Genomic DNA, 72,089 nt, shown 5'->3' with positions numbered 1-72,089 from the left:
ACTGGTGGTCGATTTAGTCCTTACCCCTTCCTCATAAATTGCTGGAATTTGAAGCTAGTATTTTCAGGCCCTTATGGACTTAGGAGAAAGTAAAACTTTGCACTCTTTCCAAGGAACTCGGTGTGAAATGTCAGAAACTACTCTCTGAACAGCATACAAACTTTAAAAAAGTTCTTTATAATATACCAATAAATATGGATTTTGACTGAGGCAAGCTATCGCTAAACTCCCATTGAGTTAATAACCATAAATATAAAGATATAACAATAAATATAGATTGGTGAATATCATAGAAAATAGGATTTATGAGTATTGAGTAACAATGTCTTACTTTTACTATTGTTTCACAAAATCAGTGGAGCGATACTTAGCAGGTTTCCCTTTGTTCATTTAAAATCGGCATCGACATTGCTTTTCATTCTTTCTACATCGATGAAATAAATAATGGTAAAGTTACTGCATTGTATCATTGATTGATCTTTACCTCGAAAGACTTAGTCTTGTGTGCGTATATTCAAAATTGTTATTGCTATTATTATCAGAGAAATGAATGATAAAATCAGCAGAACGCTGGAGGAAATATCGTAATGTATTTATTTCTATTTATCTTCTGAGTTCCGATAAAATATCCATCACTCATATCGAAAGAGTTGAGTGAATAGATTATACACTTTGCCAAGACGAGAGAACTTATACAAATGTCAGAAGTTCTAATTATTATTGCTAGCTTATATATACTTTTAACTGAGCGGATTTTGTAAAAAAAAATATTATCTTACATCCAACGGATGTCGTCTTTTCATGCTTCATTATGCTTGTAGCATGTTTAGGAAATTAAGAGGAGCGCGATTTCTATAGTATATCTCCCCTTTTAAGAAAAGCTATTTCTTATGCACCATTTGTCTGAAGAACAAAGAAACATATTTTCGAAAAAATGGTAGTGGGCGTGAAGTTCTGAAGCAAGAATTCTGGAGTAGAATGAAAGATATATTGCAAATAAGAGCAATAATACCTTAACCATCAGCAAAAACAGTGTAAGAGCGCCAGAAATATCACAACACTAACCATAATGACAACAACTTCAGTTCAGCATTGAATCCTTTACGCAGTCGTCCAATCAGCTATTTTTAACAGACAAATTCCTTCAAATGACATCTTACGATTAAAACAAAAATGAATGCATTGACTATTGTCACTTCAATCCTATATACACGTGTAACGACCAATGAGCAACAAGTGAATGATACAACAGCTACGTAGTTGCTTGGCCTCTTTAAAATAGCAGTCAAACCTCATCAAAACCCTAACCTGCAGTCTTTTTCTTATGAATGCATTGGATACACTATCTAGAAAAACACATATCATAGAAAAACCGGTCTGTTGATCCTAGGTAACAGAAGCGCCACTTGTTACCGAAGCTGCGATATTGGTTTTTTTTTCTGAAATTGGACTTCGATTAGTATTTGGTCGAGCTGCTGGGGTTGGAAGGGCTCTTTAAAACTTACCTCAAATATTTTCCATAGTAATTGTATTTGCAATTTAGGAAGTATTGTGTGGCTGCACCAGAAGCAAGTCGCTGAATCAGGATTTTCTGTCCTTTGAACTCTAATCAAATATGCAAGGCTTGTAGGTCTTGTCGTGATTGACATGCACTGCAACTGCCTGATCATGTTTGTATGTAGTGAAGGGGTACGTAGAGGCTACATTAAAGACTTTAAGATTTAAGGGGTTTTGACCAAGGTTGTTCAGTGGGATTGTTAGGGATGAGATCAACTGGAACTCAACCTGTTGCATCTCTGAAAGTCTGTCTCTCTTCCAGGTGTGCGTTATCGTTCGGGTTTTTGTCTAACGGACATTCTTGTTTTTGCTGATTGTCATAATATAATTACAATTAAACCTTGGGAGAGGCGTTATCCAAGTAAAACGAGTTACGAATTCATTTTTTTTTTCGCTGGAATGTAGTGGGTTATATTTTATTACTCTAGGACTCAAGGCTCAAATTACAATTACAGTTACAGTTACAACAGAGGCGACGAGGTTAAGAGATAAAATAGATATTTCTTCTGAGCAAATGGAAATGCTTCTCGAACGGAAACAATTTGAGGCGGTACAGTTTAACCTTATAGAATTACTGACTCAAAAGTTATCTGTCAACTCAAACAGTGATGAATTTCAAATAGCTTCAAATTCCATTACTGAATATATTTTTGACTCTGTTACTGATATTACCTTTGATTTATGGTTTGCGAAGATCCTTTCCGTGTTGACTGTTCGAATCCTGACGATTAGGCGAAAGTCAGATTACTGTTAACCAGGCTTTGAACTAATTAACTCACTTAATACATCAGCAATATACTACCAAAGAATCCTCGAGACATCGATTTCAATGAGAAATACTTCAATACTTCGGAAGATTTTTGGTGCGAACTCATTTTTGCTTAATATAAGATACAATTGTAAGGCGGTGAGCTGGCTGAAACGTTAGCACGCCGGGCGAAATGCTTGGCTGTATTTCGTCTGTCTTTACATTCTGAGGTCAAATTCCGCAGAGGTCGACTTTGCCTTTCATCCTTTCGGGGTCGATCTAATTGACTGACGCCCCGCTCCTCAAAAATTTCGGGCCTTGTACCTAGGGTAAAAAAGAATATTAAATACAATTGTTTTAGAATTGTCAAGTCCGAGACAGGAGGATTTTGTCAGCTAGAAAGGTAGAGTAAATCGAAAATGTGAACGTTTCAATTTGAATTCTTTAACTCATAATCAGTTTAAATGTTTAATCTTCGTTACTGATCTCCAATCACTGTCGGATGCAGACATTCGTACTGAACCGTTATTATAATTAGACCTACGACCAGAAATGATAATGCTACTAGGCAGTGAAGAATGCCAAAAGTTAATAAACTTGAAGCACAACATGAAGATGACTAAAATGAGTGACAAGGTAACGAGTTTAGAGTCAATGGATCAAGTGATAACTAATCCTAAACTATTACCTATCGACAGAAAAAGAAATCCTGGTCTTCTTCAGTTATACTGGTTTTGCAGTGCCAGACCTATGGAAAGTTTTGCCCCTACAAGCAACACAAAAGTCAATTATACCACGAGTTTGGTCGTGAGGAAGGGTTTTGTTTGCCTAATTATTTAAGAGAGGTAAACAAAATGTCTAATCATTTTGTTTACCTCTTTCTAGGTTTTCGGCTCGTTACAAACCAAGAAATCAAGTTAATGCTATTTATGCCACTTTTAAAGTGGGTTTTCAAAACGACCGCAAGTATTTAATTGTTTCAATAAATGATACTCCGGTTGACTGACAGTTAAACTCAGCATCTGATATCACATTGATTTCTTGCACAACTTGAATGCAACTTGGTTGCGCAAAAGTAGTTGAGAAAAAACACGTTGCTGAGAATGCATCATGTGATAATTTAAAACTATTGGTAAAATTAAGTGTAAAGTACAGTTTGATTCAAATCTTTTTAATGGAACTTGTTATTTGACGACAAATCAACATGGCTTAAATTTACTTGATTTAGACTGGATTACAGAACTGGGCTTATGTAATAAACCTTTGAACTTTATTTGCTTACATTCAAATACTTCGAGTGATTATATCAATAGTTCATTCCAAGTTGCATCATCTAACTGTTTTACCCATTTACTGAAGAAAAGATATTCACTCGTCTTCAAAGATTAGTTGGGGGTGTTACAAGTTATGCAAAGCAAGTTTGTTGCTAAAGCCTGATTCACAGCCAGTATTTGGGCCCCGTAGACTAGTTTCATATGAGGTCGGATCCAGTTAACTTTTCGATAGTGGTGGTAAGGAAAGCAAACAGTTCTATTTGCCTTTGCGCAAACTTTTCGACTGGATTAAATAAAGGCTTAGAAGACCATTCCTACCCTCTACCTATATTATTAGCAAGCCTAATGGCGGTCGTTACTTTGAAAAATTCGATTTGGCTGATGCTTATTTACAAATTGAAGTTGGTGGTAATTCAAAACAAGTGCTGAAAATTAATACTCACAGAGATCTTTTCCAATATCAACAATTGTCATTCGGAATAAAAACGGCTCCAGCTATGTTTTAAAAAGTAATGGATACAAGGTAGACATTTCTGGCGTTGCAGCTGATCTGGACGATATTTTAGTGACTGGTTCAACGAATGAAGAATTATTTTATTGGACACCCGTTTCCATAAAATGAATTAATTCGGTTTTAAAGTAAAAGAGGACGAATGCAATTTTTTATGATATCAATAAAATATCTTGGTTTTATTATAAACAAAGACGGTCATAAACCAGAGCCAGTAAACGTAAAAACAATACTGAAAATGCCAGTTCCATTAGATGTTAACAAGTGGAGATCGTTTCTTGGATTCCTTAGCTATTACAGTATGTTCCTGCCTTCCATGTATCGTTTGCGCAAACCTTTAAACTTCAGAAAGTTACAAAGTGGGACTGGACACCAGCATGCAACAAAGCATTTGAAGAGACGAAAGGATTATTGCAATCCGATTTATTACTAACCCATTATGACCCTAAATTGGAAATAATAGTAGCCGGAGATGCTTCGGATTATGGTATAGGATGTATTCCCAGATGGTACTGAAAAAGTAATTTCGCACGCTGCTCGTACCTTGAGTAAAGCAGAAACTACAGTCAAGTTGAAAAGGAAACATTAGCTCTAGTGTTTGGAGTTAAAACCTTTTGTTTTATTTACCGACCATAAACACCTTGCGTCTCTTTTTGGCTCGAAGAAGGGCATTTCAGTGTACACAGCAAATTGTTTACAAAGATGGGCTACTGGAGTATAGCTTTCAACTCAAAACCAAGTCAACGAGTGAATCGGGTAAAACTGATGCAATCAGGTAAAACTGATGTGTCTCCTAGTGAACCAAAAGCTAGATAATGAAGATACTTTATCGCTTCCATTTGTGTGGAAAATGATGGGCAAAATGTTTTTTTTTTACAGCAATAGATGCTGTTCTCATTTCTTTATTGACCACAAGGGGCTAAACATAGAGGGAACAAACAAGGACAGACGAACGGATTGAGTCGATTACACCGACCCCAGTGCGTAACTGGTACTTAATTTATCGACCCCGAAAGGATGAAAGGCAAAGTCGACCTCGGCAGAATTTGAACTCAGAACGTAACGGCAGACGAAATACCGCTAAGCATTTCGCCCGGCGTGCTAACGATTCTGCCAGCTCGCTGCCTTACAGCAATAGATGCTGTTCTCGTGTCGAGAGATATGGTTCAAGAAGCAACAAGAAATTATTCTCCTTTGCAGTTAGTTTGTAGACATTAACGAATAGGTTGGTCAAGAAAACTCTCTCTCTCTCTCTCTCTCTATATATATATATATATATATATATATATATATATATACTTTCAACCTACTATACGACTCTCCTTACTCAAATTCAAGAACACTCGTTTCTCTAGTCATATTACGTTTCTCAGTCGCTGCTTACATCACTGCCTCATCCCTAAGGGTTTCCGCCTCCATTTCCACCGCACTCTCCACTCTTCTACCACCATTCTACCCATACTCCGCACCACATCCTACCGCCTTATACGGGCCACCATTCGCTCCAATCTCTCTAAAATCCACACTATCGACCGCTTTCTTCCTCCAGCCTTTTCCATATTTTTCTCCTCTCTGTCACCCTCCCATGTTCACAATACATTGCGCTTTATCATTCAACTTAATCATCTCTTTCATGCATTTCTTACCGACACTAAGCTCCGCAAACTTCACTCACTCCTCTATTTCTCTACACCCGATGCCACTACCCCAACCCCTCCACCACCCTTCTCCCTCCCTAATGTGCATTCCCCACCCACTCCCAACCACCCTGTCTCTCCCACACACACTCGACCCCCTCCCTCCCAGCCCTCCACCATCCCGACCGCCCCTCCTAACCCTACTTCATCCCCTCCTACTTCTATTCCACCCACCCCTTCTCCACTTCAGTCTGTCGTTACCATTCCCTCAGGTCTTCCTCTCTCTGAGGCGGAGCGCTCCATCCTCAATAGGGGTCTGCGCTTCATCCCACTCACTCCATCCTGCAAGGAATTTCAGACCCGTGCCGATGTCCACAGCTTTGTGCGCCGCGTTAGGTTGGGTGCGCTTTTCCATAACCCGACGAGGACTGCTTCACTGACCTGGGCCGACGACCATCCCAGTGGACGCCTGCTCCTGGCCAGTTCCAAGCAGTTGATCTTTTCGCGGGCGCCTGCCAACGCGCTGTGGGCCGGTTTAACTTTTCCAGGCGTCCCTCTCGACTCAACATCTCCCCAGCCGAACTCTCGGCCCTTCGATCGCTCCGACGCCGCATGGACATCATCATAAAACCGGCTGATAAGGGTGGAGCCGTGGTGGTATGGCGCGCGAACCTCTACAAGGCCGAAGCTCTCCGCCAACTTCGAGATACCTCATTCTACCGCCCTCTGCCCTCCGACCCCACGCCCAGCTACCAACAGACTGTGTCCTCCACTATCCATGACCTCATCCTCTCCTCCCGTCTCCCCGCCACCGCCTCCAACCTTATTGTTCGCACTCCACGCACCCCCACCATTTACTTCCTCCCCAAGATCCATAAACCGAACAACCCTGGCCGCCCCATCGTCTCCGCCTGCAACTGCCCCACCGAGCTTATCTCAAAATACCTAGACCGTGTCCTCGCCCCCCTAGTGGCTTCTCTCCCTTCCCACATTCATGACACTAACCACGCGCTTCGTCTATTCAACTCTTTCTCTTTCCCTCCCGGCCCTTCTAAGCTTCTCTTCACTCTAGACATCCAGAGCCTCTATACGGTGATCCCCCACGACGAGGGGCTGCGTGCCCTGAAGTTTTTCCTAGACCAACGCCCCAACCCACAACCCGACACCTCCACACTCATTCGTCTGGCCGAACTTGTCCTATCTCTCAACTGCTTCTCGTTCGCGGGAGATATCTACCAGCAGGTCTCGGGAGTGGCCATGGGGACGAGAATGGGCCCCAACTACGCGAACCTGTTCGTTGGTTATGTTGAGGCCCAAATATTCTCCAGTTTCACTGGTCCTACTCCCGAATTATACGGTCGGTATACGGTCGGTATATCGACGACTGTATCGGTGCCACCTCACTCTCCCGCGAACATCTTGACTCGTTCCTCTCTTTCGTTCAATCTTTCCATCCTGCCCTCCACTATCTCTGTACTATCTCTGACACCTCTGTCCCCTTTCTCGACATTTCGGTCAGCATCCTCCACTCCACCCTTAGCACCTCCATCCACTACAAAAACACAGACTCACACTCCTATCTCAACTTCTCCTCCTCCCACCCTAGACACACAAAACTTTCCGTCCCCTATTCCCAATTCCTCCGTCTACGCAGACTTTGTAGCGACAGCCATGACTTTGAGACTCAGTCTCAACTCATGGCTCACCACTTTAGCTTGCGTGGATATCCACCCACCACCATCCACACCGCCCTTGCCAGAGCACGTTCTGTGGACCGTGCATCTGCTCTCTCCCCCCGAACCCGCCCTGCCATTTCCCGCCTCCCTTTTCCCCTCACCTACCATCCCACCACCCTACCCCTCCAACGCTCCATTCTCCGAGCTTTTCGGCGCCTCCAGTCCGACCCCTCCACCTCCCACATCTTCCCTAATCGACCCTCCCCTCCTTCAAACGAGCCCACAACCTCTTGGTCCACAGCTTCTTCCCCAACCCAACCTCCCAACCTGGCTCGTTCCCTTGCTCCCGCCCACGCTGCCGCACTTGCCCTTACCTCTCCAACACCACCCTCCTCACCAGCACCCATCACCGACCCTATCGCATCACCGACTCCTTCACCTGCATTTCTACCAACATCATCTATTGCATCTCCTGCTCTCTCTGCCATTCTCTGTACATCGGACAAACGGGGCGCCGCCTGGCCGACCGATTCGCGGAACACCTCCGAGACATCAACGTTGGCAATGACACCCCGGTGTCACGCCACTTCCGTTCTGCCGGCCACTCCTTGCAGCAACACTTGTCCGTGTTTGGATTGTCCATGCACAGGGTCATCCGGACTCCCGTTTGCGCCGTGAACAGGGATTAATCTTCTCTCTTCGCTCCTTTGCGCCACATGGGCTCAACTCCCCTCCCCTCTTCATCTAACCCCCTCCTCCTGCCTCTCTCCCCCACCCTCCCTCCTACCACCCATCTCTCCCCCTCCCCACCTCCCCTCCTGCTCCGACTCCTACTTCTTTGTACGTCTCTTCACCTCTCTTCACTCCTACTTCTCTTCACTCCTACTTCTCTTCCTACTTCTCTTCATTCCTACTTCTCTTCACTCCTACTTCTCTTCCCACTTCTCTTCCTACTTCTCTTCACTCCTACTTCTCTTCACTCCAACTTCTCTTCCTACTTCTCTTCACTCCCACTTCTCTTCACCCCTACTCTCTCTCTCCTCTCTCTTACTCTCTCTCACTCTCTTCTCTCGTACTCCCCCTCTCTCACTCTTACTCTCTACACTCTTACTCTCTTACTCTCTCACCCTTACTCTCTCACTCTCTTCTCTCTTTCCCTCTCTCTCACTCTCTCTCACTCTTACTCTCTCACTCTCTTCTCTCTTTCCCTCTCTCTCACTCTCTCTCACACTTACTCTCTACACTCTTACTCTCTTACTTTCTCACCCTTACTCTCTCACTCTCTTCTCTCTCTCACTCTCTCTCACTCTTACTCTCTACACTCTTACTCTCTTACTCTCTCACCCTTACTCTCTCACTCTCTTCTCTCTTTCCCTCTCTCTCACTCTCTCTCACTCTTACTCTCTACACTCTTACTCTCTTACCCTCTCACCCTTACTCTCTCACTCTCTTCTCTCTTTCCCTCTCTCTCACTCTCTTCTCTCTCACTCCTTTTCTCTTCCTCTCTTTCTCCCCCATACCCACCTTCCCCCTCTCTCAAATCCACCTTCCTTCTCTTATACCCACCCTCTCTCCTCTCTTCCTCTCTTTCTCTCCCCTCCCATACCCACCTTCCCCCTCTCCTACATCCACCTTCCCCTTCCCCCTTCATCGTCAACACCCCCTCATAAGCTCATCCCACCACACCCAACACACTCCTACTCTACCTTCCCACTCCACCCCATCCAATTCCTTACACCCACCACCCACCCCTACCCACATACCCCACCCCTACCCACATACCCCACCCCTACCCACATACCCCACCCCTACCCACATACCCCACCCCTACCCACATACCCCACCCTCAGCCTAACCCACACTCCACCCATGCCTTCCCCACCTCCCAACACCCTCACATCACATCACATCACACCAATACCCTCGCATCACACCACGCACACACTACAACTGACCAACTCCTTTCTCCCTTCCCCATTTTCACACTACATACGTCAAGATCACCAGCATTCTATCTCCCACACACACAGCCCCTCGTTCTTCCGTCACCGTTTGTTATCTCCTCCTTTTCTTAGATCTCCTGAAAAAAGAATTTCTAACTTCCGGTCAGCCATTATTATGATTGACCGTTGACTGAACACTATTCAATTTTTTTTCTCCGTGTTTTTCTCCTTGTCTCCGTATTCTTTCTGTTGAAGAGCGTAGCTCGAAACGTCAAAGACTTTCCGTATTCCCGAGCGTCATACTAATACATCCTTTTGTTATTTACACCACCTGTCCTCGTCTGTTGTTGTTTTTTCGTACATTCTCCCATATATATATATATATATGTATATATATATATATATATATATATATATATATATATATATATATATATATATATATATATATATATATATATAGACAGATGCAGGCGTAGCTATGTGGTACGAAGTTTGCTTCCCAAACGCATAGTTCATTGTTCAGTCCCACTGCGTGTGTGCGTGTGCGCGCGTGCGCGTGTTCGTGCCTGTGTTTACTTCCCCCTCACCGCCTGATAAACAATGTTGGTATGTTTACATCCACTTAAATTAGCGGTTCGGCAAAATAGGCCGATTGAACAAGTACCAGGCTTAAAGCAAAATAAGTACTTGGGTTGATTCGTTCAACTAAAATGCTTCAAAGCGGTGCCCCAGCATGACCGCAGTCTAATGGCTAAAACAAGTAAAAGATAAAAGATATATATAGAGAGAGAGAAAGTGAGGAGAGCGTGGGAAAAGCATATATGTGGTATATATGTGATTGTGTGAATATGCATTTATACTAGTAATAGGCATAAATAAATATAATTTTATCTCATGATTGATTATTCTCGGTCATCATTTTGTGATTATGTATATACAGTTAAAAAATGTGTCCGTTATTGTACTCTAATAATTTGCCTTTAAGTTGGCCTTTGGCAAAACATACGAATCTTTATAATTATTGCTGTTATCATTATCATTATTATTATTATTATTATTATTATTATTATTATTATTATTATTATTATTGTAATTAGTAGTGGTATTAGTGTATATATTTAAACAAAAAGAAACTGAAACTTAAAATGCATATTTCTAAATCTCTCAAGCTAAAATATATGAATCCATTTTTCTAAACCAAAATACAGAATTAATATATCCCTACAAGGAATATTTTGTTTCATTTTGTTCTGTTGTTCTGATAACTGTAGTGAGCTCATGCTAATCAGTTTAGGAATTTGAATTGTAAATCTGAGAATCAAAAGATAAAAGCGTTGACAGTAATATTCCCTGCTTTCTGCATACACTTGCATAATAGAAATAACATATAATACTGTCTTCAGCAAACAACAATTGACAAATTCTTTCACTTTAAAAATAATGTTCTTATAAATTATTCTGAGTAAAGTCGTTTTACCTCCAGTGGCTTTTATCTCATAAACTGACTTCATTGTAGCTATTGTTAGAACAACAATGTAGTTATATCTTTTATAAAATAGCTTTCTTCAGGAGATCTTCCGGCTAAAACCAATAATAATGCCTCGTGGATGTATAATGGTAATAAGAAAAAAAAACATCCCTCGAAGACAATGTACCAAATATTAAGACTTGGTTTGAAAGTAAATGAGTACGTCTTGAAATATTTACTTGTATGTAAGAAATGTCGTTTTAGAATCATGACTAATAACAATGATTATGTCTTCGAAAGGGTAATCACTGTGATTTTCTAAAGGGAAATAATTACGCCGTTATCATGAAATGGTTGTCTTTATTAGGAAAGGTCTCTATTAAAACGAGGACACCGTTTACAGTAGTCAACCCAAATAAACTGCCAATAAAGCGCGCCTTTATAGGGTCATTAAACTCTGCTTGTTTCTCATTCAAGTCATATGACTACTTTATAACTAATCAGAGGACAAATGCATCGTTTGTTTTTCTTTCATTTGTGATTTTGTTTTGCTACTGTAGTTTGTTTTATCTCGTGCATCGTCTCTTCGTAATGTTACCATTTGTAACAAGGCCAAAATGTCGTACAAACAAGTAAGAAAAATTCTGGCAGTTTTCCACAATACATTTTAACGGAATTTGTTTTCATTAAATAACATTTTTCGCTCCTGTCATCTTATTTCCTATTCTAGGTCGTGGCTCTGCTTTTGAATCTGTTCTCTTTCACATGATCCGTTCATTTTGTTTCTTTACGTCCTGAGTTCAAATTACACTGAGGTCGACCTTGCTTTTCATCCTTTCAGGCTCAATGAAATAAGTACCAGTGAAACATTGGGGTCGATGTAATAGACTTACCCTCTCCGGCGAAATAGCTAGCCTCGAGCCAAAATTAAACCATTATTATTATTATTATCATTATCCCGTCGCTACGTTCTGAGTTCAAATTCCGGCGAGGTCGACTTTGTCTTTTATCCTATCGGGGTCGATAAATTAAGTACCAGTTGCGTACTGGTGCCGATCTAATCGACTGGTCCCTTTCCCAAAAATTTCAAGCCTATACATTGGTAATCCATTAAAATAAACACACCAGATTGTTCATGTGATAGAAAAAAAAATAGAAAAAAGCGACAGGAAAGAAGGGAATAAGTGAAAATATTATTAATATTTCTATTATTATTGGTGATTTGTCTCAGGTTCGTTCTTATTCCTGGTAGAATTTATGTGGGTTACAGGTTACTACCTGTAACATTAGATATCCACAAACTTTCAATAATCTTTTAAGTGCTTAAGACACTCCTGATAATCTTTCTTGTTCCTAAGAAGCAAACATTCTGCAAAAGCTCTGCAGGACATTCTACTCCAATCTCCTTCAACCATTTTTCTGTATTTTCACTTACAGATCCCAATGCATCAATTATTATAGGCACAACCTTTACAGTTTTCAAATTCCAAATTCTTAGAATTTCAAATTTTAAGGAGTTGTATTTTTCTTTCTGTTGTTGTTTTTCATCCTCTTTCTTTACAATCCTAGAGTCAAACGGACATGATGGCTCAATTAGTAAGCAACTTTGCATTCCTTGTCTGTTATTGTTATGTCTAGTACATTATATACATTTGAATAGGAAATCCCACAGAATTTTGCAATTCTCCGACTCTTTCGACCCAATGGTCATACCATGTACCTCCAGCTTCAAATCCCCATTTCTGACAAAGCTTCCATATCATCATTATTATTATTATTATTATTATTATTGTTGTTGTTGTTGTTGTTGTTGTTGTCGTTGGTGTTGTTGTTGTTGTTGTTGTTGTTGTTTCTTTATTTTCTCTTTCATTTGTGTGTGTTGTACCCTATCTAGTTCATTGATACCTAAATATTTGTATGTCTGGCTTTGGTCTAATTCTCTTATTTCATTGGCTTTATCTAGTGTGATGTTGCTACTCTTAACTAGTTTTCCTCTTTTTTAGGGTTGCTTTGGCACATTTTTCTAATCCAAATTTCATATCTATGTCTTTGGTAAATCCATGTACTGTCTGTAGTAGTATTTCCAGCTCTTTATCATTTCTAGCGTATAGTTTTAGGTTAGTAATATTATTATTATTATTATTATTATTATTATTATTATTATTATTATTATCATTATCATTGGTGATGATGATGATGGTAATGATGATGATCCTCGTCGTCGTCGTCGTCGTTGTCGTCGTGGTATGCATGTGTTTTGAAGCTACTAACATGACTACCATAAATACCAAATGTTAAATGTTAAACAAAATACCCATATTAAAATAACTTTCAGTCAACATTTAAGTTTTCACTGGGTGGTTCTGGTGGAGACAGTAAATTGGTAGTCAGCAGCGGAGGTGTTTATGGATTGGCGGTTGCGGTACCGTAGCCATGGCGGTGATAGTACAGTGCTATATATATATATATATATATATATATATATATATATATATATACATAGATATGTGTGTGTGTGTGTGTGTGTGTGTGTGTGTGTGTGTGTGTGTGTACATATATATATACATATATATATACACCCACACCCATAAACATATCATCCATAACCATAGATAAACGCACGCATACATATATATATGCAGACACATACACACACGCGTGTGCATTCTGTAACGCAATGGGACTGAACTCGGAAACGTGGTTGGGAAGCATAGATAGATAGATAGATAGATAGATAGATAGATAGATAGATAGATAGATAGATAGATAGATAGATAGATAGATAGAAAGGCAGACAGACAGACAGACAGACAGACAGACAGATAAATAGATAGATACATACATACATACATACATACATACATACACACATACATACATACATACATACATACATACATACATATATACATACATATATACATGCATATATACATACATAATCATATATCTGTTGGTGAAAATATATATCAATACAGAGACAGACACGTACACGAAAAATGCACACCCACAGCCATATGTGCATTTATGCAAACAGCTGATTGCACACATTTATTTGTATATAAACAATGACATTTGTGCACCAACGCTACCTTCATAGTCTGTCTTTCACACACACCGACAACCATACATTTAGAGCTATAGGAACATATCACACACACACACACACACACACACACACACACACACACACACACACCACACCACACATATATATAACCATTACTTTCTGTTCTACTAGTCAAATGGATAAATAGGCGAGACGTTTGTGAATGGTATTTGGATCATAGTTTTACCAGTGCTGAAATCACTTGAACCATTATAATTTATCACCAAATATAACAAAGTATTTGCCTAAGAAGCTATGGTTATCTATTAAACACGTAAGTTCTGAAAGTTATTTTTCTGGTAGTTATTTTGCATTTTAATTGTAATGTATTATATCTGAGCATATTTTTAAAGGAATAATGATAATAATTATTATTGTTGTTGCTGTTGTTGTTATTTAAGGTGATGAGCTGGCACGCCAGGCGAAATGCTTTGCTCAACTTTGTCATGTCTGCACGTTCTGAGGTCAACTTCCACCGAGTCGACTTTACCTTTCATGTTTTCGGGGTCGATAAATTAAGTACCTGTTCAGTACTGGAGTCGATGTAATCGACTAGTTCCTTCCCCAAAAATTTCAAGTTTATTATTTTTTTTTTCTTGTTGTTGTTATTTAAGGCGGCGAGCTGGCAGAATCGTTGGCACGCCTGCCGAAAAGCTTTGCCGTGCTTCGTCCGTCTGCAAGTTCTGAGTTCAAATTCCACCGAGGTCGACTTTCATCCTTTCATCTTTCGGGGCCGATAAATTAAGTGCCAGTTGAACACTGGGGTCGATGTAATCGACTCATCCCCTCCCCCAAAATGGCAGCCCTTGTGGCAAAATTTGAAACCGCTATTATTATTATTATTATTATTATTATTAATCCTGCGAGTTGGCAGGATCCTTAGGGCAGTGGACAAATTGCTTAGCAGCATTTCGTTCGTCTTTACGCTCTGAGTTCAAATTCCACCGAGGTCAACTTTCCTTTTCATCCTTTCGGGTCGATAAATTAAGTACCAGTTGCGTACTGGTGTAGAGCTAATCGACTGGCTCCCTCTTGCCAAAATATCGGGCCTTGTGCATAGAGTAGAAAAGATTATTACCACTTTCGGGGTCGGTAAAATAAGTACCAGTTGAACACTGGGGTTGATATAATTGACTTACACCCTCCCTTAGAATCTTCCAGATAATCATTGCTATCCATTAGAGACAAACTTTCTGTAGGAGCTCTACCGAGCATTCTATTCTATTTCCTTCAGTTATCTGTGTATATTTTTACTTACTGTTCCCAACGCACCAATTATTATAGGCTCGATCTTTACTGCTCCAAATTCTTCCTATTTCAAATTTTAAGGGATTGTATTATTTTGTTTTGTTTTTCTTCCCATTATTATTATTATTATTATTATTATTATTATTATTATTATTATTATTATTGAGTGAGAGAGCAGTGCATGCCATCAAAGTGACACTTGGGTAAAATATACGAAGCCCAATATACCCATCATGACTACCCGTCTGATAAGGGTACACCGGTACATGCATTACAACCATATGTGGGCGACATGGTGATCTTATATCAAAATAGACATCGCATGACCTTGCAGGTGGAACCCAATTAGAATTTTCTTCAGGTCGAGCAGCCCATCCCGTCCAAAAGGGTTGCTTAAGGGTGTTAAACGAAACACCCATGTTTCCAGAGGAAAATTGTTCAAACCCAAAGAATTCCTCTCAACACATGGCTATGATGTTCCCTCACTACATCTGCTTGTGATCAGAGATGCACATATCCTCAGCTACTAAAGGGCATGCCCACCTGGTTAAGATCAAGCAACTGACGAGCGAATCTTTAGGAGTGAGCAGCATATTTGCAATAGCCCATCTTTTTTACCAAGACAAAACATGTACATGATAACGCTTCCAATCTGTTATGACTAGAAGCCATGAGAGCCAGTGCATGGCACTGCGTCAGGGCATATTATTATTATTGAGTGAGAGAACAGTGCATGCCATCAATATGACCCTGGGGTAAAGTATACGAAGCCTAGTATACCCATCATGACTACCCATCTGATAAGGGTACACCAGGCACATGCGTTACAACCGTATATGTGCGACATAGTAATCTCATATCAAGAAAATCAGCGAGATCGATAAATTAAGTACCAGTTGAGTACTGTGGTTGATGTAATCGATTATTCCCCTCCCCCAAATTTCAGGCCTTGTGCCCATAGTAGAAAGGATTATTATTGTTGTTGTTGTTATCATCATCATCATTGATTCTTTTGCAACACGATAATAATCTTTTTAGTAATATTTAAGAGGTTTTTCTTCCGAAATGTGAATGCTTTATATATATATATATATATATATATATATATATATATATATATATATATATATATATATATATATATATATATATATATATATATATATATATATATTTCGTTCATTGAAAAAATATATGATCAAAAATATTTCAGCCACGCTGATAATATCTTTATAAAAACAACTAAGATTATTACAATTCTTAAAAAGAAAATAAAAAAGAAAAATTAAATATATCAATTTTATGCATCATTTTCCTCGTAATTCTTTAATTTCATATTCAAATTTCTAATCTCAGCCAAATTTTACGAAGAAATTATGATCTCCCATACGGTAGCTGCCATCTCTAGAGAAACCATTTACAACTACATTATACTATATCTTTCCTTTAAGATGATAGATTGCGCTTGAAGAAAATTCTGTTACTATTTTTGAAAGACCGCATAAGACTACATAGTTGCATCGTTGGCTCATCAACTTCAGTGTCACTTTTGATGTTGCTATTGTTGTTGTTGTTGCTATTGTTGTTGTTGTTGCTATTGTTGTTGTTGTTGCTATTGTTGTTGTTGTTGCTATTGTTGTTGTTGTTGCTATTGTTGTTGTTTATCTTGCTGCTCTTGCCGCTTGTTGTTCTAGTTGCTGTTTAATAACAAGGCTTTCGTTTATTCTGTCCTCCACCGCCCCTCCCCACTTATACAAATATGTTTACTTTCTTTAGACTCTTCGAACTCCTGCAATCAACAACAACTTTCTCACACCAAATCACTTCTTCCGTCGACGACATTTGTCTTTATCCATCCCTCAGGAAACTTACAAAGCTGGTCGTCTCATTCGCACGTCTCATTCACATGGTGCAGAAACTGAATCTTTGGTAATCCTCTACAAATTTTATCGACACACAGACACTTTACGTCCTTGATTCCTGTCTCACTTCCAAACCCTTCTTTACCACAATATAACTGTTCATTCGTCTATCAAGTCCTCCGACTACTTCCTTATTGCGCCTACCTCTTACATACCCCCACATACTACTCAAATCCCTCACTTTCAGAACACTATAGCTCTTCAAGACAGAGCGGTATGTAAACTAACCCTAGTAGCACATATCCTTCATCGATGACCCATCCGTAACAAGAAAGAGAGAAAGTGAAACCATTCGTAAGTTATATTGATAAAGTTTTTTTTTCTATCGAACTGTCTCTAGTGCATATTAAGAATTTTATTCTGCTTATACGACGCCTTTGCGAACTAGTGCATACTTCATACACTATCTCTATATATATTATAGCAGACGGGCTAACTCGATTTCGTTTCGGTAGTGATACGGATACGTGACATTGAGAAACCGCAAAGCCGAAAAAATACGTATCCTATGTTCCACATTCACTTATGGGACAATTTCGTTTCGCTTAGTTCTGAAATATGTTGTAGTTTTTAACATAATACGTCCATAAAGGAATTCTTTCGGATGTTAAACGGCGGCTTCTATCTTTTTAACGAGGCACACGTTAAGTATGTTGTATTCATAAACTTTTTACTATAGATCTGCTTCTATTACGTAATTCGAATTTTATATTAATGCTTGTTTTTAAATCGCCTTACGATGAAAGCAATTTAACATTAAACTAAAAAATTACTCAATACTTTTTGTAGAGCACATGCTTATTATACTTTTACAAGAGGAGGAGTGACAATGACTTCGAAGTCACTGGCACCTCTCGTGTAAAAATATTACATATATATATATATATATATATATATATATATATATATATATATATATATATATATATATATATATATAATAAATACTTTCTTTCAAAAGAGAAAAGACAGAAGAGAGAGATAGACGTCCAGTCCTTAGAACGTCGTGCAGAAAAAGAAATATGGTCACATGAGGAAAAGAAAGACGGACGATGGTCACATGTGAGCAACGAGAGAGAAAAAAAGAGGGAGAGAGAGACAGATAGAAAACGGTGAATGGGAGAAAAGGGGAATTAGAGAAGGGTGGGGGAGAAAACAGTATAGAGTAGAGTCGCATCAAAAAGGTTAAGATAAACTTACTTGGAAATATATATATATATATATATATATATATATATATATATATATATATATAATTAAAAAAAGGGCCACTAATGGTTTTATGCTGTAGAGTTACAATAATTTGACGGAATTATATGACATGCCGTGTGTCTCCAAGCAATCTTTCAGGCTCAATGCATATTGTTAGACCTATTAAAAAACTAGGACGTTAGTCTATATAAAGACATGAGGAGAAACGGGAAGAAAAACACGAGGAAGATTGATGCAAAAAGTGGAACGAGAAGAAAAGTAAGAAAATCCAAGATCGCCCCCTCTTTGTCGGTGGAAATCATAATTAATCTATTTGGAGTAGAATAATATAACAGATTGACCAAAGTCTGTGAGATAGCATCACAAGTCGGAGAGGGTGGTGTACACAAATTCAATAAAAGAAATTTGCCATTGAGCTTACATTTGCTAAAAATTTCGGAACTAGTAGTATGGTAGAATTCTTATATCTATAAAGAATGTACGATCAATCGGTTGTATATCACTTGCATCTCTTTTATCCATTTACATATGGCGTAGATTTCTCCAGGTTTTTCAACTTGATTCTATGTAAAAGCCGTTCTGCAAACCACCAACCTCTTTTCTTCCCGTTTTTGCATAACCCAGTGTCCTACTTTTCAAATAAGCCTAACGGTTTGTACTGAGCCTGAAAGATTGCCTGGAGACATATGGGATGTAATAGAAATCAGCCAAATTATAGCACCTCTGCAGTATGGAACTATTAGTAACTCTTTTGTAAATTGTGTATATTAAATATTTATCTTTCACTGGATAGAGGATTAGTTTGTTGATACTACCTATAATGGAAGAGCATATATATATATATATATATATATAGAATAGTGGTACAAAAATATATATAAGCATACATGAATTTGCATACATATATTTGTGTGTGTATATATATAAAGAAATATCTTCATACATGCATATATATATGTTATGTGCATGTAAAATGCATATTGCATTTTCACACACACACATACACACTTACATATGTGTATGTGTATACAATTGCAAATAGACACACACACGTACATAGACACAAACAACAATGGCTTCATATGTTCATGTAAATTTTTGCTAATATTTCTGTGTGTATAAGTTGTTTATGTAGTAGTGTGTGTGTGTGTGTGTGTGTGTGTGTGTGTGTGTGTGTGTGTGTGTGTGTGTGTGTGTGTGTGTGTGTGTGTGTGTGTGTGTGTGTGTGTGTGTGTGTGTGTGCACTCATGTATGTACTGATATAGTATTATCTCTCCCAGACATATTAGAATCTCATACAGAGATAAAATTGCTTTGGCTGGTGGGGGAACGTATGCAAAAATAAATAGCATTGTAACAATTCTTTTGGTTAGGAATCTTTATACAAATATAGAAATATGTTTTCTTGTGACGTTGGGCGCTTGTAGTTGACTATTTGCATTGTAAACACTGTTACAGGTAACATAAATAGCCAAATATATTCTTAAAGATGGAACTACGTTTGTTTATTGAACTAAATACGCTTCAAAATATGCACGTGTCTGTGTGTGTGTGTGTGTGTGTGTGTGTGTGTGTGTGTGCATACATCTTTGTGTGCGTATACACACACACAGATATATATATGCACAAATATTTATGTGTATATATATATATATATATATATATATATATATATATATATATATATATATATATATATACATATGTATTTTACACAAATATACTTACATGCATATATATATATGTGTGTGTGTGTGTATGCATGTATTTATGTATGTATGTATGTATGTATGTATATATGTATAAATGTATGTATGTATGTATATATGTATGTATGTATGTATGTATGTATGTATGTAAGAATGAATGTATGTATGTATATAAAGGGAGCATTGAAGTACAAATGTGGTTTTGTTAAAACGCTTTATTCCTATTGAAAAGGCAAATGAGAAAATGAGAGAAATAAAAACTATTATTCTAAGCTGGGTGAGTTATGCTGAAACAATAAGTGGCCAGCAAGGTGTGAGCCCATTGACTTTGGATGCAAAGGATTTACATGTCAGTCCTTCTGCTGAGGTTACAACATGTTTGGCATCATAGGAGCCAATAAGAGGAGAGCTAACAAGTTGGCTACAGGAGTGGTGTCAAGGTGATTTTGATTGACGTGTGAGCCCTGACAAAGGCAGGACTACCTGAGATGATACTAACTTGAATTGTGCTGTGTCTTGATGAACCGTGGTTGAGTCGCTTGGGTGGCTGTATCTAAATGTTGAAGGACTCCCAAACACCCATTGATTCCCGAAGGTATCACGCATAATGTATCCAAGTGCATTACGGGATGGTATATTTATTTGGAATAACTTGAGCTACCAGGAAGTGGACGAGTAACACCCAAGAACTGAGTGATGGCAGATGAAAAGATAGCAGACAGTCCTGAGAGACGGCAAGGGAGAATCGCCATTTGCATCTATAAATACAAACAACCTACATCAATCTACAGATAATCCTAAGGTGATATGCCCCAAGAATTCTCGAGAGCGAAGGAGAATGTGTATCTCAATCAGACAGACCACTAATAGCGACTAATAGCAATAGAAAATCAACAGCGAATTCGGAGTATGTTTGTAGGAAAATTTGCAAGAATCCGCGTGACCTGAAGACCCCCCTCCCCCAGTCAAGACGAAATGCGTAGCGTGAAGATAATACAAGTACCATAGTGGGCAAGAACCAACTCTGGTAAAGCGGAGATAAAGCTAGGCCTATAGTCAATTCACCGTTTCCCGAACATTTTAAAGTCGCAAGCCCTAGACCTACGCAGTGACAGAAAATCGTACGATAAAGTAAAGTGGCCTCCAAAGAACAAGGAATGATTGTAGCGCCGATTTGATACGTTTGTTGACTTTATACACACACATACGCTCACCAGTGTACGTCTCTCGAGTGGAAAGAGACAAAGAGGAGGAATTCTCTCTATCTTTGCATCTAAAGGAATGCACATGTTGCGTGTACCCTCCTTTGAAGGCTTTAGCCATCATACTAATGTAGTACTTTGTGATACCATTAGATTGTGTGAGGGTCGTTCTGTAGACTACAGCCTTTGATAGGTGAGATCTTCCTAGAGAACAGCTGGTAGTGTTTCGAAAATTACAGGTTGAGACGAGAGGTTGTCGGGTGCATGTTTACGTCTGTTGTAGCGTGCAATGTTGAAGCGATGTTGTCTACGCAGAGATCGTTCAATTTGGCGTTATGTACGTTGAAATGCTTGTAGTACTCATGGCTCCTAGCTACGTTGGTGCAAATCTCTAGGTTAAATGTAGGGTTGAACCAGAATATCTTTCTCTTTCTGGTTCTTTTCGAGTGCGGAGGAGAAAGTTGGGGGACCTCCATTATTACTAGCTTCTCAGAAAATCCTCTCCTCGCCAATGCGTAATTGTAGTGGTGGGGGCTGCCCTGTTGAAGATCTCAAGCTGAAAGCTTACATATTCTTCTGCTATTGCTTGAAACTAGGGTTCTAATTGCAACGGGCGAGGGCAGTGATTCAACCTTCGGTGAATGTACATAGTCTCCTCGTGGGGCTTCCTCTAAGAGTAGAACTTTCACGTTTTCAGGTCTAGAGTCACGTCTAGGAAGTCGATCGTGGTCGCGTTGGTGTGTGTGTGTGTGTGTGTGTGTGTGTGTGTGTGTGTGTGTGTGCGCGTGTGCGTGTGTGCATCCATGCATGCATGTATAAATAGATACATGCACGAATATCACATGCGTACGATGATAGAGAGAGACAACAAGAATGGGTGAAAGATACACACATACACACGCACACACACACACATATATATATATATGCATATACAGAGACATTTATGCATACAATATGTGTATGACTGTTCAACTGCATTTATGTGTATATACTTATGTATACACACACACACACACACACACATTTTTTCATATGCATATGCTTTTTTTATTTTTTGTATGTGTAGAGGGATCTATTTATTCCCATCTATATGCATACATATGTATGTGTGTGTTGTGTATGCATGTATGTGTGTGTGTGTGTGTGTGTGTGTGTGTGTGTGTGTGTAGATATATATTCTAGTTATGAAAGATATATACTTGTAATCTACATATATTTTCACGAGGTTTTTTTTTTTGTCCTTTCTTCTGAAATCTAATAGCCATTTTACCGTGTTTTTATAAGATTTGCAACTGTTTATAAGTGTATTAATCAGTTATAAATAGCTCCATTTTTTTATAGAAGTTCTTTAGTTTTAGATATATTGCCATACATCCATATTATATACATACGCATACACACGTATGCCCGCTTTTCTATCGTTTATTCTCAATTATTTCAATTTTTTCTATTTAATCTACGAATGATTTTTTATAAATTATCTCCCTTTATTTTTTTATGTGTACTATAATGCATATATCTCGTTTATGGTATTGAATTTATGGGTATATAGTCATTTTATTCATGTTTATATTTGTACATAGACATTGTAGTGTGCGCGCGCGCTTGCGAGCTTGCGTGCGTGTGTGTGTTTGTGCCTGTGTTAATACTGCTATTTATAAATTTCTATATAATCATATGAATATGTAGCTTATGTATAAACAATACAAATAATTATGAATGTATGTATGTGCATATATATATATATATATATATATATATATATATATAATAGAAATATGTTAAAAAAAACAAAATAGAAACTACACGTGGAAATGTAAGGGGAAATATATATATATATATATACAACATAAAGACTGCATTGTTTTTGTCTTTCGGCTTACATGTATTAATTATTATGTGTTAGTTATAATTGGAAATACAAGATCCTATTAGTAGGAACTTATACTTTTTCAGATACTTGGAAGAAAGCAGCGAATGTATACGAAAACAAGGACGGAAAAAAAACGGAGAATGTTACACAAATACAAATAACAGGACATAACAACAGGTGTCTTTCGACTAAGGGGGAATTAAATGAAGCTGGCGTGTATATATATATATATATATATATATATATATATATATATATATATATATATATATACGTATGTACATACATACATACAAAAGTATATATACTCATATAATTCTACAACTATAGAAACTAAACACAAAAATTTTAAAAAAGATTCATTTAATAATATAATATAACAAGCAGTTACTTGAACAAGTTAGCTTAGTTTTTCCTTGAGGCTGGTCAGATTGGAGCAATCTCGAGTATAACCAGCCGAAATTGCAAAGACAATCTGGAACTCGACTGAGGAAAGAAAACTCCGAATGACCCGTTCTTGTTTTCTTTGTATCGTCTATCTGGATATTTTGTTGTCCCTTTTTTGTATCACCTAACTGTCTAGATGTTTTGCTTTCTTGCCCCATTTTGTATTATATATATATATATATATATATATATATATATATATATATATATATATATATATATATATATATTAATGTGTCTGGGAAGAGTATTCTCTTTTAGTACTTTATTATTTAACACACTCACCGGTTCGATTTCCACTCATTTGGCTTGCAACTTTTTCATAGTCGTTGACTGTCTGTTATCAGATCTGCGTCCTTTTTCTTTGTTTGTTTGTGCGCATGTGTGTGCGTCAGTGTATACACATATGTATACATGTATGTATGTATGTGTATGTATGTATGTACGTATGTACGTATGTGTATGCATGTTTGTGTATGCATGTTTGTGTATGCATGTTAGTGTATGCATAAATATATATATGCATGCGTGTACGTTTGTATGTATGTATTCTGCGTATTCATGTTTGTGTGTTTGTATGTGTGTGGTTTGTGTGTGTGTGTTTGCATCTGTGTTTGTATGTGTATTTGTGTGTCTATGAGTATGTGTTTGTGTGAATATGCACGTGCGTCTATTATGTATGGATGTGTGCTTCCATATGTGTCCTTGTGCGTGTGTGTGAAGTGTGCTTGTGTGTATATGGTCATGTGTTTCAGTCTTCATTTGTATATGTATGTGTGTATGTGTGCGTGTGCTTGTCTGTCTGTATTACCTATATATGTCCAAGTAACAGCCTGCTAACAATTCTACCTCTGTATATATAGAGATTAGTTGCCGAGCAAATGTGAATGTCACGTTTAAAGTTGTAGAAAAGGGACCGACTAATGATAAATTTACAGCTTTCTTATCCGGGCTATGAATTTTCATCTGTGCTTATTGCCGTAGGTGCATCGATCTGTGAAACGTTAGAATCTTATAAAAGCCGGAAAATGCTGCGGTTGTCTAAGGAAGGAAACTAATTGGCACCTTCAAGTTGATCCTGCTTTTTTTTTTTTTTTTTCAATCTCTTGAAATCAACATTACAAACAGTCACGCGTATCTATGGCATCTGCAAATACATGCATACATACAGAGTAATTACGGACATGCGATTGGATTAGATATGTATGCTCATAATTTAAATGCAGGTATCTTCTTGCATACATGTAAATATATACCAATATTACACACAAGCACAGTTGTATGGTAAGAAGCTTGCTTCCCAACCACATAGTTCTGGATTTAGTCCCACTGCGCGGCACCTTTGGCTGGTGTCTTCTACTATAGCCTTAGGCCGACCAAAGCCTTGTGAGCGGATTTGGTAGACAGAAACTGAAAGCCCGCCGTGTGTGTGTATATATATATATATGGATGCATATATTTATGTGTGTGTCTGTCTGTCTGTGTTTGTCCCCCACCTTCGCTTGACAACTGATGTTGGTGTGTTTACGTCCCCGTAACTTAACAGTTCGGCAAAAAAACTCCGATAGAATAAGTACTAGACTTACGAAGAATTAGTCCTGGAGTCGATTTCGTCGACTAAAAATCCCCTTAAGGTGGTGGTCCAGCATAGCCGCGACCAAATGGCTGCAAAAAAGTAAAAGAAAATAAAAGAATACACACACACACACACACACACATATATAGATACGTCAGCACGCCGGACGAAATGCTTAACGGTATGACAGGCACAATTTACGTTCATTTTTTTACTTTTCATTTGAAAAGGAAACTGTGGCTGGAGAGGAGATGTCTGTCGGAGTGTTGTGCGTGCAAGGAAGCGTGTGAATAGTCAGAAAAAAAAAGGAAAAAAAAAAAGGTGCCAGCGATAGATTGGGGCTTGTGGGGTCGGAGTGTGGCCTCATCATCGCTTCATTTGTGTTGTCTAACGTACTGTTAATATCATTCGATTTTATATATTTTATATAATTTTTAAAGTCATATTTTATGTAAACCATTCGCATTACTGATCCCAATCAGTTGTTTTGTACCATTCTATGTTTAGCCCCCTGTGGGCAATAAAGAAATTGGTATTTCGTCTGTCTTTACGTCGTTCTGAGTTCCAATTCCACCGAGGCCGACTTTGCCTTTCATCCTTTCGGGGTCGATAAGTTAAGTACCAGTTGCGTACTGGGGTCGATCTCATCGATTAGCCCCGTTCCCAAAAACTTCGGGCCTTGTACCTAGAGAAGAAAAGATTATTACCACTCTCTATTTCTCTTTTTCCCGCGCTCTCCTACACACTCCGTTCATTCCATTCTCTCTCTCCATTCTCTCTATCTCTATCTCTCTCTCTCTCTCTCTCTCTCTCTCTCTCTCTCTCTCTCTCTCTCCATATATATACATATCTGTGTATATATGCACACACAGACACGTGTGTGTGTGTGTGTGTGTGTGTGTGTGTAACCAGTGACGTATGGTGGTTGTCATTGGATGTGCTGCTACAAAATGCTCGTAAAATCACATAAAATATTCGATAACCTCATCGTACAATTTTGTTACTAATCAGTATATAATCACTGAAAATTAAATTAAAAGCGCGTATTTCTGCGACAGTAAAAGCATTTAAGATCAGCGCTAATTAAATTTTAAATAAAATGCCTAAGCACACAACTAAGAAAATCACAAAATTCACTGATTAAAATATCAACGCACAACCTTTCACACGGAACCGTTTTCAGTGACTAATGACAAAACAGTTGATACTGCACAAACTTATAGTGTTTGGTGCGCTAACAGCACCAGAATTCGACATGAATTAAGTCTTGTTTTTGACTTCTAAAAGTGTATTATTAGATTTGAAAACAAATTAAGATCAAAGTTATCTGATGATATTGTAGGAAAAAAATTGAGAACAAAATTAGCTTTAGTTTAGAATTTTTTTTTGATTTAAACGTACAACTTCTCGCCACGAAAACGAATTTGCGACCGTGCTGTCAAAGCTGCCGCACATCCTTCGCCGTTAATTTTTTGCCATTCTCCCATTATCCTACGACACAACCGGAACCGAATTATGATACAATGCACGGTGAGGTGTGTAGTGTTATTTCAGAACAACCGCCACCAAATTTCAAGCAAGGGTATAACAAAAGGTTTCCATTTTGATTATTGAGTAAAGTTAATATTTATAATGAATTTGCCATTTTCGATGGGTGTGCAACGCACACCTAGAACACCCTGTATGTAACTCATTCATGCTTTCCCTTGCTCACTTTTCCGATCATGTACTCTCTCTCTCTCTCTCTCTCTCTCTCTCTCTCTCTCTCTCTCTCTCTCTCTCTCCTCTCTCTCTCTCTCTCTCTCTCTTGCTCGCTCTCTCATACCTTATTATTTTTCCTTCATTCGTTATTTCTTTATGACTCACTGATTGATCGTGGAGTCTTTGAAAGGATCGATGAGCTAAAACATTGAATTTCTAGTTTAAGGAATAGAAATAATAGAGATTGATAAGGTTTAGAACTGTCTATTCTAATTTGAACTCACCACCACCTCCGCCACCACCCAATTACTACCAATACCAACAGCAATGTTCTACACCACCTGCTACGTGCTATGAGATTGAGATCTGCTAGAAACTGCAACCAAAAATCTCCTTTAAATCAAACACACACCGTATTAAAATAGCGTTACATACTGGAAATGTGATGTCCCAGGTTCTGAAATGTCTATGGTCATAAGCCTGCTCCTATTATAGGCAAATCAAAAATAAAAACCAAAATAGAAAGGTCCAGACAAAAGGACAAAAATAGTCTGAGAAAGGCACATGTGTCGTTACGCTTTCTTTCACTTTCTAACATTTATTTTCATATTCTCTTCTTGTTTTTAATTTTCTCTTTCTTTTTCTTTCCTTCTTTTCTCACATTTTCCTTTAACCTCTCTCTTCATTTTAACATACACATTTTAACATACACATCTACGCCTTAAAATTATTGACAAAAAAAAATCTAGGTATGTTCTAAGGGTTCTTATTTTTATGTATTTATTAGAAGAGAATACAAACCCTTAATTCATACTCTACAATGATCGCGATAACAGTGACTATAAAAATCTGCAAGACCTTAAGATTTAAATGATGATGGTTAAAAAAGGATGCTTTCCTTCATAACTTTACAACCAAGTAGGTGGCCGGTAAAAAATTTACTGTAAATAAAAAAGAGAAAGAGAAGAAAATACATACATACATACATACATACATACATTAACAAACAGACAGACAGAGATTTTAGCCGAGTAATATAACGATTCTTCCGATGCTAAACGTATCATTGATAACTAATATAAAGTACGAAGATAAATTGCTTTCATTATAGATCTGATTATTATCAATACAACTTGTAATTATAATTATAAACTCCATTATCTAATGGTGTGTGATATTAAATTCAGACTAACATATTTCTATAGATAAAATCCTAAGCGCATTTGCAAGGGTTACAATATATGCGATCAAATAACAGGGATACTGCTTGATGTGAAAGAGGATAATAACAGTTCTATCGAAGAATGTCACGAAATAATAAATGCAAGATTTTCGAAATGTGCTTGAAAAATTACTCGTGAGTATATTTCTTGTACAACAACAGAATAAATACTGTCCTGTTACCAATTACCTGTGGAGGCGCAATGGCCCAGTGGTTAGGGCGGCGGACTCGCGGTTTCGAATCCCAGACCCGGCGTTGTGAGTGTTTATTGAGCGAAAACACCTAAAGCTCCACGAGGCTCCGGCAGGGGATGGTGGCGAACCCTGCTGTACTCTTTCACCACAACTTTCTCTCACTCTTACTTCCTGTTTCTGTTGTGCCTGTAATTCAAAGGGTCAGCCTTATCACACTGTGTCACGCTGAATCTCCCCGAGAACTACGTTAAGCGTACACGTGTCTGTGGAGTGATCAGCCACTTGCACGTTAATTTCACGAGCAGGCTGTTCCGTTGATCGGATCAACTGGAACCCTCGACGTCGTAAGCGACGGAGTGCCAACAACTAATTATCTATACGTCTACAACTTTAGAGGTCATAGCTGAAGGAAAGAAAATTTTATTTTGAGTAAAATAGTTAACAATTGTTTGTAAGAATAATGTCCATTATATCGACCTTAGAAATGGGTTGGTAATATATCAGCTCTGAAAGGATGAAAGGCAACGTTGACCTTGGCATAATTTGAGCTCAGAAAGTAAAGAACCAGAAGAAATACTTCATGGCAGTTTGTTCACCGCTCTAACGATTCCACCAACTTACTACCTTAGTATACAATTAATATCAAGAAATCTGAAACGAAGTAAGAATCTTTTCAGTTGCCTTCACAGATTTTGGAAATTTTAAAATTAAGTGAAATTTTTCAAACTTGGTATATTGATGTATTTTTCCACGCTGAATCCGAATAAAGAATTCATTTATTTCCAGAAAAAAACTTAGTAAAATATTATATAAGTTCAAATTTTGATCATGTTTAGTCCAATAGGAAAACAAGAACTGGAAACAGCGCATTTTCTGCGTGATAGGTGTCTATCACAAAATAACAGACAGAAATAAAACGTGCTCAAAATGATATCACCCGTCAAAACTTGTGGTGATTGTTGCGGTGGTGAAAGTATCAGAATACAGCTTCACTTTTTACTATGGAAATTGGCATCGATGTGAGATTTACGGTCATGTGTATAACGGTGGCTTTTGATTGGTTAAAATTACCCAAAGGCTGCAATCTTTAAAAGCTGTTATCTTTCTATAATTAATTCACTGCAAAAATGGATTTCATTTTCATAATTAACATACAAAAGTAAATTGATAAAACCAAATTTGGAAATTTCAGAGTCATATTTGTTAAGTATTTTCATCTGAAGTTGTGTGTTGAAATTGAAGCAATTACATCATGATAGCCATTTATAAACACAAATATATATACTGTTATACATACAGGTGCAGGAATGGCTGTGTGGTAAGAAGCTTGCTTCCCAACTACATGATTCCGGGTTCAGTCCCACTACGTGGTACCTTCGGCAAGTGTCTTCTACTATAGCCTCGTGCCGACCAAAGACTGAAAGAAGCCCGTTGTATATATGCGTGTGTGTGTGTATGTGTGTGTGTATTTGTGTCTGTGTTTGTCCCCCCTCCTGCCATCGCTTGACAACCGATGCTGGTGTGTTTGCGTACCCGTAAATTAGGGGTTCAGCAAAAGAGATCGATAATATAAGTACTAGGCTTACAAAGAAGAAGTCTCAGGGTCAATTTGTGGACTAAAGGCGGTGCTCCAGCGTGGCCGCAGTCAAATGACTGAAACAAGTAAAAGGATAAAAATACTTTTATTTTGTTTCTTAATGGTAATATATATTTTAAAGGAGGCTCTTGTGTCAGGCCGGAACAATGCGAGAAGGTACAAAGTAAACTAGAAATGGAAAAGGAAAATAGAACTAAGCTGCATTTTTATTTATATATTTCTATATTTCGAGGTGAAGATCCCTTCTTCACTTCTTCAGGACATTTAGTACATTACAGAGGTGGTTTGCCATTATCTTCCCCTGGATTTCAATATATTCGGCGGAAATAATATAATCTAGTCCTGTTCCATGGCTCTATGCATAGTTTCCGTCTATAAAATTTCATTCACAAGGTATTGATCAACGTAAGGCTATGACACTTGCAAACTATGCTGCATAGTGGGCTCAACCCCAGAACTACGTAGCTGCGAAGCAAACTTCTTAACCACAGATAAGCTGCAGATAAACTGCCGGCCAACAAACATAACGAAAAATGATAAATAAAAAGTAAACACTAACTAAATAAGAAGTGGTGGTTGTTCTGAACCCCCATCTCTTTGGCGTAGTCAGTATGTAGATGCCAGTGCAGTATAGCTAGAAAAGTCTGCGCGCAAATTCGATTCTTGATTGAAACATTTCACTTTAGCCCTCATACTTTTATTTCCCATCGCAGTTCAAAAGATAGGTTCTGCTACACTGACTTGTCTTTAACACATTACAGGAAGACAAAGGTTTCCATAGTAACCCAGTGATGAATCAAATCAATGAGCATTCATATTTTAACGTGTTACTGCATATGAACAGATCAAATGTAGTAACCGATTTTGTAAGATTAACCTTCATCTAGTTCTGATAATCTGATATCAACCATTTTAAATTATTTATACATGAATAACGAAAGCACAAGGGAGAAGGAGAATACATAAGGTCTTACATTGAGATATACTTACGTAGAGATAGCTAAGGAGTAAAAACAATGAAGAAAGAACTAAAAGATCATTTGAATAAGACGATAGGATACAAGGAAACGGATTACGCTGCGTAATGTTCACAAAGCTCGGTACATTACCAATATTACAAATATTCTTTCAACAGGAACGGAATGAAATCGGATATAAATAAATCGAGGACCTTAAAATAAATGTATTCTTCAAATACATGTGCAGATAATTTCGTTATAAAATAGCGTATACAGCATGTCAATGAAGCGAGGTTATTTTACATTGGCAATGATAAATCTGATGTATAAATGTACTACATACAGCAAAGGGTATTCAAATGTTCATTTTAACATTTATCTTCTCCAAAGCTCTTGGATCAATAGTTAGAATTGAAGTTTTCAATGATGTCGTCTCTAAGATTCTGTTCACAAAGGAATATATCTGCATTGCGATAACTTTTCTCTGTTTCTAGAAAATTCGAGCTGATAATCTCAAATGCAAAAAGAAAATATATGCCTACATATACACAGATAAATAGCTACTTAGATAGATATATACTCATATATAAAACATGCATATATGCATATACAAATATACATCCATCTAGATAGATAGATAGATAGATAGATAGATAGATAGATAGATAGATAGATAGATAGATAGATAGATAGACAGACAGACAGACAGACAGTCATAGATAGATAGATAGATAGATAGATAGATAGATATCTTTTTATTATAGCCACACAGGGCTAAATACAGAAAATGGACAAATTACAAAGTAGAGCTTTTCTTGAGGGGGGGGGGTAATTTCGATCAAAAGGGATCGCGGGAAGAAAAAAAAAACGTGGGGGGGGGGCGATCAATAGGGATCGTGTATCACAGTCGATGTAAAAAACGGGGAACAGATTAGGTTTATCCGTGGAGAGGAAAGCCTACGGAAAAGACCACGATCACCTCAGGCTTTTTTTTTAAAGGTACATGAAAGTAGGTACCTTCTCTCTTTTTGTCTCTTTTTGTTACAAGTCTATGCTTAAAATGGTGTCGTCTTTCATTCTTACCATTCTTGCCACATTTACCCATTTTTTATTGAAACTTTCATTCGACAATACTTTCCTCTCTATCCTCATCCTTCTTTTCAAGTGGTACTTGAAAAAGTTGACGAGGGACTGACCAGAGAGGAAAGTGTTTGTTTGTAGACCTTTCAAACGCGTCCACCACACGCATTCTTTTGCCATAGCTATCAGTGTTACAAAAACCGTTTTTCCTTCCCGTTTAAAGGAAGGTGGCGGAACAATATTCACGATAGACTCGGCTGATAAGTGGGCTCGTCCCACACGCGACAACAGCCGTTCGACGAAGGTCCACAGCTCTGAAATATCTGGACACTGCACGAGTGCGTGCAGAACGGTTTCGTCGCTCTGACCGCATCTCGGGCAGGTCGGTCCGGTGGTTTTCGAACCGTGTCTGTAGATCTTCTCTCGAACTGGTAGTGCGTCTCGATAGCATTGCCAAGCCAGGGATCTCTGGAAATTATCCATAGGCCCCGGCCCGAACGTCGTCTTGAAAAGGCGGGTTAGGAATTTCTCGTCGACACCCAGGTTCGCCCCGAGAGATAGATAGATAGATAGATAGACAGACAGACAGACAGACAGACAGTCATAGATAGATAGATAGATAGATAGATAGATAGATAGATAGACACATATATACATATGTATGTATATATATTCATTTTTTACTTCTTTCAGTCATTGGACAGCAACCATGCTGGGGCGCCATCTTGAATGGATTAGTCGAACAAATCGACCCCAGGACTTATTTTTTCTTAAGCCTCGTACTTATTCTATCGGGTTTTAACACTGATAGAATAAGTTGGATGTATCACTTTTACATATTAAACACTTTCCTGGAAGCTGGTACGTCCATATTAATTTCTTGTAAGGATTCCGCTTTTCGTTACGCAACATAATATACCACCAAGTATAGGTTTCTAAGTGAATACTACGTCCTACTTGTGATGGGAGTGTGATTCAGTCACTTTTTTAGATTATCTCTACAGATTTTCTATAGAAATTAGAGCCACCATTGATTTGTTACGACGTTTTGTATCCGAATACGTCTAATATAAACAATGCGATCGAAGATGAAAAAATAGGTAAAGGGTGTGCATGCATATTTCAAGAGTTATTGCTCCTACTTCAACACCAAATATATAAGAAGGGCTGATTCACATGGCTATACACCTCACTACAAAACATGGCCAATGAGACATCAACGTAGTTGCCCTGCTTGTTAGATATAATAGAAAATTACACCCTAAAGACATAGAAAACGACTAACACTTTGGATAATATATTCCTAAATAAAGAGTCATAAAAAAGATTGGAAATCCATCGCTGGACGTAAACAAAAACAACAATTTCACCTTTAAAATGAGAACCCTAAACATAGTCGACTGGAGTATACTGCCCCTCACCAAAAAGAAAAGAAAGAAATATTCATGATGGTCATGGATGGAATGCCTTTGATTATAGGTCTATTTCATGCTAAAGAATAACAGTAATGATATGGCCTCATGCCAATTAAAGATAGCAAGATAGCCATAAAGGCTATAGAATAATAAAAATGCTTAAAAACCAGATGGCGTACTTCCCAGTAAACGTATTCCAAGTTCAAATCATATGCAGGTTGACTTGGCAGATCAATGAATAGTCAGGATATACTTGTATTGTTAACAAACAATATTAATTGCTCACAATCAATGTAAATCACAAGAACGATAGTGTGTCGACTTTCAATATTCCTTTCATGTTCTGTGTTTAAATCCTTTCAGAGTCAGCTTGGTCCAGTTTCCATAGAGGAAGTGCTGGTATTGCACAATGAGTTTATTCAATCACCTCCCAATAAATGTACAGGTTTATTTCTGTAAATCAAAAAGAAGCATACCGATATAGCAATCACCGAAGATGATTTTAATATACATTTGGACTAATTTTACCTTGTTCGACACATTCCGGCAATAATATATCTACCAAATTTCATTACATTTTGTCTGTTAAAGACCTTTGGGTTTTCATAATTGATTTCTTGTTTAAACAAAGGAAACACTTAAAATATGTGGTAGTGGATTTTCGTCGCTCGACGATGAGTATTCGGTTGTTTGATCTATTGAATTACACCCGAATTAACGTGTAAATGACTGAGTATTCCATTGACAGTGTACTCCTATGATAATTCGCAAGTAGAATTAATGTGACTGTGTGACAAGGTTGTATCTTTAGCATTACAGGTATAGTCCACCTGATGTATTTCTATGCAGTTTCCGCTTGCTCAATTTCACTTTTAAAAAAATGAAAGGATCCAAGGCTATAGAAAATGGCATTTGCCCAAGATGTCACGCAATGGGTTAGAACTTGGGATTATATAGTTTTTAAATGAACTCCTTGAACAGTCGGTCTTACTGTGTCTTACTGTGCCTACACTTTAAATATACAACACAAAATAAAAAATCTAATGTGAGATTGTTTGAGAGTATTATATTCCCTCCTATTAAACATTCAGAACCTTTTTTTTATTCTCACCTAATCGAAAGAAGTTAGTTATTTGAGATGACGAGTAATCTAAAAAATGAAATAACTTCTATCTTAATCTAAGCCTCCATGAAAGAGATGATTTAGCCCAATAATGCATATTCATGCAATAAGTGATATTGCTTCCTTGTAATTAAAACAATCTTGTTTTTAATTACGGGTTATATTACCGTTGCAATTACGCAATGATTTTATTGGTTTCCTTCTTGAAACTAATGCATTAAAAAATGTAATTCATGTAATATACAAACAGATTACTTAATCTTGTGTTATAGTCTTCATTTCATAAATATAGGATTACATTATCAATAACTTGAACCTGTAATTCGTTGAAATGTTCAGAAATTTGCTTTCCTAGATAAATAATTGTCTTCATTCAGACTACGCTTTATTCTAGCCTGAGTTTTTTTGTTTTTTTTCTTTTTTGCTTAACAACATTTGATTACATGAGCTCTGTAAGAGAATATGTCTTCGTTTTGAATAGTTTACAAATTGGTCTTCTGTGTCATGTCACAGCTTCGTTCATTCTAGTGTCAACAAAAAATTTGATAGTGATTGTAACAATGCTGAACTTTCACAATACAATGGAATACCCGTCCCTGACAACATTCTTTCAAGAGTGTACATGGAGATGTCAGACGGTGACACGGGAGAGAAACAGTTTGAATAGAGTTCTTAAACATATTTCTTATTGTATATTTAAGTGAAATACTCTTCACGCAAGTAGATTAGTCATGGAATCGAGTAGGCTCTTTAGGCGGTAAATATATTTGAAGGTGTTCGGCAACATGACTTACGGATTATAAACTTGATTGATCAGTGAGAGATATTGGGAAAATAGTCTATTGAAGACAAGTGAATGGAATACTTATTGTGAAACACACGCACAAGCTCATACACACACGTACATGCATACATATGTATACATGCATATATATATACACACACATACAATATATTCATATACATACATTTGTTTATACTAACATATATAAATAAATATATATGTACATAGATACATATGTATATGTATCATATATATATACATAGATACATAACATATACATACATACATACTTTCACACAAACGCACTTTATATAGGGAGAAGGAGAGAGAAAGTAAGAGAGAGAGAGATACACGGTTATTTGTGTATGTTTTCAAGAGACAAAATAATTGCTATTATAATAATGCCGCTTCGAAAAAACCAAAGAGAGAAATAACATTCACTGTTACATTCGTATTAAATTACAAGCAATAATTCTCCACAGAAAAACGGAAATGAAAAGATCATGAACTTCAGTGTACTTCTAAGAGCGGATTACCATGAGAGGTAAGTTCTTACTTAAATTTCAATGTAATTCGCATTTAGCAAAGTCAGCCGTGAATGCTTCTATTGTTGAATCGAAAAACGTTCTTCTTTCTCTAAACACTACTTCTAAAAAGCTTTGTTGTTTTAGTCACAGACTTTTCTTATCATTCGTAGTTTTCCTTTATCCAACAAATCACGCGTCCTATATACTTCAGCATACATAGAAACATATATGTAAACATAATCAATTATATAAGGGTTTTGGCTAATACCACTCCCAAGTGAACGGTTTGAATCGTGTAATTGGCAGTTGGGTTGTGTATGTGCTTAAGCTGCAATATGCTATCAGTACAAAGTCAACGGGGTCAACAAAACCAACACTATAAAGCGCTAATTTCAATTCTTTCACTGAAATATGAACTGGCCAGGCGTGGCTGTGTGTTAAGAAGTTTATTATCTAACCACATGGTTCCGAGTTCAATCTCACCAATTGGCACCTCGGATAAGTGTCTTCCTCTATAGCTCTGGGCCAACCAAATCCTGATGTGTGAATTTGGTAGGCGGAAACTTAAAGAAGCCCTTTGTAGATAGATGTGTGTGTGTATGTGTGTGTGTGCGTATGTGTGCGCGCGTGTGTATGTGTATGTACCTTTGTGTTTTCCCATCACCACCTCTTGACAACCGGAACTAATAGCAGAATATTTTTATTCTGAAGAATTTTTTTTTTTTTTTTGCTTCTTTTTCGTCTTCTCGCCGTTTCTTACAACTTTTGTCGACGCACTGCATCAGCACCAGTTTAGTTCAGGTATGTGCGCGCGTATGCAATTGCTTGTGTGAGTGTGTATATCTGTCTGTCAGTCTATGTGTGTATGTCTTCTTTTTTTTATTATTATTCTTTCTAGACGACATGTCGGAGGAATCAGAAAATGAGAGGGGAGGAGTATTGGGGTCGATTTATGTGTGTTAATGTTGATGTTGTTGCTGTTGTTAGTGCTTGTAGGTGGTTGTTGAGATGTGATGTATAGATTGTTGGGGATGAGGGGTTAGTCCTTTTCTTCTTTTCTGGTTTTGGTACTTCTATAGCTGCTGTTGGCCGTGGTGGTGATGGTGTTGCTTCTGCTGTTGGTGATGTCGAATCTGCTGATGTTGGTCTTGATTGGTTGGGTTGGTTGAGTGGGTTGGCTGGTTGGCTGGTTGGTGGTGCTGTTTCATCTGTTGTTGCTACTGTAGGGGTGGAGGCGCAATGGCCCAGTGGTGAGGGCAGCGGACTCGTGGTCATAGGATCGCGGTTTCGATTCCCAGACGGGGCGTTGTGAGTGTTTATTGAGCGAAAACACCTAAAGCTCAACGAGGCTCCGGCAGGAGATAGTGGTGAACCCTGCTGTACTCTTTCACCACAACTTTCTCTCATTCTTACTTCCTGTTTCTGTTGTGCTTGTAATTCAAAGGGTCAGCCTTGTCACACTGTGTCACGCTGAATATCCCCGAGAACTACGTTAAGGGTACAAAAAATACGCGAGACGTGTGTGACTGAAATATGTTCTAATTTCATTTCGTCAGGGATAAATTTGATAATCTAATAAAAGTCAATTTCTTTGATGTACTTTAACTACAGTATAGGTCGTTGTCATATATTCTGGTAGTGGGCAGATCCAGCATATCAAGATTGTAGGGTGTGACATGTTCAATACCGTGTATGCCGTCCATGGGTGTTCAAAACAGCCATACACCGTCGGTATATGGAGTACATGAGGCGGTTCACAAAAGCCATTGGCACCTGTGCCCACACCCTGAGGAAAGCTGCCTCCAGTTCCACACGAGTTGTTGGCCTTGGGACCACCTGGTTCGGCTGTCTCTGGATTTCATACCACAGTTGTTCAATTGGGTTCAAATCCGAGCTGAGAACGGCCACGGCATGGTTCTGATGTTGTGCTTACGCAGGAAGTCCATGGTAACCATGGCCGTGTGAGAGGGAGCATTGTCCTGCTGGAACACGGCTATGGTGACGCACGAAGAAGAACACGATGTGAGGTCTTAGGATCTGGTCCACATAGCGCTGCACTGTGAGTTCATTCCCACTGCCTGCAACAACATTTTGGAACACATGGGGCCCAATTCTCTGATTCAGGCCTATAGCACACCAAACCACGATGTTTTGGCCACCCACGCATCTCTCTCCATGGCACATGCGTCTCTGTAGCGTTCACCCTTCCTACGCCACACCCTCACTCTGCCATCCGAGGTGGAAAGGCTGTACGGGCTCTCGTCAGAGAAGGCTATCGACTTCCATTGTTGATGCCGCCAATGTCGGTGATCTGTAGTCCTCGAGCAAGACGACAGCAACGCAGGTTGTTGGCGGCCAGTCAACGTCATACCGTGTCGTCGCTGACTGGTCGCTGTCCAGTGCCAATGGTCTCGCGAGTTGTCATGCAGATATGTTTCTTTATTGGCCACACAGGGCTGAACACAGAGGGAACAAAATACAAAGTAGAGCTTTTCTTTTTGGGAAGAGAAGGAAAAGAAAAAAGGAAAGTGGGGTAGAAATTCGATTAAAAAGGATCGTAAATACAAAGCCGATCAATAAGGATCGTGTATCACAGAAATGTCATAGTGTAAAAAGGGGAAACAGATTAGGTTTATCTGTGGAAAGAAAAGCCTACGGAAAAGACCACGGTAACCTCGGGCAATAAGGTCATTCAAAAAAAACGAATTACAGTGACTCTCTTTTTTCCTTTTTTTTTTGGCGGGGGGGGTTATAAGATTCTGCTCAAGGTGGCTTCGTCAATCACACGTGCCATCCTTGCTACATTCACCCATCTTTGATCTGCCCGAAGCTAGAATAGAAGACACTTGTCTAAGTTACCGCACATTGGGACTGAACCCAAAACCACGTAGTTGCGAAGCGAGTTTCTTAACCACACAGTCATGCCTGCATCTATATGTGAACTAAATTACAATTTTTTCAGTTCTTGTTTTCCACATTTTGACGAGACAAAAAGTTTGGGAAACAGTGAGTTAGAGGAAAGAAATATCAGTTTATTAAGAGATCAAATCAATGAAGAGGAACTAAACATTTAGTTCAATTCAACCTGAAATATTTTTAACTTCAGCATTTATTGGCTTCTCCAGTTACACCTAGCATTGCAGTGTTTTATCAATATATAATATTCAATTTCCATTGCTCTTTGATCCAGATGCAATTAATAATTTTCACTTTTTATGAAAAGTTTATGCAGCATATAATAATTTCTATAAAAGCCTTCTATAGTGGATATCAAATTAAAATGTTGCATACTTATATGCATATGTGTGTGTGCATATGTGTGTGTGTGTGTGTGTGTGTGTGTTTGTGTGTGTGTGTGTGTGTGTGTGTGTGTGTGTGTGTGTATGTATACATGCGTGTGTGTGTGTGTGTAATTTATTCTGTAGAAATTAATAAAACAAACAATGATTCAGTTTTGAACGACTTCGAAGAAAAAAGATAAATTGTGACAATACAATTATATCTGTTCGATTTCATCACAATAAACAGATGCCATTTTTATTTTTATGTTTACAATTGTTTTGCTTTCCTTTATTTTCACTCTTTAAACTGAGGAACAAGACAAACTGAAATACAAAACAAAAAATATATTTCATGTGAAAATATATATTAAGTACGTTTAACAGCTTTTTTTCTTTTTACTATTTTTGTAAATATTCTTATTTTGCCATTTCTAAATTTCCTAAATTCTCCACAAGACATTTAACGGAATATATGTATCCAATTACATTACACTACTGTGATTAAATATCTCTAAATTTCTAACTCAACTTTTATTTTAGACACAGATGAAACATTTTAAATAAACATGAGAAAGTAGATGAAAAAATTACTTTTGTAAAATCATTGACATAAAATTCATTCCATTGAAAATTTTCGAACCTGTCAAATTTTCGTTATAGTATCACGTTCTAGAAACATCTTAAATATTGTTAAATCAGATCAAATAATCCAAGTAGACGTCATCTAATTTAAGAAAAGAAAGTTATTGATTTTATTTAAATGTTTATTAATTTATTTATTACTAGTATTAGTACTCGTCTCTGATAATGAACTAGTTCTCCATCTGACAGCTAAAGTATGTTGGCTGCACTTTTCTTTTCGAAGCAGAATAATTTTAAATAAAATTTGAATTTCAAAGGATATGTCATATGTGTTTTATTTCACATAAGAAAAGCAATAAAACTGAAAGAGTTTAATTTCACTATAGCAATATCACCAATGCAGATATTTTCATTCACTTTTTGCTGGAATATTAACCATTAAGAAAGTGTCTCCATCAATAGTTTAATTTCACTGTAGCAATGTTACCTTTCTTCTAGATATTTATTTTCAAATCTCGTTGGAATATTGGTTCTTAACAAAACGATTCATACATAGTTTAATTTCATTGTTGCAATGTCTTTCTTACAGATATTTTCTCGCAAACGTTTTGCTAGGACATTCAACGTGAGGACTATATCTTCATCAGTAGTGTTTTCTAACAGACAGAGATCCAGACATTAGAAGGAAAGCAATATAGTCGCCATGCTCAACTCAAGCTCTACTTGACTGATATTTCTATTGATCTATGAATGATTTCAGCTCAGAAGAAAAAGGACTAACTAAGCGTTGAAAGACGTTTTGTCAACGCTCTGCCAATTCTGCCCTATATCAATCAACTGCCCTAAATAAGAGTTTCTTATATAGACATGAAATTACAATACTTAATCGCTACTCAATTTATCGATCACCAGAATGATTAAAGGCAAAGACGACTCCGATAATATTTGAATTCAAAATGTAACGGGAGCTAACTAAATGCGAGAATGCATAGTGTACATTGCTCTGCCACATCTACCGAGTAATTGATAATGTTCTATAATGTTGTATGCATCGCCCCACTGCAGTAGATCTACTGCAGTCACGACCCAATATTAATTCTAGTTAAAGAAAATTTGCTTCATTAAATTTAAATGAAGTAAATGAAGTATGCAAATGAAAATATTTTTCTTCTTCCTGCTATGAAATATGTCGGTCTTTGAGAATATTGGATAAAAATTATTTTAGAAGTATCACTCGTGACCTTATCCTTCTTTATATACGATAAGGTATATAGTTTAAGGAAGACTTGGTGGTTATTTCTAGCAGATCCAGCTATCATGTAGGGGACTTCTTGTCGACTCAGCAATGAGATGAAGACAGCAGTAATGGACGCTGTAAATCAAATGATAAACCGAGTCTGCAAGACGATTTCGATACAGGTAGCTCGAGAGAAAGACAAAGAGAGAGAGAGAGAGAGAGAAACAGACAGACAGACAGACAGGCAGACAGACAAATAGATAGATAGATAGATAGATAGATAGATAGATAGATAGATAGATATGGAAACAACTGACTGAAAAATACGAAGAAATCAAAGATTGAAGTCTTCTCATAAACCATGGAAACTAGACTCATCACAGATTCGGGTCGTTTAAAATCCAAAGACTATATTCCATGGTAATACTTCTCTGATTAGACTTGTGATATGGTAAATGTCACTGAAGTAATGGACACACAAAAGACTAAATGTGAAGGGCAGCGACGTACAAGTAAGACAGTGTTTTTTGTTGTTGTTGTTGTTGTCGTTATTGCAGTTTTTAGCAATAGGCTCTGATCTGAAGAAAGTTTCTGTGTTCATGACCTTTTAAAACAGTTGAGATCGATTTTAGTTAATATTCCGCCAAGTTGTCGAAAAAACATGGGCTAGGGAAGAATTTCAGACGAGTAACGTCCTGATGAGAAAGGTCTAATACAGAGACCAGTGTAATCCTAGTAGTGGAAGAAACACATTTTGTGTGAGGAAAAAAGAAGAGACGAGCGATAGCACATGGTCCAAAAGTTGGATGCGTTGTTGAGAGACTTCATACCAGTAAGTCAGATGCAGCAGCACTCTTTCCAGAAACTTTCTTAGCAGTGGAATTCCACTGGTGAGTGACATGTAAACGCAGGTCCTTACAAGATTTGAATTAATGGAGAACCTACTGATAGTTAATGAAAAAGAGGCTTTTAAATTGATGATGAAATGGTTTGTTTAGATCCATCAACTCTGAAGCATTAAAAGTGTGAGCCAAAGAGGAAGTGATCACAGGCGTGTCCTTTATGAGAATGGCACATACTGTAGTATATTTCCAAAGGTAATGATAGACCCTTTGAGAGACAGCAGACAGATTGAAGAATTTAGCAAGAATAGAAAATATTTCCTGAGTATGTTCTTTGAAGATTTGGAAAGAATATTGTTAAGAGCAGTGGCCTTGTTGATTTGAAGTGACCAGAACTACCGTTACTTAGCTTGCATGCGTATCTGGTAATAAACGTTATAGACGGGGAGATTTTCAAATTATTTATCTAGAGTATACAGTGCTGTGTTGGAGATTTCTTCTTTCTACGAGTCTACTGCTTAGGGGACTATCATACTCCGCCTCCATATTGTACATGATGGCTGCCATCAGCCATGTTTCTTTTATCTCTGACGGCACTTTGCACACTCTTACTTTGGCAACATGCTTGCTACAGTAGGACGGCAAAAGCACCCATTCCTCTGTCCCTATCGCTTCCGTAGAGTGCTTAATACATACACTACACTGATTGTCACTGACAGTGCGCATACGCCTTTATACGGTTTAGGACAGTTGACTTGCTATCCCACAGGGGGGGGTCAGGATTTCACCACAACATGCACTGAGTTTAAAATCCCTTAGAATAAAAACGCTAATGGCTTATTCTGTTATATACTTTTGAATAACTGCATAATTGTTGCTTTTGTTGACGTTTCTTGAAGTTCCGACTGAACAGATCCAGCATCAAAACTTTTCTAGCAGAGACCATCTATTGCATTATATTCAATGAATTAAGTTTTGTCTATTGTATAATGTGTGGAGGCACAATGGCCCAGGGGTTAGGATCGCGGTTTCGAATCCCAGACCGGGCGTCTTGAGTGTTTATTGAGCGAAAACACCTAAAGCTCCACGAGGCACCGGCGGGGGATGGTGGTGAACCTTGCTGTACTCTTTCACCACAACTTTCCCTCACTCTTACTTCCTGTTTCTGTTGTGCCTGTAATTCAAAGGGTCAGCCTTGTCACACTGTGTCACGCTGAATATCCCCGAGAACTACGTTAAGGGTACACGTGTCTGTGGAGTGCTCAGCCACTTGCACGTTAATTTCACGAGCAGGCTGTTCCGTTGATCGGATCAACTGGAACCCTCGACGTCGTAAGCGACGGAGTGCCAACAATTGTATAATGTATCAAGGATCACATTTTAACAAGCTAAAGTGCGATCTGAAGGAGAATGTAACTGATGTTTCTGGCAAGTCAAGCAACCGTATACCCACTACTCCTTATCTCGCTTTTGATTATAGTTTCCCTAACATTTAATTCCTACGTTTTTTTACGCTTCCTTTAAGTTTAGATACTGTACTTCCAATTTGTTTAAATGTCAAATATTTATTATACGAGAAAAACAAATTAATATAATTTTATTTCTTCGTTATTTTAAGAAGTACCATGATTAATTTGCATACAGACTGTCCTCATTTAACGACCTACCTATTTAACGACCACTCGGAGTTACGACGAACCTTACGAGCCGTCATACTTTACAAAATAGAACTTGAGGCAATGGATCCAAATTTTGAGCGATTTTCCAAGGTGAAAAGGCAGACAACTGAACTTTTCCGATGTTATCGAGAAATCTATGACGAAAAAAAGAAGATAACAAAGCAAACAACACTGAAGGGATTTTTCATGCATTTTGATGTCAAGAATGAGTTGTTTTTGTAATCTGTATCCAAAGTAAAACAAATTTATTATGTTTGAGTTTCCTTTAAACCTTTTCACCTTTTCTATATAACCCTGAGAAAAGTTTATTAGGCATCTTATGTACTGGGCCTGGAATCACAAACATACTTACGATGTCTTAGCTACAATAATACAGTATCCATATCCTAACTTTTAAGGTTTTCCTTGTGATAATCTTACAGTTACTTATTCATTTTTCAACAATTTATGTTAGTGATTCTTGGCCCTGTACTGCATATACTTTATACAGTACGGTATTCTGTTTTTTATATGTACGTACAGTACACTATCCCTATAAAAAAAAATACGTACCCTATGAATATTCGTTTAACGACGAATTTGATTAACGTCGGGGCTGTTGGAACGTAACTCGGTCATTAAATGAGGAAAGTCTGTATTTAAAAATAATCTGCATACAACTAGATAGATAGACAATTATGTTTCTTTATTAGCCACACAGGGCTGAACACAAAGGGGGAAAGACAAATAGATAGATAGATAGATAGATAGATAGATAGATAGATAGATAGATAGATAGACAGACAAATACTTAGCTAGCTAGCTAGATAGATAGATAGATAGATAGATAGATAGATAGATAGATAGATAGATAGATAGATACGGAGATGTGAAAAAGCGTATGTGTGCGTGCGCGTGTATTTGTACTCGTCCCTACTAAGGGTACAAAACCGGAGTTCTGTTGTTCATGCCCACGTTCTGCAAAAGAAACCGATAGAATAAGTACCAGACTTGAAAAAAATATATACTGTGTGGAGTGGGGGCACTAAAGGCGTTATAACGTTTTGTTACAACGTTTAACACATAAAACATTATTTGAATTTAAATTTCAGAAGATTCATTTCATTTGGCATAAATTTTTGGATATATTCGTCTCATTGGTATTTTGTATAGCTTTTATTCTATATTTAAATATACTGGCACAATACAAACGATCGTCAGCAATGTACGGTGCGATCACCAATTAACGATGCGATATTCTCCATTCTTGTTCATGTTATGTGTGTGTGTGTGTGTGTGTGTGCATTCAAATCACTTCCCTTTATACTGATCAAATGAATGTCTAATGACTTGCTTAAGAAACTCAGAGTAAAATATACAACCTAGAGTAACATACATAAGAATCAGTATTACTTTATATACGCATGCATATATAATTCTTTCTAATTTGGACACAAGACCAGCAATTTTGAGGAATAAAGATTAGTTGGATAAATCGACCTCAGTCAGCTTCCCTGGTTATTATTTTGTGGACACCGAAAGTTTCAAAATCAAAGCGGCGTTCGAAATTAGAACGTACGCAACCAAAAGAAATGCTGATAAATATTTTGCCCGACGTGCTAGCGATTCTGCCACCTCATTTCTTTATATGCATATATATATAAGGCATACATATATTAATATATTACTCATATATCACCACTGAGCCATGCGCCTTCACATGACTCAGTGATTATAACAGCGGGTTCACAAACATGAGGTTTGTGAGTTCGATTCTCGAAGCAGGCTGTGTGTTGTGTTCTTGAGTAAGACACTTTATTTCACATTGCTCCAGTTCACTCAGCTGCAGAAATGAGTTGCGACTTCTCTGGTGTCAAGCTGTATCGGCTTTTGTCTTTCCTTTGAACAACATCAGTTGCGTGGAGAGGGGGAGGCTTGTATGCATGGGCGTCTGCTGGTCTTCCATAAACAACATTGCTCGGAACTTTTTAGGTGCAATCCCATGGCTTTTCATGACTGAAGGGACTCCTGTATTACTCAATTTCTGTGTGTGTGTGTGTGTGTGTGTGTGTGTGTGTGTGTGTGTGTGTGTGTGTAAATATATATGTATAATATTGAGTAATATATACACATTAATATTAGAGAGAAGAAAAGAGAATGACGAAGAGGAGACAGAAATGAGACATTTTAAAATCAAGAAGTGTATCATAAAAAGAGTTAACAAAACTAAATCTGCTGAAATTTAAATTCAAATAATGTTTTATGTGTTAAACGTTTTAACAAACTAAGAACATTCTTTGTTTAGGAAAATATTAAAAAGTCAGTCAAGTAACTTGATAACATTACTTGTATAATGGGTGCACAACCTGCATTAATTTGAATACTGATTTATCGTTTTCTTCATCTATAATGATCTTATTCAATTATCGAGTTTGTAATTCTAATGACGGAATTAGAAAGTCATGAAATGAAACTGAATAAATAACGAAATAAATAAACACTTCAAGTTTTTTTTTAATTGTATATGTATGTGTGAGTGTATATGGGTGTGTGGATGTGTGCGTGTGTGTGTTTGTGTGTAGGGGTGTGTGCGTGGGCGCGTGTTTTAATGAAATTAAATTGTGAAAATAGAGAATATGGAGTTAAATATAAACTGCATGTTAAATAACTACCTATCCAGATGATTAAAAACCTTATATTTTTGCCTTTTGCCTGTTTCAGCCTGCTAGTTGCGGTCATACTGGACCAACGCCATTATCTAAATGTTACCGGTTAATGCGGTTAGACTTCCTTAAAAGAGGATAATCTCTGTTTTTTGTTGTTGTTTTTTCTATCTAAGGTAGTTTGTGCTCCTCAGTGTCCTATACAAGCAGGTCTAATAAGCTGGATGATATCAAACACTGATCCATGATAGATTTACGTCGGTGTTAATAAAGTTAGCATCAGCAACATAGTGAATTTTATTTAATAAACAACACCACGTCGAACTAGTGAACCCTCAACCTCCTATAAAGAGTAACAAAATCAGATTCCCCTTAAATGAGACGCTGCTCCTTTCAAAAGGGAAAGAAACATTGGATATAGTGGTTTGGGATACACTATATTTGGCAATAAAAGATGTGATATCCATAATTGGAAGGTCTTTGATCACAGATCTGCTTTATCAGACTAAACTTGGGCGCTAAACATGTTGGCATTCCCTCGCTTACGACGTCGAGGGTTCCAGTCGATCCGATCAACGGAACAGCCTGCTCGTGAAATTAACATGCAAGTGGTTGAGCACTCAACAGACACGTGTACCCTTAACGTAGTTCTCGGGGATATTCAACGTGACACAGTGTGACAAGGCTGACCCTTTGAATTACAGGCACAACAGAAACAGGAAGTAAGAGTGAGAGAAAGTTGTGGTGAAAGAGTACAGCAGGGTTCGCCACCATCCCCTGCAGGAGCCTCGTGGAGCTTTAGGTGTTTTCGCTAAATAAACACTCACAACGCCCGGTCTGGGAATCGAAACCGCGATCCTATGACCGCAAGTCCGCTGCCCTAACCACTGGGCCATTGTGCCTCCACAGGGCGCTAAACAATAATGTCAGCAAAACACACCAATTTAGACAACAGCACCGCTAATACTACCATCACCAAGACTATTACCTTCATCAAGTCAATGTGGACCTTCAGATTTCTATAAAAAGCAGTTATTTTCCTAAAATCACGCGAAACCGCTTCCAAGCATGAAGAACGCTTCAGAAATGCAGTTCGAAAAAAAAACGAGATTGTCCTAGTTGGAACGCTTTTGATCATTGGACTACTCGATCATGATTCACCTAGAATCAAACAATAAAGAAAATGTGGCTTCTAGCTTAGATTGTTTATGAGACTCATTCCAATCTAAAGTTAAGACAATGTTTATTATAAGTCTTTAAACATTTCGCCGGCTGTGTTCTTTTCTCTTATTTGTTATGTCAGTATTTCTGGTGGCCAAGAAGTTCAATATTTGCATAAAATATGTGACCACGCAACGATTCTTAAAAAAGAACATCCATCTCAGCACGTTGCAACATGCTAACGTGTATATATGCATGTATATATGTGCATTCGTACAAGTGCATAAATATAGACATGTACACAAGTATGTACAGAAAGACGCAAGTATGCAACTATGTTCAAGAATGTGACGCAGGCATGTATGCAAGTGGTGTGCACGTATATGAATATACGTTGCAGGGATATTTGTGCAAGTACGTACATATATTTATATGCACATACGTACATACGTATGTGCATAGAAATGAACAAGTCCATGCAAACACATTCTAATTAGTATTCGAATGTATTCCACACGGTTCCTAGTCCCAATGTGGGTTTGAGCGTGAATATCTTATAAATGTATGTGAGGGTGAAAGCAATCCTGTGGAAACTGATATGCATGTGTATGTAAGGTTGCATATGTTTATATATTTAGATAATCAAACGCATAGATGCACATATATTGTGTGCATATCTATGCTTGTATATGTTTTCACCAAGAAGTGTGAATAGACGCACGTCTGTTTTCACATATATACGCACATTCGTACATATGTGGGACGAAAATAGCAATTTTTACACGAAAAGTTTAACCTCTAGCCGACAGCTAATATCCTTATGAAAATCAAATCTCTATTTCTACTATTATGTCCTCTTTACTCTAACACTACCTTCCAAGCATATAATATCGACTGACTTTATCATAAAACCAGTATCATGTGATTTTTTTTTTCCAGGAAATAACTATTTACTCGATAGATTCCGTTCATGGACAATTTTCACAATATTTTCCATATTTATGTAGTATCGATTGAGCTTATCATATCTTCCATATTAATTTAATATTGATTGACTATATCCTATAGCCACAACGTCATAAAACTTCTTACCGCAAAAAAAAACTATTGCCCGAAAAAGTCTGCTCATGGAATATTTTCACGAGATTTTCCATATATTATGTTTCTAAGTTATTCTCATTAAAAATCAAGAGAAAGTTACACGCCCAAAGGGCACCGCCCTGTCTATGTGTTCACGATAGTATTCAAAACACGGGTTCTAGTATGTTTACCTTAACATGCAAAACTCAAAGCCTCGCTTCAAATTCAAGCATTCTTCAAAGTTTTCCGTGTATTTTTTTCCATAATGAGTACCGATGAACTTTTATGTAAATATATCAAATTAAAGATACTACGAGGTATATTACAATGGACAATAACAAGTGGACTCTCACCTTTTATCTCTCATGTTTCTCCCTCTTTTAATTTCTTCTTTGTGATATGATTCTTGGGAAAGAATATATTTGCGGCTGAAGATAGCTTTATACTATCAATTATATACCAATAATGATGCAACTATAAAGCTTGAAATAAGGGTACCGCAGAATCCTTTGTGTTTTGTTTTTATTTTTACGTTTCCAATTTATATATATATATATATATATATATATATATGTCCTCCAGCTGGCTAAAAGCAACAGTAACATCCACCCCTAGAGGTCAGCCACACTTAAGTGGCAATATACTACACTTTATCGTGCAGTTACTGTTAATACTTCATTTAGAGAATTAACATTGCTTATATATATATATATATATATATATATATATATATATATATATATATATATATATATATATATATATATATACTGGCTATAAGTAAGCATATATAATTGCTTACATATAATTTCATTGATTTATTAATGCGCTCAAAAGAAAGGAACCAATCGGTATCAGGTATACTTTTACTTTGTAGAGTATTGAGTTAAATCGTATTGTTCCGTAGCAATTTTGTAATTTCTTAACGTATAATTTTAAAGCATTCAATGCTCTTTTTATTCTGTGGTATCTACAGAGTGTAAAGCAACTCATAAGATTCCAAACTAAATATTGTATGTACAGTAGAAGGAGGTGATAAAAATGGGATGCTGCTGAAGCATTAGGGCTTGCGCAGTTGAAAAACTACAATGAGTCAACTTGACAAAATAAACGTTGTCATGTGCAAAATTCCTGTGCGCCTAACTCTTGTAAACTAAAAGACATACAACTATGATAAATATAGGGAAAATGTTTAGTGCTTGGATGTCGAAGCGTCAACCACCAATTTGTCATTATCATGTACAAAGTTTAAATTCGTTTAGTTGAAGCAAATGTTTATTTATTGAGTGATTAAGTAAACAAATTCCGTATATCACTAGATTTTCCGTTTAATGTCCATATAATAAAAAAGATTTGAAGATGTCTTTCATCATTCCTGAAGTACTGGAATGGTAGAATTTTGAACAAATAATGGTTTAAAGTTCTGTCACCAAACGCATTTAATCCTAAAAACAGTGTAATACAAATATTTGCTATTTTTACACCCACGTATTTTTTTTCCTTTGAGAAAATAAAATATTTCCAAAATAGCCCACATTCCCATATATTTAAAGTAAGAGTTGGTGGATAATAACGTCTTTCTCATTAGTAGTGATGGAAATTTGAGAGCTGTCTGAATGTCAACGCGTGGTGATTCCTCTTTCATTTTATTTCTATTTATTTTAGATGAGTTTCTTCGTCTTTTCAAACCATCATCAAAAAGCAACAAATGTTTGAGCGAAATTGATTAAATAAAAAGTACATACACGCACATACACCTGTGATTTTTGTGTGAGAGAAAATCTCTTCATAGATATGGTGTATTAAAAACACTATATATATATATATATATATATATATATATATATATATATATATATATATATATATATTAGGGACAAAATCCAAAATTACAGGTAAAAAACTCAATTAAAATCAATTTATAAAAAATTAAAATTAAATTGAGCCTATATGTGATAGTGGATTTTCATCGATGAGTTCTTGAAAATTGGTTATTTTCCCTAAAACTATATATTATATATATATATATATATATATATATATATATATATATATATATATATATATATATATAAAAGAATTTAAGGAATGGAGAAAACGCATGTTATAATTGCATACTTTATTCCTACATATGTTTCAAAGGATTACAACCTGTGTGATCCATAGGGATCTCTGATATTAAAATTGTAACCTTCTCATCAGGGAAAGCATGGGAATCATCTTAAACGTAAGACATTGAAATATATGTAGGAATAAAGTATGCAATTATAACATGCGTTTTATCCATTCCTTAAATTCTTAAATATACTCAAATACCCAAAATTTCAAGGAGTTCCTGTCTTAAAAACAGGAACTAAACCACAGTTATTTTGTGTTCTTTGCTACATTGGTTTTTATTAACCCATTTATTCTATCAGAAGAATTTTTATTCATTAAGATAGAAGAAATACACATAATTATATATATATAAATATATATATATATAGGTAAATGATAGGATTGCTTCAATATTTCAGGGGTAGTCTGAAGTATCTAAGCAACCAGAGGATAGTTAAATCCGAAGGCACTCCTCGAGATTACTTGTGTGGGTACCGTCTTCGTTAGAATGTATCCAGAGGCAGGTAATTTATTGTTTAAACCGCAGTTTATAATTATAATTTCCACATAATTATATATATATATATATATATATATATATATATATATATATATATATATATATATATGTGTATGTATGCATGTATGTATGTATGTATGTTGGAGCAAGCCCAACATCATCCCAGAAGCGGCCCACACGAACGCTAGGCGTCTTAAGACGTGTAGCCATGCGCTCGAGTTAAAAATTATTAATATTTACATTTAAATACCAGATTTATTTTACATTTTCTGTCGTGTGTATTCCAGTTACTTATTCTTTATTTTGGTTTCTCTATATTCTACAGACGCTGAAAAATTAAACATATCAATAATGAATAACACTGTACTTGGGAGTTTAAGTCCCCAAAAGGACGTTGTTCTCTTGAATCCTTTCCAAAAGAAAGAAAGAAATAAAATCTCTCTGTCATCTGACCTTGTGAATAGTAATACAGGAAAGTATGCTACCTTACCGACTCGTTACATTCAGCGACCTCAATCCTGCTTTGTGACATCTTCTAAAGATACCACTTTTAAATCTCTGGATGTCATACTGGAATGCAGCCCACAGAAAGTTAAGATGAAGCAGACAATTAATACAGACGACCTGTCATCCGATATGGCGCAGCTAAAGGCAGCGGCTGCCAGACTTAAGCTTACAACTAAAAGACCGAGTTATGTAGCTTGGCAAGCTAAGGTTCAAGAAAGCTCGACAATTCTAAAACAGGCGGTTGATAATGCTAATTGTCTTACAAAGGAGAGAAAAGCTTGGATTAGCAATACCTTGCGGTGGATCGCACAAGAACTGGTAAATATAAAACATTAATTAATCTTATATTTCAAATCCGTATTTAGTTATGACAATGCTTCCTTTGTAAAGTCGTCTTGATATTTGAACAGAAGTTAAGGCAGTGAGCGGACATAATCGTTAGCGCGCCAATAAAATGCTAAGTGGCATTTCTGCTGGTTTTACGTTCTGAGTTCAAATGCCACCGGTATCGATTTTGCCTTTTATCCATGCAGAGTTGATACAATAAGTACCAGCCAAGTACTGGGAGTTGCGATGAAATTAACTAACCTCTCCCAAGAAATTTCAGACCTTGGTGTCTATAGTTGAAAGGATATTCGAGCAAAAGTTAATTTCGATGTACCAGACAAAGCTTGGATATAATTAAAGAATTTAGCACTCATTATTGCCAGAAATAAGTTATATGCAACTCTAAAGATTCAGTTCCCAGCAATGCAACAGCGCTAATATTTAACAAAAATTTAATAGTGTTGTTTTAAGGCGGTGAGCTGGCAGAAACGTTAGCACGCCGGGCGAAATGCTTAGCAGTATTTCGTCTGTCTTTACCTTCTGAGTTCAAATTCCGCTGAGGTCGACCTTGCCTTTCATCCTTTCGGGTTCGATAAATGAAGTACCAGTTGCGTATTTGGGTCGATCTAATCGACTGCACCCCTCCCCAAAAATTTCAGCCCTTGTGCCTAGATTAGAAAAGAATATTATTGTTGTTTTATCCCAAGTCAACCCTAATTCAACAGACTTTTATGATAAAATGCATTCCGACCGTGGCCGACATTTTTTTTCATCTATGCACAGTAAACTCAGAAGCACATTGTCCAACGCGTGCTTCCTTTCTAAAACAGATGTGATGGTATGGTTCGAGGAATATTTTGGCAACTATTTCTAGCAAAACAAACAGACAGCATAGAAGCTTCCCGTGTTGGTTCGTCGATACCCTTTCTATGGAAAGCGATTCATCTTCTATTTACAACTTTATACATTTTGCTTTCTTCAAAGTGCTACTCATATTAAATAAAATTATATGAACTCTACAACATCCCATTTAACTCTTCCATAATCGCGTCTTTCGAACCTCTTCGTATTTGTTTGACCAGCTAGATTGCTAGAAATAGCAGTCAAGTAGCATCAAACTACTTCCTCCACATCGAATAATGCTGTCCGAGTTATGATTTTCCTGAAGACAAGCTAGGCCTTTCCAGCCATGACCATGCTTTCGTCTCATACCTATTTTCTATCAGGGTTGACCCCGATGAGAAAGCCTCTACTTTGTGACTCAATTTAGTCGTAAGAGCGGCCAAAACCTCCTCATATCATGCCCTATTACTGCTTAGAAAATGTTGTCACATTGAATAATATAATTGTCTATGTACTGTTCCATGGAAGATGGGATGGTCACGGGTGCAATGCTCTTCTTTATAGGTCGGATCGATCGGGATTGACCTGGAGTTAAACGTCAGCAACATGGCACAGTCTACCAAGCTATCAACAGCCGCTGCAGGATAAGGAGCATTTTACTATTATACACAGTAGTGACACTATAGGGTAAAGACCCCCTTCGGTCATGACTGACCATGGGATTGCTCCTAGAAAGTTACCCCCCGAAGTACAAGTCCGGGCATGGTTGTTTATGGAAGACCAGCAGTCGCCCGTGCATACCAGCCTCTTCTCTTCATGCCACTGATGCTATCCAAGGGAAATGCAAAGACCGATACAGCTTGGCACCAATGACGTCGCAACTCATTTCTACAGCTGTGTGAACTGGAGCAACGTGAAATAAAGCGACTTGCTCAAGAACACAACACAACACACAGTCCGGTCCGAGAATCGAACTCACTACCTCATGGTAGTGAGCCCGACGCTCTAACCACTGAGCCATCCGCCTTCAGGCATTATAAAAACTGCTACTTTTCAGTACTGGGATCAACTCCTGCAAGTATCATTTAAAGAAAGAGGGGCCCCACTGTTGCCTTCACCTGCCTCTTTGTCATTTATCAACCTGCTAGCAACTCAAATTTCCCTCAAATCATACCGTCTTAAATAAGAACGGACGTATTGATCAATGAAGTTTCAGATATACAAAAAAATGTCTGAATGGTCATGGCTGGAACATACTCGACCAAAGCTTTTCTGAGTTATGATGAACTTGTGGACGACTAAAAACTACAATAGCCGTGTGACTCCTAGCTATAGGTAGCACTCTTTAACAAATTACATTTTTCATTAGTTCTGTCAGAAATCCTTACTGAAGCTCAAAACGCAATTTCTCTCTTACTACACACACACACAGACGCAAAGAAAGATATAACGACTTTCCCACAATGACGTTATCTCGTATAACATATCGCAAAATTGCTTTTTATAATTAGGAGAATAATAGATAGATAGACAGACATGCATATATACATACAGTTTTATATATATATATATATGTATATATATATATATATATATATATATATATATATATATATATATATATATATATATATATATATATATATATATGTTGTTGTTGTACTTGGGGATGGTCATATTGCCAGTTTACCCAATAAAAACACACGCACTGTATATTTGGTGTTAATCTGCTTCAGCTTTATATTACATTAATCTTAATCTTATTTCGGCCAGAGTTCTTTCGTCACACTTCTGTGACCTCATCAGTGGACCTTTGTTTCCTTCCTTCTTATGTGTGTCTCACCTTGCTAAATATCAGCCATTTTGTATTTTGTATTCCTATTGTATGTGTCTACGCATGCGTGTCTTTCAATGTGTCTGTGTCTTTTGTAAGACACACATAAGAAGGAAGGAAACAAAGGTCCACTGATGAGGTCACAGAAGTGTGACGAAAGAACTCTGGCCGAAATAAGATTAAGATTAATGTAATATAAAGCTGAAGCAAATTAACACCAAATATACAGTGCGTGTGTTTTTATTGGCTAAACTGGCAATATGACCATCCCCAAGTACAACAACATCTGTTTCAACACACGATTTCACATCAAAAATCTTGCAAAACAAATATATATATATATATATATATATATATATATATTAATGTGAGTTTAGACTAGCTGTTTGAAAGAAGCTACGAAAAACAATTATGCCCGGTTCATATGCAACTGATCGTACTCTGCGAGGTGGAAACCCGTGTAAATCATCATAACCATAAAAAGTATGCTGTATAACATTATATGAGGGGTGCTGAAAAGTTCTTGGCTTTAAGGGTGCGAAAGGCCCGTTTGGAGACCCAACCTTTTGAGTTCTTTTACAGGACTTAGAAAAACTGAAGGACTGTTGCAATAAGTGTGTTTATCTTAGAGGGGAATATATTGAATAAAATCCTAATTAACTGATCCTCCTGTATTTTTTTTTACCCAAACACAGGAACTTTTCAGCACCCTCTCGCATATATCATTTACTGCTGTGCTGCAAATATTAAGTACCAATCGTTCGTCTTTACGTTCTGGGTTCAAATTCCCCCGAGGTCGACTTTCCCTTTCATTTTTTCGGTGTTGATAAAATAAGTACCAGTTGAGCACTGGGGTTAATATAATCGACTTACGCCCTGCTAGTCTTGTGCCAAAATTTGAAACCAATGTTAAGTACCTATTAAATTCATTTAAATTTTGCACAAATACATTTCTACCATAACTCCTCGCTATAAAAATTGCTCCTAATTTGCTGTTGTAGTTTAGATAATATAATAGTAAAGACTTCTTTTTTTAATCAAACTTAATTATATATACACCGTCTACCCTACGAGATATTGTAATATCTTTTTGCTATTTTCTCATTCTTTCGGCAGCAATTAATTCACCATTTCTTTAAAGTAACCTAAATTCAGAGTATTATTTTGATGAGATACAAATACGCTGAAAGTCAAATTCAAAATGAAAAGTGTAAATATTTTTAAATTGGAAAACGGTGACAGCGCAAGTTGGTAATTAGAAACTCAAATGATAAAATTTAGAACACGGTATTAACCACGAGAAATAACTCTTTCTCTTAATTTTCATATTTTTATGTATAAGATTTTATGTAAATCTTTATGTATAAGAAACCTAGAATAATTTTGAGATATTTTTAATGTTTTCATTTCATTTCATTTTGATATATGCGATTTCATTGTTCGTTGTTATCACTTTATTATCGACAAAAAAAAATTATTTCACCAATTTACATTCTTCACCAAATTTCCAGGAGCACATGACTTGAACTTACCATCTAACTATATGCGACCGAGCCGGTTTCGATTACCAGTTGAATCTGTTTGACTTCCGTTACACAGCTAATATCTTTACAAAAGGCTTGAATACGGTCCAGATGAGAATCTTTGGGTCTTCGTTATCTTCCAATCACTTAAGGAGTTCAATTCTCAATTAAACTTTTTCAAATTTTCCACACAAATATAGTTTTCAAGTTGATGATCAATATTGCGATCATCTTTCCGAAAAATTAATAATGAACAGGATAGAAATGTTTAAAATTATATATTTTTAGCCAATGGAATGAGTCCAGTGTCCTCTCTAGGGGAAGTCGAAACTGTTTGCTGCCATACTTGCCACGGCAACAAGCAAAATGTCGTTGAAAATGAAGACAAAAAGGGAACCGTGATAATTGAATAGCATTTTTTTTTTTTTAAGATTTTAATGTAAGAAAACAAAATAAACAATAAAGGACGTTTATTTAAGATTTATATTTATATAATGAACAAGATAGAAGCGTTTAAAGTTATATACTTTTGTCCAATGAAGCAAAACAAACAAAAAGGGAGTCTTTTTAAGATTTATATACAATTAGAATAATAATATTATTGCCATAGTCACATGTCCTACTTTCGACCTGACGGTAGAAATAACAGTCGAATTGAAAGAAAAACACAAGGACTGTCAATAAAAGAAAACAATTATGAAATTAAATAATGTAGCAGAATGTTATGAATTTAACACAATTGAGCTACGCACTCCAGTATCTTTTCAAAGAAATCATATTTTTCAGACCTGAGTCGCCACATAATCTCACAGAGATACAAGTCCACTGCAGAACGATGAGTGCCAGATCGCTGTTAACTCCCTCGCTTAAGATAGGCCCAAGTGCTTTCAACTCTTTAAGTATTGGTCCCGTCTTGCGAGATTACAAACTCAGCGCTGTGGTCCACCGTTCTATGGTGAAAATAGTACCCTGGTATCTCAGGTCACATTAAATAGCTGTTCCCAGCAGAATTGATTGGCGGGTGCAATCTTTGAGTGTGTTACGATGGCGAAAAGAAAAACTTCACGAGTTTTGCGAACACACCGCCGAAAACCCACTGTTCGAGTAGCATTATTCGATCCCGAATAATGCTTCTCGGAAAGACTGCTTCGTCTATTTCAACAATTCTGCCGGAACCACCAATCTTCATTAGATTGCGGAGCAAATCGTCAACTCAATCCTGCGTAAATAATTTTTATAATCTATTACTGCCGTCACACCAACCCCTAGATCATCCTTACAAAACCTAGTAGTTTTCAACTCTTTGACCTAGCAGTAGATAGATAAAATTAAACTTCTCAGTGGAAGGGTTCTCCCTTCCAACCACATGCCTCTTCTCACGGACACAGACTCTTCACCCAGTATACGCAGTCATAAAACGAAAAAATATTTCATGAAATAGAGTTGCCATGGCAACAAACGATTTCGACATCTGCTGTGAGGATAGTGGCTTAAAATCTATTGACTTTAAATGCTTCTAATTTCTTTATTTTAAATTTCACAAAATAATAAATGCAATATTAATAATCATCATCATGCAAAACTATATCAAAAGTATATTTTTATAATTTTTCAGATTAAAATTTGTGACTGGAATAAAATGAAAAAGATTCAAACCTTTACATGATTGCTCAATTTGCGTGAAATATTAGCCAAATAGCTCTAAAATCACAACGCATCATCTTTAAAAAATTAGTCTGTCGTAAAGTGTGGCCCTACGTGTATTATGTCTGACTAAAAGACAGAATGTCATGGATAGGTCGTCTTTTATTATTAGTCTGCTAGGTCAAAGATGACCTGCTGCTGATCAAAAACAATACCAATGCGAAGTTTCAATATAACTTACTATTCTTACATTTGTTCCTGAATTATATTTATTAGTATTCCAAAAGAAACAAGCAGTTAATTTTTTCTACAAGAAGGTGACTGCGATAAAGAAGGACGATTCTAAGAAACTGATTTCTTCATACAATTAGTTTTGGTTGCTTTTGCTTTTGTGAGCGACCAAGTGGTTTTGAGTTCAGTCACTGCGCAGCACCTTGGGAATGTGTCTTCTGCTATAACCTCGAGTAGACTTTGTGAGTGAATTTGTAAGTCGGAAATTGTGGGGAAACTCATTGTGTGTGTGTGTGTGTGTGTGTGTGTGTGTGTGTGTGTGTGTGTGTATCTTTGTATCGTGTCTGTCCCCTGCCACCATTTGATGACCACTTCGCGTCCCCGTAACTAAGCGGTTCAGTAGAAGAACTAGATAGAATAAGTACTAAACTTAAAATTAAGTCTTGTGGTCATTTGTTCAACTAGGTCTTTCAAGGGTGTGGTCCAGCATGGCCGCAGTTCAATGACTGAAACAAGCAAAAGAAAGATAAAAGATAATCGCAGGGAGAAGGATATTTCCATGAGCTTTTACAGAACCTTTGTGAATGGCAAGAAAACGAGAAGAAGCTATTCTCTGCCGAGAGACCCAGCTGCAATGTCTGCAACTGAGCGTACTTCGCTAAAGAACCCAAAGATTAGCTGGTGGAATTAAGCCAGACGATGCATTAAGTCAACAACTTATGACTCGCGAACAAGATCGGCTCCTTCCGATTAAGTTCTACATTGTTTCAATCTACCAAATTTCATGCACAAGGCTTTGGTCACTCCAAAGCTATGGTAGAAGACACTTGCCCAGGTTGCTGTACATTGGAGGCGAACTCGAAATTACGCGACTGCAAAGCAAAATTTATATTGGACAACCAAGTGTGCATCATTCTCCATTACAGACATTTCGCTTTCCCGCAAAGCGCTTTAAGAAAGTAATTACCGTCACTACACTCCTTTTTATCTTATTACTGAATTCTATGCAGCTTATGTCAGTGATAATGTATTCTTTCTATCAGAAAAGTTCAACCAATTAATTCCTTTTATTTCAATAAATGCTTGATATGAATTATGTTTTTGCCACAGTCAAAGTAGCTACCCGTATTTAATACAGTGAGCATTAAAAAAACTAATTATAAGTAATTATGCCGTGAAGAAAATCAACATTAGTTTATGACTAATATTTTATTATATTTCCCAGAAAACTCAGTAGACAACTCGTGATATATTTTGGTATTATTAGACCTCCACAGTTGTTGAATTACTGTTGATAGAATGACTAAATAAATATAAAATGTAGTTTAGGAGTAGGCGTAAATTTAGCATGATTTACTGGATTTACCGACAAATAATGTTTCTATTTTATTATCTTATTTCTATTTATTAAAGAGTAGCCTGAAAGCAAGTTTTCAAAACCCATTTATTTAATTATTCATCATTGATTTGGTTTGGCCAAACATTCTTGTCTTTTAACGAACCTATTTTAAAATTTTCATATCTTTCCTGGTGGTATTAAGTGAATAAATTGAGCAAACTGACTTGAACCGAGGATTTAAACTGTGCTACGTACGAGCCAATGAGTATCCTCTTTCTAGTCGCTCAATCTACTATAAAGAGTAGCCAAAATTTACCTCAAATAATCTATTAGCGTTTTAGAGAAGAATAAAATGGACAATGTTATTTTCAGGATCTTCTATATGGAAGAAAAGGACGGGATGGCCATAGCTGAAATGTGTTTGATGATAAATCCACTTTACTCAGTGGCAGCTACCTGCGACTAAACATCAAGAACAACAAACTGTACAACATCTGCTGCTGGCTTATTAATTAATGTCCAAAAATTTGATTAATTCGATTGATGTTAATTTTACTTGAACACCCCTCACCAGGCAAGACTGGCTGGGAAGCCAGTTTCATCGCTGACAACCTGACCATGCAACCGGTTGTTCTAATGGACTTCATGTTACCAACAGCATACGTGAACTTAAACTAACAATACAATAAAAAAGAAGAAATGAGTCACGGCTCAAAAATGTATCTCGTTATAATTTAATAAAAAGTTGCTGAAGACCAGCCGGAATTATTTAAAACCGCATATGGATTGCAAATAAACTGAACAAGCCCCCTGTGTGCAATAAAAAAAATAATAATATTTAGCCAAATGTAGCACAGATCTATATGGAACTCTTGAAAGACAGTGAACAAAATGCTTTGCGGCATTTCTTCTGGGATTTTTCATTTTGAATTCAAATTCCCCGACATCGACTTAACATTTCATCCTTTCGGGGTCAATAAAATATGTACCAGTTGAATACTTGGGTCGATGCAATTGACTTCTTTATGTTCTAAAATTGCTGGTCTTGTGCTAAAATTTGAAACCGTTATTCAATACTTTTTATTCTATAATCTTTCTCCCAGCAGTAGGGTGTCGGGATCTTTTCCTTTTGACCGGCACGTAGAAAAAATAATTTTTTGTAACTAAACACAAAATAAACTGAAAATGTTTTTAAATAACTAATAGCTGAAATGATTAAACTATACACACGTGTATCTCAAATGTAAATATATCAGAAATAACAGTGACAAACTAAATTTACACCGCCAGAACGTCTTGTTGACAAACCACAGCAGTAATTGTTTTCACCTCAATGGACGTCATTGATTGGTTGCAACTACCGAAATACAACTTTAACACGAAATAACTTCGAAAATAAACAATTTTCTTTAACATGCCAAGAGTAAATGGTGTTTTAAATGACACATTCTACCAGTATACGAAATTTGAAAGTGTTTAGTTACCAAAAATTATTTTTTTTATGTACTGGCCAAAAGAAAAAGATGCAGGTGTCATTTCAGGTTTGGCTGTCATTTCTACCATATCGAATGATCTCACTCGTTGGTTTGTGATTATCCCGGTTGACTTCATAGTATGTGGAAATGACATTTTACAATTCCTTTAGGATTTCTTAGAATATTGTGGTGAAGGAAACGAAATAGCCACAAACATAATTCGAAACCCTGCTTCGCATTTCCATTGAATACAACATATCTTCTGCGCTCAGAATTAAATAATGAAATTAATTTTGAAATGAAATATTCTTTCAATTTCCTCTAAATATGAGTGTTTGATAGGTAAATATCTGAATTCAGGATTTGTTTAAACAATTTTGTTTCGTTTCAAATCGATTGATTTAAAATTTTCTTTTTTTTTTTCTACGAGAAAGCAAATTGAACCGATACGCTTCAATTTGTATGTACACAGAAAAATGTATATTAATTTTTCTGCGTACATAAATAAAGACGCACTCACACACATGCGTATGTGTGTATGTGTGTGAATACGCTATGTATGTGCTGGTGCTATTAAATTCTAAACATACACTCGCGTGTATATAATATATATATATATATATATATATATATATATATATATATATATATATATATAATGTGTGTGTGTATGTGTATATATATATATATATATACACACACACAGAGAAAGAGAGATAGAGTTCTATTATAACGTGGATTGTAAGTTTTAAGAGCGCCATTCAAAACGTCATTTCCCTGGACTGTATCAACGTATCTTTCGAAAGTCAGCTTGCTAAAATCATCCTTATATCAAATACCTAGAATCTTTGGAAGCTAATCAAACTGCACTAACCTATGGTCACTATTTATTAGGAGCACAAAATCATTAGTGAATTGTGTGTGTATGCATGTATGTGTGTGTATGCATGTATGTGTGTGTATGTGTGTGATCACGCGTGCGCGCTGTTTACGTGTTTTAGATTTTTGCAACATACCTTATTCTACAGAAGACAAGTCGAACTTTACAGACCAAAATTTACAACTACAAAAATACAGCTATGGAGGATCAAAACTTCCATGTGAAATGCAGCAGCAGTGAGAAGATAGTGACGATGTGTGAATGTTCGCACTTCATATTTACCCTATCTACAACATCGACTTGTATACTGGAAAATACTGTAGTCATGACTCTGTGTCTACACCCAACACACTCAATCCTCAATTGCTGTCAGAGATTCTAGGTAGGCTCTGAACCTGTAAGAGATAGCAATATTACCTTCCTTAAATAAGAGAAGGGCACAATAATTATATACATTATAAACGTGTCAAATTTTGGCTCAAAGCCAACAATTTCGGGTGAGGAGTAGCACTATAACATCGACCCCACCAGGCTCGACTGGTACTTCTTTTATTGATCCCTGAAGAGATGAAAGGTAAAGTTGACCTCAGCAGAATTTGAACTCAGGACGTAAGGTCAGAAGAAATACCGTCCTGCATTTTTTCCCGGTGCAGTGTCGATTTTGCCAGTTCGCTGTCTTAGTTATATACAGTATAATAATAATAATAATAATAATAATAATAATAATAATAATAATAATAATAATAATAATAATAATAATAATAATAATAATTTTGCCACAAGGGCATCAATTTTGGGAGAGAGGATGAGTCGGTTACATCAGCAAAAGAATTTGATAAGCTCAGAAAATATAGATTTGCTGATTGAAATGGACAAATGTGACATCTCGAGGTGGTTATAATACCAGTCATTGTAGGAGCACTTGGAAGATTTAAAAGGAAACTGAAGATTATTTGAGGATGATCCCTGGCTTACCATCCATGCAGGAAATGCAAAAGGATGTCTTAACTGGTACGCACACGTATTGAGAAGAGCATTGTTGCTGTGAATTTTCTTCCTTTTCCCCTTTATTTTCTTTACTTTCTTTTTTTTCATTTTTTTTCTTTTTTACCTTCTTTCTTCTGTCTTTCTTCCCTTCTTTTTTTATCTCATGACTGTAAATCAACAATTTGGTGTGTTTATTTTGATGGCTACCAACCTATACAGTGAGTTTCTTTGCCCTGAGTGTTGGGAAGACACTCTGCAAGAAATCGAAACAAAATTGAAAGAAGACAATAATAATAATAATAATAATAATAATAATAATAATAATAATAATAATCCTTTCTATAAGGCCTGAAATTTGGTGGTGTTTTACTGGTATTTAATTTATCACACCCTAAAGGATGAATGACAAAGTCAACCTCGGCGGAATTTGAACTCAGAACGGTAAAAACGGACGAAATGTCGCTAATCTCTTTTTCCGGCGTTCTAACGATTCTGCCAGCTCGCCGTCTTTAGTAATGTTAATATTGAAGACTTTCGTAAGGTGTCGAGCTGGCAGAATCGTTACACGCCGGTCAAAATGCTTACTGGTATTTCGTCCGTCTTTACCTTCTGAGTTCAAATTCCGCCGAAGCTTGCTTTTTACCCTTTCGGAATTGATAAAATAAGTACCAGTTGAACACTGGAGTCGATGCAATTGACTTACCTTCTTCGCTCGAAATTGCTGGCCTTGTGCCGAAATTTGAAATCAATATTAAAGACTTTCTTTTAATTTTAGATCTAAAATGGTATTAGTTGTTTCTTTTGAGAAATCACATTTGGGGGCTGACGTAGATAAGTGATATATGATATTCAAGCTTTTCTAAAAACTTTTATCAAATATGGGTGTATAGTTAAGACGCTTACTTTGCAACCACGGTTTTGGATTCAATCTCACTGCGCGGCACTTTGGGCAAATATCTATTAATAAAGCCCCTATCTGATTAATATTTTATGAATGAATGTGATAGACGGAAACTTTGTGGAAGCCAGTTATATATGTGTGAGAATGTATGTTTGTGTATGTGTGTGTGAGTGTGTGTAGTGTGTGTGTTTGTCCTTGCCCCACTTGACTTATGTTGGTTTGTTTGTGTCCCGTATGTTAGCGGTTCGACAAAAGAGACTGCCGGAATAAGCATCAAACTTTAAAATAAGTGCTGGGGTCGATTCGTTCCACTAACCAGATGAAGCATTGCTCCAGTATAGCCGCAGACTAATGACTGAAACAAGTAAGAAAACAGAGTAACTATATTGAAATTTCCTGAACTATGAACCGAAATTGGATAACGTATTTCTGTCTAATGAGAAGTGACCTTTTGCTCTACAATGTTTATATCGTTTTATTAAAGTAATATATTCTTTTTAAGCCTCTATCGTCAAAACAGGAAACATTTATTATTATCTTATATTCTTTTTTAGGCTGACATGCGCTCTCAAGACCAACATTTAGCCCGCCAATTGCTTTGCATCCGACAAGACATTCAGCAACTTAAACTAGATAAAAGTTGTGAGGTTCACCAAGATATGTTAGCTGATGTTGAATTGGAAATGGAGGAGCTAGAAGAACTGGCTGAGATCTGCGACCAGCTGCCCCCAGATCCTGGACTCCACGACAATCCCTTACGCCATATTGGAGTCACTAGGATGAACATAAGTAGAAGGCGCTTTTCAACATGTTGATGATGCGGAAGAATTTCTTGTGTGTGCTATACTAGTGAGACTTTTTTTTATCATAATCAATAATACCTTGCCAATAGTATGAGACACAAGCATTTTCAACTCAACCGTTATTCATATACATACTCTCATCTTCTTTCTTTCTTTGTTTCTCTTCCTCTTCCTTATTAATTCTGGTTCTTCATATTTTCATTTCTTTGTAAGTGTGAGGGACTAAGATCACAAAACCTATGCAAGGAAAAATCATAAACAAAAGTGACTTTGCGTGTTTCTGCATATATATGCGCATATGTGCCTCTCTGTGTATGTGCTTAAGCTCGTAGTAAGCAAAACATACGGTTATCTATCAAGAATCATTTTAATCTAATGAAATAAATAATTTTTTGATATTTCTACTTTTATTTCGGCATATTTAGAGAAATTTATTATTTATTTCACTGCAATGCTTTTGTTTGGAGGAATTTCAATACCTATTAAGAGCTATTCTCTTTTTTATGACATGGATAATGATATTATGTCAACGGACTGCAATTATTGTCTGTTTGGATATTACAATCCCTTAAAATTTTGGAAAATTCTGGAGGGTTATCGTTTTGCGAAGAAAGAAATGAGTGAAGTGGTTGACGGGGTATATGGGGTTAACGGGGTATAAGCAGAAGATGATGTGAAGAGGAAAAAGTGAGAAAACACTGTGTTAGTGAGTTAGAAAGTAGAGTGTATTTCTGACTAGAAATTCAATCATGGATATATTTTCTTAAGGATTTAGAAATGCAAATATCAATCTGTGGATTTTATACATAAATATGCATAAAGACGTGAAAGCGTATATGAAATATATTTTCCACAGAAACGTTTACTAGTTACTTCGAAGTTTCCTTGGTCGCTGACTTCCACAGATATAAGATGGCGCCAGTAAAGCATATTGGCGTAAATACTTAGTGAAATATCTCTTTATAAAAATGGATGTTAAAATACTCTTTTGTGTCTTATTGTATTTATAATTCGTTAACTAGGAATTTTGAGGCACTTTCCCACATTGATGTGTGTGTGTATGTGTGTATGTGTGTTAGTGTGCGTGCGTGCTCGCGTTATGCGTTTGTTGGCGTGTGTGTGAGCATGTGTGTGAGTATGTGTGTGTGTGCATATATGTACGTTTTCGGAAACCATGAGTCCGGACTAGAGCATCGGTGGTTATTTCAATTATAAGTTTGTATTTCCAACGCAACGGTAATGAAACAAATAAAAGATAATGTATATATACATGCATACACCCACATAGACACACGCGCACGTACACTCACACACACACACACATATATATAAGGACGGAGAGAGAAAGAACATGTGTGATGTGTTGGAGAGGTTAAAAATAATGTTGATATGCAATAAATATCTCTACTTAAAGAAAAAATCATTGCCTGTTTAGATGTCTTAATTGATTAATGCTAAATCAAATTAATGGAGTTATTTTTGTTCTCCAGCATTGCCTCTTCCGTTTAATTAATTTTAATCATGGAACAAATACATCAAATTTTTAAAATCATAGAGTGTTTCTTTTTCTGTCTTTTATACTCGCCATATTGTCTACAACTTGTGAAGCAGAAGATAACCAGTCCATCTTAGCTTTATCTTGAAAGCATTGAGAGCAGTTTACCAAGATATTCTCACATACACTTACACGATTTATTCTCTGGTGCATCTATTTCACTTTCCTGATAATGTTCATACGTTCTGTACAAACGTACGGACATTATCAGAAAAGTGATACAATTGTATGAACGTTATATAACACATACCTTCGAAATCAATAGGTTTTTTTTAGCCCATCGATGGATGTCACTCGTTATCAAAGATCAAAAGAGCAGTGAGCTGGCAGAATCGTTAGCACGCTGGGAATTCTATCAGCCTTACGTTCTTAGCGTGGAGACGCAATGGCCCAGTGGTTAGGGCAGCGGACTCGTGGTCATAGGATCGCAGTTTCGATCCCCAAACCGGGCGTTGTGAGTGTTTATTGAGCGAAAACACCTAAAGCTCACCGAGGCTCCGGCAGGGGATGGTGGCGAACCCTGCTGTACTCTTTCACCACAACTTTCTCTCACTCTTCCTGTTTCTGTTGTGCCTGTGATTCAAAGGATCAGCCATGTCACACTGTGTCACGCTGAATATCCCCAAGAACTACGTTAAGGGTACACGTGTCTGTGGAGTGCTCATCCACTTGCACGTTAATTTCACGAGCAGGCTGTTCCGTTGATCGGATCAACTGGAACCCTCGACGTCGTAAGCGACGGAGTGCCAACAACGTTCTTAGCTCAAATTACGCCGAGGTTGACTTTGCTGTTCATTCGTATGGAGTCGATAAAATAAAATACCAGTTGAACACTGGAATTGATAAAATCGACACGCCATGTCTCACAAAATTTCAAGCCTTGTGCCTATAGAAGGGAGAATCATCAAAGATCAAATAGGTGAACTTACTGAAACTTCCAGAGTGTAGCACGAAGTTTTGGGTGTTTTTTGTGGGGCAAGGGGTCTTAACAGCGTCCCCCACTTCTTTTCTTTTTTTTTCTTTTAGTATGCTTTTATAGTTATACTAAAATGTATAACTATAAAAAAATAGTTATACTTTTTAGAAATAACTATAGGAGAGGGTTTTAAAACCAGACGAGCAAGCCACAACATGCTTGCTCGATCTTCTGGTAACAGTCACCAAATTATCGTATTTCACTTTGCTATCTTAAAACAGAAGAGATACTTATTAAATAATATAGCCCTGAATTACACTGCCTAAAACAGAGACAAGTTTGTCACGTCTAGAATGTTATGTTCAATTAGAGCTGATCCGTGGAGAAAGCAACAGCTTTTGTATCCCATGCTATACATTTTCTGCCCTTATATGTGCGTGCGTGTGTGTGTGTTTGTGTCTGCGTTCGTCCCCCGCCACCGCTTGACAACCGATGCTGGTGTGTTTACGTCCTCGTAACCTAGCGGTTCGGGAAAAGACCTGATAGTTTAAGTACCAGGTTTTAAAAAGGAAAAAGTACAAGGTCGATTCATTCGACTAAAAATTCTTTAAGACGATATTCTAGCATGTCCGCAATCTAATGACTGAAACAACTAAAAGATAATATATGCACAAGGCCTGAAATTTTGAAGCGGATGAGAATAGCAGATCATATCAACCCCGGAATTTTATTAATACTTCATTTTATCGATCCCGGAAGTATAAACAAATTTGACCTCAGCGGGATTTGAACTCAGAATGTAAGAACCCAGAAGAAACACTCCTCAATTACACAGTAATGCTACTTCTAACAGAAGTAAACTCTACAAACCTATTTAGTTAGATAGTTGTTTAGAATTTATTGTCTTGGTCACGGAAATAACACAATATTGATTATAGGAACCAACAGCATCTCAACTGGTTGTTTAATATCCACTGCCTCGACCTTCTAATTTATTGTAACAAATGTAATAATGTAAAACCGTTCAATCAGCCATTTACTGTCTCTGTCAAATGTATTCATTCGATATTAGCAAGATATAAAGACAGAAATATATATAATTGTTTATGAAGTTCAATATTATTCTGGACACTTGCGTAAGATTATATTGTCAAGTAAGATTTATAAGCCTGTGTGTGTGTGTGTGTGTGTGTGTCTTTATATATAATTTTTGAAATTGCAGTTTCGATATTATGAGGAAATATACACAGTTGTGGACATGTAAACGACGTAGTTAAATTTCTTATGAAGTAGCCATTTCAATATAGAAATGTCAATTTATAATCTACGTTGATGGACATGCAAATAGGAACACGTTGTTGCGAGGGGATTTAGGCTGAAAAGGCCGAAGTAAAATGCACGCATAAGTTAATCAATTGCTGAGTCGCCATTTCAGTCTCTATTAACAAATGTGTCTTTATTAACAACGTCGTGTGTTTCGTTTTATGCATAAAATTTATCTATAAGTAAATACTATACTGTTGTGTTTCACAATAAAGGTTCTTACGGAAAACATATATCAAATATGACCCATTCTTGAGTGTGTGTCGATCCTTGAATATCTCGTAGTTTTCAAAGAAAATTCGCTGATGATGTTGTGTGTTAACAAATTAGCTCGTGCTTACTCTGCGTTACATCTAATTGATCTCAGAAAAGAGAGAGAAAAGATGATTGAAATTGTGAATATCATAATATTTCGGTTAAACTCCATTTTCAGACCCGGGCAAAAAAATTGAAAAAAAAAAATAGTGTAATATGTGTAAAAGAACGTTTAGCAATAGAATATGAAGGAAAAAATGCGCGCTGACAAACGGCGCGGGGGTGGGTTCCGAATCCTCTCACCACTCCCCCGTTCGTCGTCGCAAATTTTTTTCTTCATATTCATTTACTACACATTATTTTACACTTCTTACGCTATTTTTTTTTTTTTTCAAATTTTTGCCCGGCTCCGAAACTGCGGCTTAACCAATATTTCTTTATACAGAACATTGCTTTGTTCAAAAGTTTCTTCAATGCAGAATTATATATCGTATATAATTTTACTTATTTCAGTCATGAGACTACGATCATGCTGGGGCACTACCTTGAAGAGATTAGTCGAACAAATCGATCCCGCCACTTATATATATATATTTTTAAGTCTCTTATTTATTGTATCGGTCTCTTTCGCCAAACTGCTATGTCACGGAGACGTAAACAAAGTAACGGGACTAACATTGATTGTCAGACAGTGGAGAGGACAAGCACAAATAGACACACACACGTGTGTGTGTGTGTGTGTGTGTGTGTGTGTGTGTGTGTGTGTACGTGTGCGTGCGTGTGCGCACGCGACGGGCTTCCACTCAGTTTCTGTCTACCAAATTCACTCACAAGATATTGATCGATTCGTGGCTATAGCAAAAGACATTCTTTGAAGGCGGATGCAAAGCAAACTTCTTAACCAGACAGCCGTGCCTTACCAACTAGTAAGCAGTGTGAATCTTTTGCTTTCCTTTACCTCCCACCTGATCTTACTCAGAAAATTACAATTTACTTAAGTATAGCTTAGTAAGTACGATTCTTTCATGTAGATCAAGGGTGATAAAGACGTTTCAGGCTAGTTTGTCTTAGATACACGCCCTTAATTCTAGGTCGTCAGTACTGTTCCATTGTCTATATGATTTATGAGATTCTCCACGTTGATGTAGGAGTATCTAACTAGATAAATAAATAATGTATGGATATAATTTATTATCTAGTTTTTGAATATCTTTAAGGTCATCAGGAGGGACACGTGATATTTCTTAGGATTCTAAATCATTTGATGGTTCCAATCAATGTGTAATACGAATATTAGTGCGTATATTTAAAATGGTAAATAATACTTTTACCAGAAGCTGCACACGCACACACACATACATAGATGCACGTATATAGATAGATAGATAGATAGATAGATAGATAGATAGATAGATAGATAGATAGATAGATATATAGATAGATAGATAGATAGATAGATAGATAGATAGATAGATAGATATGGATAGGTGTATATACATGTATACACACGCACATACGGAGACACACATATCTATCTATCAATCTATGTAAACATACATACATACATACATACATACATACATACATACATACATACATACATACATACATACATATGAACTAACTGTTACTTTCTCAGATGCCGCACTGAATTTTGTCAGTGAACAGGTCGCGATTTCAAAGCGACGAAAATATTTTGATAAATTAAATTTAAATGTTGAAGTGAATCTAACGGTTTTCGTGTGTTTTTAAATGGCTTATAAACTCCTTCTATACTGCAATTGTTTTTGTTTCAGCACACGATCTCAAATCAAGTCACTTGCTATGCAAGTACATCTCCGTAATTCCGAAAGCTTGAGCCAGGCTACCAAAACTCTGAGGAAAGCCGTTACTTGTTGCTTGGGAAAAATAACAGCTAAGCAACAGCTTCATTTCATTAGACACTAGACTTAATCCCTTTGTCTGTCCTTGTTTGTCTCATCTATGTTTAGCCCCCTGTGGGCAATAAAGAAATACACATATATATATATATATATATATATATATATATATATATATATATATATATATATATATATATATATATATATATATATATATATATAGGGGAGAATGTACGAAAAAAACAACAACAGACGAGGACAGGTGGTGTAAACAACAAAAGGATGTATTAGTTTAACGCTCGGGAATACAGAAAGTCTTTAAAATTTCGAGCTACGCTCTTCAACATATATATATATATATATATATATATATATATATATATATATATATATATATATATATATATAAACGAAGATGACCAATTTATTAATAAATAATTGTTAACTTCCTTATCTCCATTTTCTTTTCTTCTTTTAACTGGATATAAACTATATGCTTAATATACACCTACTGTTTTAAGACTGAACGCAGAATGGTGTGGCTAGGAAGCGAGCTTTTTACCACTGCCCTACACACATACATTGTCTTTTGAAGATGCCACAAATAGCAAACAAAGAAGGGTTCCGAGTTAAATTCTTTTCTGTATTTAGATCTAACCCTTTCTTTTTTTTATTCGGAGCTACTGGTGCCATCCTACACATAAAGAAATCAAGGGAAGAAAAACCTAGTATAAAGGCTAAATACTAAATAAAGGTTGCTCGACATTTACAGAAGAAAATTCGAACGGATTGTAATTCTGAGCGGGAATTATTGGAGAAACATTTTAACGGCAATCCTGGTAGCTGGGGATACAGGTAGATACGTCTGACTTGGATGGAGATGGTATACAGTTTGCCTGTTTAGGTAAATTTGTAGAGCAGTAATTTTAATGCGTTGGTTAAAGAAGTCTATAAGCTCTCTTAATGCACTGTGAACCGGGCAAAGCGACTGAATCAAACATGAATTAAGAAAAATCAATGGGTGTTAACAAATAGGGATATTATCTACTATAATCACTGTTTCTGATTTAGGTGGAAGTAGTTAAGTCAACAGCAGTACCTAATTCAAGCTTTATTTTATCGACACCGGTGGAATGAAAAGCAAAATTGTGGTCCATGAGATTTGGGCTCGGAACCTTAAAGTGCCGGAACAAATATTCGCAAGGTGTCTTTTCTTGCTTTTTCATTTTTTTTTTTCAATACTCTAACGACTCTACCAATCTACGGGTTTTTTTTTTTCTTTTTACAGAAATAACAACAACAATGAAAGAAATGCCATTTTATATATTTTGTGTTAAAATACATTTTATTACTATTTGTTCTCTTTAAAGAATTTTAGTTATTTTCTATGTTAGTATAAAGTTATTAATGTTAAAGTGACCTTGTTGTTTTTATAATTGGTATGGTAACAATAGTGCTTATTTCTTGTCAAAGAAAAGAAAAGAGAGATTCTATTTAGAATGAGAAAACATGAAATTTATTAGTCACGGCCTAACTATACATAATAGGGTTTTCCGGATATTCAGCTAACTGCATTCCGTATTTTCCAGCATACAAGTCGACTTACTATATAGTGTAAACATGTAGAGTAAATATTCAAACATCGTCACTATCTTTCCAAATTCTGATGCATTTCACATGGAATTTTTGAGTATATAAGTCAACCTCTCTTCTTTGGCTGTAAACTTTGCTCTAAAATATTCGACTTGTATGCCAAAAAATGCAGTATTTCAAACTACAAAACATGAATGGTATTGTTGGCACGGAGAATATTAGAATCTTGTTTTAAGTACCAGCTCTTCCTTTCGGTGCTCCGTCACGACTTTTAGGTGTAAGGGGTTTTATAGTTGAAGTAATTCCTGTTGCAGGAATACTTTTATGAAGCCAATAGACATACATCCCTTGGATGATTGTAACATATACAGGACGAAATTTCTGCGGATAATACTTCGTCGAATACATGTTCCTCAATGTGTCTTCAGA

The 72,089-nt window shown here is 36.7% G+C and overlaps 1 protein-coding gene across 4 annotated transcripts; it reads left to right on the top strand.

Annotated features, from left to right (window-relative positions):
- The first annotated feature begins 13,483 nt into the window (after window positions 1-13,483).
- Window positions 13,484-65,558, top strand: LOC106873899 (protein FAM167B). 4 transcript variants are annotated; one of them, XM_014921430.3, is made up of 4 exons: window positions 13,484-14,200; window positions 16,951-17,103; window positions 51,167-51,666; window positions 63,887-65,558. In XM_014921430.3, the coding sequence occupies exons 3-4, from the start codon at window positions 51,193-51,195 to the stop codon at window positions 64,145-64,147; spliced, it is 735 nt and encodes a 244-aa protein (XP_014776916.1). In that variant the 5' UTR covers window positions 13,484-14,200; window positions 16,951-17,103; window positions 51,167-51,192; the 3' UTR covers window positions 64,148-65,558. The 4 variants fall into 4 exon arrangements, with proteins under 4 accessions (XP_014776916.1, XP_014776914.1, XP_014776915.1 ...); XM_014921428.3 differs by having other exon boundaries at window positions 13,620-14,200; window positions 16,951-17,390; XM_014921429.3 differs by lacking the exon at window positions 16,951-17,103 and having other exon boundaries at window positions 13,621-14,200.
- Window positions 65,559-72,089: the final 6,531 nt, after the last annotated feature.

Source organism: Octopus bimaculoides, chromosome 3, assembly GCF_046866305.1.
Source record: "Octopus bimaculoides isolate indiv1 chromosome 3, ASM4686630v1, whole genome shotgun sequence".
NCBI lineage: Eukaryota > Metazoa > Mollusca > Cephalopoda > Octopoda > Octopodidae > Octopus > Octopus bimaculoides.
This window is presented reverse-complemented; position numbering and strand designations above follow the sequence as displayed.

Excerpts from the sequence above, each read along its gene's own strand:
- LOC106873899 (XM_014921427.3), top strand. Across the intron at positions 51,667-63,886 it reads GGTGGATCGCACAAGAACTG|GCTGACATGCGCTCTCAAGA; the intron begins GTAAATATAAAA and ends ATTCTTTTTTAG.